Genomic DNA, 72,089 nt, shown 5'->3' on the forward strand with positions numbered 1-72,089 from the left:
CCGCTGAGTGGGTCGTTGCCCACCCAGTCTGCTCAGCGTTACCTTAGGTGGTATCTGTTTGTTCCTTTTTTGAAGTAATTCACATAGGTGGTTCCTGTTACCCACCCGGAGTTGTGTTCATGTATATTTGGCATTTGATGTTTTAGGTAAAGTCTGCCTAAGAAAGGCGTTTTTGGAAAGTATATGCATACTGATTTACTGGTGCTTGGTATATGTGGTCTTCTGCGACCTGAACAACATGATCTCGTCAATTCGGTTTGTGTAACAGAATTTGGTGGTATGTTTTGTATTTTTTTCTCACTGTGTTATTATTAACTTGGTGGAATAGTTGTGTTTGGTATCGTTAAAGCACTTCTAAGACTGTGGTTTTACTATTCATATGCGCTTGGCTTTTATTGTTTTGTTTTAAGAAGCGAGAATTGCTTATTAATATTTGTGTGTGTTGGCTTCCAGCACTTGTTAAGAGCGCCCGAGTTAACGGCGCCATGGTTATCATGTGCTGTCGGGATGTTATATTGTTATTTGATTTTTAAAATTTTATCTTGTGTTGATGTTATCTGTCGTGTGTTACAGAACATAACCAAGGTGCATAAGTAGTGGACAGTTGTGGGAGGCATGTCGGGGAGCTCTCAGTGATTTATTTCGGGGACCGTTTCTAGTGGGAAGGCTTTGAAGTGTTGAGAGCTCGCACGTTTGTGTTTGCATTGGGGGTTGGCCTTGCCCTTTGGTTATATCAAATTATTATTTTGTTGTTATATTTATTGGTTGTGTGTCGCGCTTCTTCGATTTTATAGTGCCAAGTGCCATTATCTTTCTCAAGATTTTTCTTATATAAATGATTTTAAATTGTAATGCCAAGTTAACATATTAGTGGATTTTGTCTCTTGGGTAAACTCCAAAGGCACTATTGTAAAAGGTCATTTGATTTTATGGTGGCAAGACGCCGTTATTGTTTTTGAAGCTGTTTGTTTTAACTATTTGTTAAGCTCTGTAAGTTACACGAATATATTGTTACTTAAAAGAGTTTAGCATTGGCAATTTAATAAATTGTGTACAAAGTCTGCTGTTTGGATATTATTGGGCGGAAATCCGTGGATAGTTGTCATATAAGAACACACATTCCACCCTTCTTCTACCTACAGTTCTCACTCTGGTTGTAACGGTAATGGATTCGTTGTATGTACTACGTAAATATGGGTACAAAGCAAGACTGCAGGATTAACTTTTCTGAATTGTTTATTTTAAAAGTAGCAGAGGTTACACAGAAAGCTTTATTTATTTTACTCCGTAGTCGTCTGCATTACACTCAGCTTGATCTTAGGATGTCTATGAGCGACTGGTGGTTGTTCCGCTCGGCTAGGTCCAGCGGCGTGTCCCCACCATAATTCCTGTCTTCTCTGTCGGCCCCTGCCTCTAACAGTGCAGCCGCCGCCTCTGCACGGCCACGCCGTGCTGCATCGTGCAGTGGCGTGCTCCCACTTTGATCCCTGGCGTTGTGGTCGGCAGAGGAAGCTGCCAGCAGCCGCACCACAGCTGCATGGCCTTTCCATGCAGCCAGATGTAGAGGCGTGTTCTGCCAGCGGTCCCTGGCGTTAACGCCTGCTCCTACCTCCAGCAGATGGGCCGCCACCTCCCCGTGCCCCATGGCTGCTGCCCAGTGCAGTGCTGTCCGCTTGTTCTCGTCCTTCGCCTCCACGTCCGCCCCCACTGCCAGCAACGTTCGCACTTTGCTCACTGACCCATCCTTAGCTGCAGCAATCAGCATCTCGCCCTTCATGTCTCCAGATAGATTTCTGCAACAAAAGGACAATACTAACAAATTTCTTCAAATTTTGCAAAAACAGACATAATGTCTTATGGGATGACAGCAATCAGTGATTTTATAATGTTACTTTAAATCCGTCTTGATTGCAAGTTTTTTTTATTATTCATATGACCGGTTTCGGTTCATTCAGAACCATCTTCAGATCTGATATTTAAGTTACAGGAGTAACCCGTCCAATTCAGCAACTTTCACATGCTATGTCACATATGTGACGTAGCATGTGAAAGTTGCTGAATTGGACGGGTTACTCCTGTAAGGCAGTACTGTGATGCCCTTTTAGCCAAATAGCGGTGCCCCCTTTCTCGTATCACACGTGTTGGATCCTGCCCTCGTCTTCGAGAGACAGTTTCTGTCTCTACCAACTGTCGCCACATCTGAGAAACAACAGTAAGATCCACATTGAGCCACCAGGCCACTTCAGTTTGTGATTGTGCTGCTTCCATTCTTCCTATGGCCCTCCACTGCAGAGAGCCTGGCATGCGTCTTCTCTGTACCATACTCCACCGTCTGTGACTGTGCCTACAGAGATTGTGGATGTGGGACTACCCGGAAAACACTATCCCATTTCATAGGTGCACTGACTTCATTGTGAGCTTGGTTGTCTGTTGATCGCAGAAGCAGAAGCAGAACTGTGATGAGTTCCAAGAACACATCTCCCCAATAAGGTTACCACAATACACTGGTGTCCAAAATTAAAGCAACAAACTGCGATTTCCCTGTCCTGTGTCTAATTCACGATATGATCATGCATACTGTCGACAGATGTCAGCACCATCGTGTTCTACACGGAAGACAGCATTCCAGTCAACAGACAACCAAGCTCACAATGAAGTCAGTGCACCTATGAAATGGGATAGTGTTTTCCGGGTAGTCCCACATCCACAATCTCTGTAGGCACAGTCACAGACGGTGGAGTATGGTACAGAGAAGACGCATGCCAGGCTCTCTGCAGTGGAGGGCCATAGGAAGAATGGAAGCAGCACAATCACAAACTGAAGTGGCCTGGTGGCTCAATGTGGATCTTACTGTTGTTTCTCAGATGTGGCGACAGTTGGTAGAGACAGAAACTGTCTCTCGAAGACGAGGGCAGGATCCAACACGTGTGATACGAGAAAGGGGGCACCGCTATTTGGCTAAAAGGGCATCACAGTACTGCCTTACTACTGCATGGCAACTGGCATCACACCTCGCAGTATGCACTGGATGTGTTGTATCGAGGCAAACGTTATACAGAAGGCCACAGCAGAGTAGCCTATATAGTCAGAGACCTGTTGTATATGAACCCCTGACACATCTCTACAGAGAGTAATATGTAAAGTCATCAACACGCCAACTGGATGGCTGAACCATGGGCCAATGTTATTTTCACAGGTGAATCCCAGTGTGGACTGGAGAGTGATTATCGACAGATTTGCATATGGAGGGAACGTGGAACAGGATTTTGGAGCCCAAACATTGAGGAACAAGCCTGTTATCCAGAAGGATCTTTAATGGTGTGAGCAGCGATTACGTTGACACCTCTTCATGACACTGTATGGGTGAATTGGCAAGGGTTAACTCCTGTCAGGTATCGTAACGAGATCTGGGAAACTCATATGCCATTGTTGCGAGGTGCTGTGGCCTCATAGGGATATGCCTCATACAGATCAGGTGATTGACGTTTTCTTGGAAATAGAAGATATTGCACACATGGGAGATCCCAATTTGAATCCCATTGAGCATATTGCGGATACACTAGGGAGATGGGTTGCATCACATAAGCATCCACAAATAATTCCATAAATCTTGTGAGTTGCTCTGCAGGAAGAATGATGTTATTGCCTCCACTTGAGAGTGATGACTTCATTCGCAGCTTGCCCTGTTTTTGTCAGGCGGTCACAAACTATGCTGAGCACATTAAACCAGTAGTCGAATTGAGTGTGCAGTTCTGTTAAGTTGGAAAAAAAAACGAAGAACATTTTTGTCTACCATAGTGGTCAGTGCTAATAGACAAGCAACACTGTGTGAAATAAATGCAGAAATCGATGTAGAATGTACGACCAACGTATCTGTGAGGACAGTGCGGCTAAATTTGGGATTAATGGGCTGTGGTAACAGATGTCCAATGCTAGTACCTTTACTAACAGTATGGTATCACCTGCAGCTCCTTTCCTGGTCTCGTGACTAAAATGGTAGGATCCAAGGTGGCTGGAAAAGCTTGGTCAGATAAGTCTCGAATTCCGTTGGTGAAAACTGATGGTGGTGTTCGAGTGTGACGTAGACCCCACAAAACTGTGGACCCTAGTTGACAACAAGACACTGCGGCTCCATAATGGTGTGCGCTGTGTTTATGTGGAATGGACTGAGTCCTCTGGTCCAGCTGAACCAATCGTTGACTGGAAATGGTTATGTTTGGCTAGTGCGAGACCATTTTCAGCCATTTTTTGACTCCATTTTCTCAAACAACGATATAATGAGCCACAACTGTCCGCAACTGATTTGAGGAACATTGTGGACAACTCGTGTAAATGATTTGGCCATCTGGATCGCGCAACATGAATCCCATAGAAGATTTATGGGACATAATCGACAGGTCAGTTCCTGTACAAAATCCTCCACCAGCAACACATTCGCAGTAGTGGGTGGCTCCAGGGACAGCACAGCAAAATATTTTTACAAGTGACTTCAACGACTTCTCGGGTCCCCGCCACGTCGAGTTGTCGTACTAGGCTGGGCAGAAGAAGGTCTGACACGATATTAGGAGGTATCCCACGACTCTTGCCACATCAGTGAATGTAGCTGTATTCCTGTCTTTCTCTGAACATTTCTATATTTTCTTCTCTCGTCGATCAGTTGCAGTATTTCTTCTGTTACTAAGGGTTTCTCCGAAGTTAGCTTCCCTTTATCTGTGTCGTCTGTCCACCGTCGGTTATTTTACATTCTAGAGATGTACACTCGTATTCAACTGAACAGCCTACTGTGTTGTTCCTTACCACCATATCCACATCGTTGGTAAACTTCAAATACATCTCATCATTTCTCAGTACTGCATGATGATACATCCTTCTACACTGATTCTTCTGGACGATTCTCTTGAACTTCACTCTACTCTTCATAATTATTAGATCTGTATTTACATCTGAGTACACCTTACAGTCCAATATCTGATTTCGAATCTCTGACCATGATGTAATCCAACAGCACTCTTTCAGTGTCTCTGGGTCTCTTCCAAGTATACTTTTTCGTCTCACGATTCCTGAACAGAGTATTCGTAAATACCATCTCACATTGGTTGTACAACTCAATTAGACTTTCATCTCTGTCATCCCAATGCCAATCCCATATATCCGATGACCCTTTCTGCTTCTCCTTCCCCTGCAACCGCATTTTAATTTCATACTTTCTTTTCTCCTTTTTACTTGTGACATTGGCATGTGTACCTGAACTGTCGCTGTCTGAATTCGTTTGATGTCGAATCTGGTGAGAGAAACTCTGTCGCTGAGAAGTTCACAGTAGTCCGCTCTCTCCCCTATTTTCCTATTCATAACGAACCCTCCTCCCAACATAGCATTTTCTGCTGCTGATGATATACCTCAATGTGTCTTAAGATAAATGCTTAGCCTTTTCCTAGTTCACATCAGTGACCCCCAATGTATCTAGACTGGGCTTTTGCACTTCCGTTTTTAGACTCTCTAGCTTTCCAATTACAATCAAACTTCTGAATTCAAAGCTCCAAGTCATAGAATCTTATCCCACAATAACTTATTCCGTCTCTATTTCATAGTCACTTCCACCATGACAGACAATTTGCAGAGATCCAAAAGGATAACTTGTCTGGAATCTTTCCACAATGCAGATGGCATCACAACCGTTTTCCTGTTACTGTCATATTTCCTGTGGATGCAAGTTACGTGGTTTTAATTTATTAGATTCCATTGCCTTCTGCATCCTCATGTCATTGATCCCTTTTGATTCTCCAGCTTTCTAGGGGCAGTTTCCTACCTGAAGGGCAATAGAGTTCCTTGAAGCTCTATCCTTTCCTCCTCCCTCTTTGACCCTTCTATTATTGGTTGCCAGGAAGCTGATAACCTTGGCGATGAGCGCCTGTAGCTCCAAACACACACACACACACACACACACACACACACACACACACACACACACACACACACATTCTTTGGCCTTTGTCAGAAAGATGGCGACCTCTTAAACTGGATGACTTCTGCTGCCGCTGCTCTTAATTTTTTTCAGAGGTTAAGCAGCGTCTGTGTTCGGATGTTTTCATTACTACTCAATGGTGCACTCCTAAACCATTGGTATATAACAGAAACACTGTCCCAGCATTTATCTATCTTGTAAAAATGTGAAGTAAGTCGTTTAAGAGCTTTTTGAGATTCTTGGTAATAATGTTAAAAAACGTCTTTTTCTTTTGCAGTGGTATATACATTGACGGAAAAATATTGCAGCACGAAGAAGTTGTGTGACAGAAACGAAAGTTGGTACGTGTGTTTCTACATCTGAATGATGATGACTTTCTGTGGCAGTCGCGTCGCTTAAGAGTGGCGCTAGTAGTACCATTATGAGGAAGCAAATCAAGCTTGTTGTAATTACACGCTGTAACGAGCGTGAGCGTTAGTTACCTTTGAGATTGGATGCAGTAAGCTGATGTTAGTCAAAATTTCCTTCGACACGACAGAGACGCCGTTATGAACATCCCACAGAGATTAAACGAAATCTGTAATAGGGCTATGAGAAGCTGGATGTTCCAACCGTGATGCATAAATATTTGACAGGCATGTAGCCACTATGCAGGCCTGCTGGCTGCGGTGATTCCAAGAATATTCCGTCGGAAGAAGACTGGGTTTCAGACAGCCACGTGACACTACTGAGATGGAAGACCATCGTGTTCACCGTATGGCTCTGGCGCACTGTAATACATCTCCAGCAGCAGTTTGAGCAGCAGTTGGCAAGTAACACAATGAAGTATTAAAAATCGGTTACTTCACAGACAGCTCCGAGCCAGATGCTCTGTAGCGTGTGTTCCACTGATCCCACACCACCACCGTTTGGCACTTCAGTGGTGACAAACTGAAGGGAAAGGTCGAACTCTGTTGTATTTTCTGATGAAAGTTGGTTCAGCCTCGCTGCCGGTAATGACCATGTTTTGATTTAGAAGGAGGCCAGTTGGGGGCCTACAACCAACCTATCTGTGTGTTAACACATTGGACCTAAACCTGGAGTCATGGTCTGGGGTGCGATTTTATATGACAGCAGGAACACTCTCGTTGTTATCCCACACACCTTGAGTGTAAATATCTGTTTCAATCTGCTGATTCGACCCATTCTGGTGCCATTACTGAACAGCATTCCAGGGGGAGTTTTCCAACCGGATAACGCTAGCTGACTTACCGCTGTTGTAGCCCAACATGCTCTATAGAGTGTTGACATGTCTCTTGGCATGCTCAATCATCAGGTCCGTTCCCAGGCGAGCAGATATGGGACATCATCATACAGTAACTCCAGCATCATTCACAAACAGCATTACGGTCCCTGCACTGACCAACCAAGTGCATCTGACATCGAACTCCATTCCACAAACTCTCGTCCGATACTTGTGCAACACAATTCATGCATGTCTGCATGTTTTAATTCGACCTTCTCACAGTGTATGACCATTTCACGTTTCCAGTGGCTTATCTCACACCTACATTGACCTGCGATCTTGCAGTGTTAATCAGTTAAATATGTTACCCTTGTAAATGTATCCTTGATGTTTCACTACTCTGTATTGACAAGTTTTCGGTTTTGTGATTCTTTTCTATCAGTGTATTTATGATTGTAAACTATTCTTGTTTAAAGTAGTTGTCGTTTTTAGTCTCCGAAAGACTGTATTTTTTTATGTAGGACCTTTTATTAGTCATCACAACTGTCTGATGCCCAAGAAAAAAGGAAGCCTTCACTGTCTTCGCCCTGTATATTGTTATTCACATCAGTACCATGTTACGCTCGATCTGTTCCCCAGCCTGGTTTTCTTAACTCTCTGTCAACAAAATTTTCACTCCATTATCAAGTATTTTGTTAATATGTTTCATTTCCAGCTCTTTATCTTTTATTTCCGCATCCTGTTGTTTCCCTCTCGATTTTTAGCCAGCTTTCTTAACTTTTTATGTCAGTCTTTTTATGCTGAAACATTCTTCCCTTTCCATGTCTTGTTTCTAATTCAACCACAATAATTTATTTTCTACTTTGTTTTCTGCCGCTTTTCTACTGAGATTGTACTAATTTCGTGTCCAGTATGTGCAACGTAATTTAAAGACTATCCCTGAAATTGTATTCAGAGTTATTCATTACGCTGCATAATGAGTTTCTGGATTATCCACAAAGTATTCTTCCCTGTGCTCTCTATCTTTAGTCTTTCCTGCTACACTTCCTTATCGTCGGTTGTCTTCTTATGTTGAATGGTTGATGCTATTTGTGTACGAGAAATTAGGTAAATACCCGTCAGGCTATCTTATTTATATAATTACACCATACCTTCTCTGTATCTTGCTCAATTTGGCACAGACATTAAATCTAATGACATTGTACATCTGTGGCTGACCTTAAAAGGTAATTAAAGCTCGATATCCTTGAATAACTGGGAGAGATATGTTTTCTTAAGTAACCTGAAACATTACTTATCCCATGTCAATGTTAAAATACTGGGTAACCTTCCTTATTTCCCCTTGAATAGGTACAGACTCCTCTATTGTCCAATAACTTGTTGGATTCTACTCTGATTAATTATAAAAGCATGTTGAATACTCTGAATTGCCACTCTTGGGCCTGTAGAATTCAGCTAGCCACTGAAATGCATTTTGCAACAATATCAGTTCACTATCAGATTATCATTATTTCACGAAGCGACAGTCAAATTTCTGTGGCTACCACTATAGATCAAATATTTCAAAGAAGAAAAATGACGTGATGACGAATTTACGCTGAAGCTGGTCTGCAGTGAATAAAAAGAAAAACTTTTGCAATGTCAGCTGTAAAACTCCCTGAGACACAGAGGGTATTACAGGTGGTGAGATATGGCTGCTGTGTCCATCTCCACTCAACGATCCCCACGCATTACAATTGACCTGGTTTTTATTGATCCAACATGCCTGCGTTAATCAGCAAGATACCGACAGTTTAGTAGAGGCTGATGTTGTCACGAATGATTTCCAAAAACTGCCACTAGAGGTTCTCACATACATCTCTCGTAGTAGGGTAAGACATGGATCTCAAATGATTCTCCTCCCCCAGTGGTGGGGTTCCCACAGACCCTTGAGAGAATATCTCATTATAGTGTTGGGAGAGTGATCGCGAAAATGCAAGTGACGCTGGGAGTTTCAGAGATTCCTGCTTATTTGGTGAGGCAGCCCAATAATGAATAATACTGAACGTGGTTGCAAGTCAGAAGAAACAAACAAGATCCGGTCTCTGCAGAATTAATTCATAATATAGCAAATCATCGCTGAAAACAGAAATTGCCTCTAACTCACCACTCGCTATCTTTGGGGAAGTATCTTACACAAGTAACTGCATTAAGTGGCTCAGCTGTGTTAGGAATTGAAAATACGTCACGATGCAGACCTGTAGATCCTTGCCTCGTCAAACATCATAATTTATAAAAGAAATAAATTAATACCAGAACTATAACATCTGCTTCGTCAAAAACATAAAATAGCAACATTCGATTTCTTCACTTTAGCACTGGGCTAACTGCCCAACGCGTAACGCTGGTATTGTGACAGAACTCACCGCAGGTGAGAGACGGCAGCGTCATCAGGCTGTGGAGTGGCCTGGGGAGTGGTGGGAGGCACAGCTGTGGCTGGGCTCCAGCCGTCGTCGCTGTGGCCACTGTGCAGCTGCGAGGAGGGGCCGGTCCCGCTCTCTGCAGCGCTTGGCGTGCTGCGCAGAAGGAACACTGCTTCGAGAAGGGTTTTCACATCGAAGCCAGTGGTCAGATTACCACAGACAGTACTGCTGAGGTACTGTCCCCACACAGATAATGGAACACACACTACCAAAGACAGTAGTGGGACAACTAAGGCGTTTAGCTAATCGCTTCACACATTGCATCTCCTAATTTTCTCATACTTGTAGGCTAGCATACTACACAGTATTTGGTGCAAAACAAAGCACAAATGTAAGGTTGATACTAAGCTCAACAATTATGCTTATGACAACTATTAGTCAACATAGTTTCAATACATAACAATATAAATCACAAAGAAATTTGAATGACAGTATCCCTCCAATGCAATTAATGTAGTGCTGTCGTTATGGGATGGTGTTCCTAGCTCGTGTGTTATGGGGGTAGGATGTCAAAGCGGCCGACTTGGAGCAGGAGAGACATCAGAGGACATTTTAGTTTCCACAGTCTGTACTTTTACAAATAAAATCATAAAACTTCGTCAGAATGTCCAGGAAGGATTCAGTATTCACACTCATAGCAGTGGAACTGCAAAAACATAAAGAAATAATTTTTTTTACATGTGAAATTTCTTAACTTTTCCTCTTCCTATCGGCTGCAGCTGTCGCTATAGGTACACCTTTCTTCATAAGTAAGAGAGATCCTTCGATGAATCATGCACGGCATGCAAACCATGCTTACAGGTACATGAAACTCTAGAATTTATTTAATTTATGAAAAAATGAATGTGCTGTAGCCTTTTTAACTTCATCTTTAGAGAAAACTCGAGTTTTATAGTTATATTACCTACATTTTTAGCACAGTTTTTAATCGACTTGCAAAATTCTAGAGATTTGAATTAAGGAGTTTGTGTTTAATGAGCATACCAAGTTTGAAAGTAATAGGATTCTTATTATGAATGTTACATGCACCTAAGTTAAGAAATGTCTGTTTTGCGGAAAATGGCCATTAAAGTTTCTGCTTGTATGTGTCATTCCTTTAGAACTGTCCAGCACCATAAGCAAGTTCTTTTCCATTTTCTTAGTCGGTTTTCATTCTTTTCACATTCCTGACTTTATCACCTCCAAAAATAATTTATTTGCTTTCACTACACACTCTCTATCGCATACAAAGCTTTGATGCAGTTCACTCCGATCTTTATTCCCATTTTCTCTAAAACATATTTCTTGCTTTGCACACAATCATTAAAACATGAAACCGCATCATAAACACAAATAGCAACTGCATTTTGTCCAAGAAAAATGGTTTTTGGCAATATTTCCCATACACATTGGTTAAAACTTTCATTTGGTATTTGGGTACCACCATGAACACATTTCTTCAATAAGTTTTCATTTGCAAGGTCCCTGATATAGGTTTGGTGGCTTCCATTAAAGTCCATTGGTGTCACATTTGTTGCAGCACCCTTTGTTCTGTATTTGTTGCCCTGGTGACTTTGTGTAGGATTGAAGCTGTGCAAAGGGGTTTGGCTTATAATCACTAAAATGTATATTTTTTATACATCATACTATTCAGGAAGATATGCGGTACAAAATATTCATATCTTTGAAAAATCAATTTTCTAAAATTTTTGACATCCTCCCCTTAGCAGTCACGAATCCGACTGTTGGAGAAAGAATCTGGAGAGATGTGTGCTAAAAATCTTTTTCGGTTGTTTCGTCCCTGTTGTGTGTAAGAATGATACGAAAATAAACCTAGAACCCGAAGAAATGGGATACAAATTACAAAGGGGAAATTATACCAGTGATACGATGTTGTGTAATGTCGTTAGTTCGAGGGATGTGGGTTCCTAGGATTATTGGTGCATTCATATTACAAATTAATTTGTACTTCTACTTGTACTATAAACATCACCATACACTTATTTTTTCTCCAAAATGTAAGTAATATATACACATTGAGTTATCCCACCATCTTTTACACATTACAAACATAGAAATTCTTCTACAGAATAGGAGTTGTCAAGGAGAGACTTTTTCAGGTTATTTTCACATTTCACCTTGCCATCTGTTAGACGTTTTATATCACTGGGTAAGCTGCCAAAAATTTTTTTGCAGCTTTGTACGCCCTCTTCTGTGCTAAAGACAACCTTAATGTTGATTAATAAATGTCATTTTTCTGCTAGTATTGTAATTACGTACCTCATCGTCGCTTTTGAACTGTAGTGGATTATTTACAACAAACTTCATGAGGGAGTAAATATACTGTTAAGCAGTGGTCAGAATACCCTACTCTTCGAACAGATGTCTACAAGGTGATCATGGGTACGCACCACATATTGTTCTTACAGCATGTTTCTGGGCAATGACGACCTTCTTTCTTAATGATGAGTTACCTCAGATCATTATTCGGTATGACATTACTGAATGTAAATAAGCAAAATATGTAAACTTACTGATTTCTATCTCTTCAAAATTTGCTATGACTAAGTTAAAACGAGGCTAAACTAAATTGTCTTAGGAGTTCCGAAATTTGTGTTTTTTCCAATTTATATTCTCATCATTATGGACACCAAAGATTTTTTTAATTTCCCACTATGTGAATTATTTCATCACAACATGTTACACTTATCACTGGTGCAGTACCCCTGGAGGTACAGAACTGAATAATATGTGTCTTTGTGAAATTCAGGGTGGGACCATTCGCAGAAAACCAGTCAATGATACTTTTGAGAACTTTGTTCACCATGTTTTCAATTTCTGCATGTATACTGGGAGTGATTACCATACTGGTGTCACCTGAAAAAAGATCTAGTTCTGCTTGTTGTACATTAGACTGTAGATCATTTATATATGTGAGAAACGCTAGTGGACGTAAGATTGAACCTAGGGGAAACCCATACGTGATTTCTCCCCTATCAGAATTATGTCCCTGGATTCTGTTTGTTGAATTACTAATAAGTACAAATTTTTCCATTCTTTTGATCAGATATGCATGATCCATTGGTTGGCTATACCATCAATCCCAAAAAACTTCAATTTATCAAGGAGTATACTATGATTTGCAGAATCAAATGCTTTGGATAGGTCACAGAAAATACCTACCGGTACTATTTTGTTATGTAATGCTTGTAATATCTGGTGTGTGAACATGTAAACAGCATTCTCAGTGAAGCAACCGTTCTGAAACCCAAATTGTGATTTGCTGAGGACATTATTGTTGCCAAGATGTAATAATCTTTTAGAATACATCTCATTCTCAAAAATTTTGGAAAATGATATCAGTAGTGATATAGGTCGGTAGTTACTGATGTCTCTCTTATCTGTGAAATAAAAGGTGTCGGCATTCCAATTCAAAACTGAACGCTATTCATTCTGTGAATCCCAAGACGAGCGAAGACACGGATTGAAACAAGTGTGCTGTTACGAGTCACTGTTCCATAATTAATAATTCGCTGTCTGACAGATAAATTGAAGCATACAGGGATCACAGTCAGAGGTCGTTGTGGCTTTACAGTGCTGCGCCGGGAATTCTGCATCAAGAGGATCGAAGATAACAACAAGAATTCGCTTTAGCAGAGGAGGTTCGATCCGAACCAGTTTTGTCATACAAATATTCATGCACAATAGCGGTAACAAGAAAAGGATGTATGTAAATTTACGAATGTTGAATGCTGAATACATGTACTGAATATTGGAGGTCCGTTTCTATTAGAGTCAGTTAAAGTTCACACAGGATATGTGTGCCTTTTATTTTTTTTTAATCATTCTTTCAAAATTTTCTTTTTAATTATTTAAACAGCAAATATTTATTAAGATTTCAATTTATATATCACATTTCTAGTCCCCCCGCCACTATTCAATGGCAACCGTGAGACGACGGCGCCGAGAGGAATGTGAACAGACCTTTCAATTCTTGAAGAAAAACATTTTTTTAGGTAAATGATCCATTTCAGCTGAAAAAACAAAATTCATGACAAATATAAAAAATGCACCAAAATACATAGAAACACAAATAGGTAAAATAGAGAGAGTAAATAAATTTAAATATCTTGGAGAAACTATACAACAGATTGGACTAGAAAAATCTGGAATAGATGTAAGAATTAACAAAATGGAAAGGGCATATGGTTTGACCAAAAATATTTACAACAAGAAATGAATAGGTAGAAAAACAAAACTAAAACACTGCACCACAATGGTACAACCCGAATGTTTATATGGATCTGAATGCCTAACGATGAACTACAAGATGGACAAACTAGAGGTACTGGAAAGAAGGATTATTAGAAAAATAATGGGTGCAATGGAAACCGCAGATGGTTGGAAAATAAGAAGTAATGAGGAGATCTCCAAAAAATATAGAGAAAATATCTGCAGTAATGGCCAAACGAAGATTAAACTTTTTTGGACATCTCCACCGAATGGATGGAAATAGACCAACAAAACGAATACTGCTACATTTCTGGAAGAAGAAATCGACAATAGCATGGATTACAGAAGTAAGAAAAGATCTTGAAAGAAACAACATAAAAGAATCAGAAATAGCAGAAAGAAACCATTTTAAAAACAAAATACAAAATTTGGAAGGCTTTCAAAGCAGAAGAAATAAAAAATCGTGAACAACATGGACAGAAGAAAAGAAGAGACTTCATGGGGATAAAATGAGGGAATCCTGAAAAAATAGGATACAACAACAAAGGAATGAGAGGAACTGAAGTTGTTAACGTGATCCTAGTAAGTGTAAGCCAATACGATTGGGAAAAAAAAGAACTAATGAGGCCTTTGTTGGAGTTTTACATGTCCGTGAGGTTGAAACTATTAACAACTTGAAGGAGCAAATTGAAATGAATTTCTGCCTACGAACGAGATATACTGGGAATGCGAATTTCAGCGGTTAAAGTAGTAAGTTGCTACGCTGTATGCTTATATGGCCCTGCTTGGCGCCGTCTCTCTCGCAGTAGATAATCCTTGTTCCTTCCAATTAATATCCTTTACGGAAAGTGGATTTCTATAGAAAAGACGAAGATATGTGTAAAGTCAAGATTTAATTGAAGGATAGCGATTCAAACAAAATTTCATGTTTAAAATTCTTTTCCTTCTATAATTTTATTCAGAATGGAGTCAAAGGAAATGGCCATTGTAGAAAATTCATTACAAAATACAATATGCCAAGATGGCGGAAATCCGAGCTTGGCAACAGTTGAAGGTCACGCACCAACTCGTGAACTGGCCAATAACTACCAAAACGACGAGGTTGGCGTCCCATTATTAAAAAATTGTCATACTGGTAATATAACTAATGATGCCGCTCTTATGACGCTTTATGAGCCAATTTCTCAGGTCTCACCGGGAAACATTTTCTCAGATAGTGAATCTGAAGTGCACAACAGCGAAAATTCCTTTGATTATCTGCTCACAACGTTGCGGACACAAGTACAGGAAACAGTTCACAAAAGCAATGCAAATACCAGTGAGACACACACTCTGACACAGCTAATGCAACTAACACTACAGTTTGCACAGCAAAACCAGACGTTTAACGAATTCAAGAATAGTGTTAGTCAACAGTTCAGAGAAGTGGGCAAAAGTGTAGGCACTGAATTATCTGACGAATTATCCGGTAAGTTCACAGAGCACGGTAAACAACTAAAACAAGAAATAATTACCGACATGTCCCACAATATAAATATGTTAACGGAAAAGGTAAGATCCGCAATTTGTAATCGGGAACAACTTGCAGGTGAGTTGAAAAACCTCAGTAAAGCATTTTGTCAAGTTCAGGACACGCAATCCCATGTGGATGCGTCGGTAAAAAATGTCACGAACGTAGTCAGCGAGCTGCAAGACGTAAGCAAAAACCTAACTACAGAAATACAAAACTTGAGTCTAAGAGTAGATCATTTTAGAGTCAGAATTTGCTAAAAACAGAGAGGTATACTATGTGTAGATGTAAAGGAAATAACTGAAAAAGCTGAAGCTGGGATGCTGGAGAAGGGCAGCACCTTTGCTGGAAAGGTAGTGTCAGAGTGCAAAATCTATGTAGGTACTGTAAACTTGTGGTAAGATCTTATGGGACCCAACTGCTTAGGTCATCGCTCCGTAAGCTTACACACTTAACTTACTTACGCTACGGACAGCACACTCACCGATGCCCGAGGGAAGATTCGAACCACTGACGGGGGGAGCCGCGCGGACCGTGACAAGACGCTTTAGACCGCATGGCTACCCCGCGTGGCCCTTATGTAAATACTGTAGAGCTCTTTAGAGCTCTAAAAGACAAGGAAAGCGGACTTCTTGCTAAAACAGACTGGTGTTACATGAAGCAGAGGAAAGGTTGCGAGGCAGTGTTGTTAAAACTACGGACATTCCAAAACAGCATATGGCAGAAAACAAAGCTATGCTCTTAGATGCCTTCACTGGTTACCAACAATTCTGGATTAGCCCTTAGAAGGGAAATAGCGAAGGTTGCACAATTCAACAGCACTTGCCGGCAGTTGCACCTGTCGAGCAAGCGCAGTTACCATGGATACGCCACAAGCGAACATAAACATGACTGTCACTGACAGAGCGGCGTGTTTGTCAACAATACTTGCAGATGAGGGATTACTTTCGCATCGACTATTCCCGATGTTTGCTTATGAAGGGAGAAGAACACACCCTGTGATCTTTATCAGACCATTTCGAAATGTTTTACCTCGTACCTTGAACGAAGCCCAGAAAATTAGAATTGTTGTTGAACACACAGAGTGACGTTCTGCTGTGAGCTACGGACATATCGGAACGCTGTCACTATTATGAGCAGAATGAGACGGCATCTCTGGATAAGTATTGGTCTGCGGCCGTACAAGAGAGGCTCAGACGTGAAGTATTCAACCCAGCTCCGTTCAATAGCAAGTATGGAAGCTTACGAGGATATTTTGAAAAATATTTGAATAAAACCAGGCCTGGACGAATCCGCTGTCTGAAGCTGAAAATTTTAAAGAGCCGTCTTCCTGCCCACGTTAGGGGAAAACTCATTAACATCCCGGAAATTGAATTCTTTCTATCTGCACTGGACTCAATAGATTTGATAAACGAAGAGAGACAAGTACAACCCAAGCCTTTTAATAAGCCGATAGCGTCACAGAGATTTATGGATAATGGTAACGATAATCACAAGGGCGATGGAGAAAGTCGTAAATGTAAAGGCGAATATAAGAGAAATGGGCAAAACTTTAGCAAAAACAACTACAAAGGGCGAGAAGCGCACGGCCAGCCTGTACAGTATGTGCAGACACAAGCCTCCGGCAACAGTCAGCCGATCGTTGGCAAACGCAAAACAATACCGGACAACCAAATAACCAATAGACAGCGGAATGCGGCCAGAAAAGTAACGCAAATATGCTGAATAACGCGCAGAGGCAAAGAGAATTTCAGTCGAAAGCCTCACAGGATACTAAGCGGTGTAATCAAACACCAACACCCCACACAGTGGAAGCTATGCCTAACTCAGAGGCCGATGCCATCGCGACGCGAGACAACTTGAACCGGTCATGGTAGGCCCCCGTTCCGTGACCTTGGAGGAGAGTGGGGCACATGTTTGATCGACACTTGCTTTATAAGGTTACTTTGAATGAAGAGGTTTAGGGTAGCATGTACAGCACAAAGAACAGAGCGTGCTTGCCCTAGCTGCCAACAGCACATGTCACTGTGTCTGTCTGTGATTTGAGCAGCCCATCATTGTGTCTGTCACTAGAATGACACCTGCAGCGGTCAGAGCTAATGTTCGTCTTTCTTCAACCTCTTGATGAGCTAACGTTAATAACAGCTTGTTGTACATATGCAATTTAATGCAAATGACGACTACAAATAAGACCAAAATCATTCACAAAGCTATGAACGTCTTGCTATTGCAGGATTTTTGGAGGCTAACTTACCTGCTGGCATACTTAGTTTAGTACGGTGATTTGATGAAACTCTCATGAGAATTTAACGAAAGCCTCGTGAGCCATCAGAAAATGCTATTACTAATGTCAGTGTCTGTGTTTAAGAGCCTACTCGAATGGTTCAAATGGCTCTGAGCACTATGGGACTTAACATCTCTGGTCATCAGTCCCCTAGAACTTAGAACTACTTAAACCTAACCAACCGAAGGACATTACACAACACCCAGTCATCACGAGGAAGAGAAATAAGAGCCTACTATGCAATGTCCTTCAGACATGCATGCATGTCTGAAAAAACAGATGCTGCTGTGATCTACAGCTGTGTAAAATACAGGAAACTTATTCACAACGGCGAATACGTCACTCCAACTGTACAGTTTACTGTTGACGTATGAAACTTGATATCAGACCTGGACTGGAATCAGAATATCCCACTGTACACGAGTGGTCGCCGCAACCACTTCGTCCATGGGAGCGTGCTTCAATGACCGACCCAAAGCTCGACACATCACCGTGAGTTTCCATGTCTTGCTGTAGAACAGTCACTGTAACACTCACACAGGAAGAAACTCACTTACTGTTGTCGCGGCCTTTGCCTGGGCATGTAAATACTACCTACAGAGCCTGTGTTTAAAAACCTTCTATAGAATGTCCTTCAGACAAGGATTCATGTCTGAAGGAACAGACGAAATGTGCTCTATAATTTGCCGGCCCTTGTGGCCGAGCGGTTCTAGGCGCTTCAGTCTGGAACCGCGCGACCACTACTGTCGCAGGTTCGAATCCTGCCTCGGGCATGGATGTATGTGATGTCCTTAGGTTAGTTATGTTTGAGTTATTCTAAGTTCTAGGGGACTCATGACCTCAGATGTTAAGTCCCATAGTGCTCAGAGCCATTTGAACCATTTTTTTGCTCTATAATTTATTGGTGACGTATGAAAATTTGTGCCAGACTGGGACCCCAACGTGGATATCCCACTTTATGCGAGCAGTCGCCTTAACAACTTCTGCTATTCCGGATTCGTGTCTCGTCTGGAAGAAGTTTTACTATGACGCAAATATACAGGTGAATCTCCTAAAACTTCGACAGAAAAAAATGGCGGATTTTGGAAGTGCTATTCATGTGCTGCTCTTATACAGTGGATTGGAACTGCGAGCTCGTATTTTTAGCCAAACAAAAGATTGTATTAGTAACTAGGAAGTATATTATTAGTGAAAAATTACACTTTTCTAAAGAGAACAACTCCTATTGACATTAACAAATTAAAAGTGGGACAAATCAAATGTCAGTGGTGTTTGTTGCAGGATTATAGTGCGAGTCGTTTTCGAGATACAATATTCTGAAAAATTTCGACACTGCCATTTACTTGTGGTATTGAACCTGCTTCGTTGCTAGGTACAATGTTGTAATGTTTGCTTACAGAGTGCTTGTGTGTACCTTGAGTGCATTTCGACTTTCTATTCAGGTAGTGTCTGAGAATCCAAGCAGTAGGTCGTAAAAGCTGGCATCTGTATTATGTATGTAGAGTCTGGGAAGAATGCATTTCTCTCTCGTACAGTGTATGTGTAGAGAGATCCCAACTGACATCAGCCATCTCACCAATTAGGGCCAAGGCAGTGGTAACACCGGGTCTGGTCAGATCACCGAAGTTAAATGCTATCGGGCTGGGACGGGTGACCATCCGGTCTGCCGAATGCTGTTGGCAAGTGGAATGCACTCAGCCCTTGTGAGGCAAACTGAGGAGCTACTTGATTGAGAAGTAGTGCCTCCTGTCTCGGAAACTGAAGTACGGCTGGGAGAGCGGTGTGCTGACCACATACCTCACCATAACCGCATCCAGTAACGCCTGTGGGATGAAGATGACACGGCGGCCGGTCGGTACCGTTGGGCCTTCATGGCCTGTTCTACAGGAATTTAGTTTGCGTCTTACCAATTATTTATCAACCTCTAAGGCCATTCACGTGAAAGAGATAATGTAATACCCAGACAGTGTAACAGAAAAAAACAAGTGACGACAGAAGAGGGGCAAATTAAAGTGCTTCTTGCTGTTGTAGTTGATCCGCACGTTAGCTGCCCTGTAATCGCATGGGGACGTGGCACGAGTCAGGCAATTGTCGTACGTATTGACGTATTGTCCCCTGACATATATTCCACCATTATCACATCTCTCTCTCCATCAAGAACTGCATGGAAACGATTATGACAAACGTGTTAACTTCTATACATGGGCATTAAGACAGAATACTCCATGTGTATCATGTATCTTGTTCAGTGATGAAGCCACAGTTAATAAACGTGCCAAGTAAATCATCGACACATACCCTGTTGGTCTGTTGACAATCGCTGTCGGCTTCGTCAGATGGAGCGTCATCGACCAATGGGCGTCAAAATACAGTGGGATAGTGAACTGCCGGTTCACAGGTCCGTTTTTAATATACGCAAATCTGAACGCGAACAAGTATCACAGCTGCCATAATCCATGGATGCTCTGCTCTTCCTCTGCAGACTAGGAGGATCCTATGGTACCAACATGATGGCTGTTCAACCAATAGCGCACTAAGTACTGCAGTATATCTTCACGAAATCTTTCCAAATTGCTGGATTGGATGCTGAGGATGTGTACCTTGGCTGTCCCATTCCCAAGATTCTACGCCTGTAGACATTTTTCTGTGTGGGAAGCAGAAAGTCTCTGTCTACAAGGACACACAGACTACAGTCGATGATATGCAGCGACGTATTACTGCAGCGTTCTTGGACATCTCCGCTGCAGCGGCCGTTGAAACCAGACTGGAACTGTGTTTTGCCGTTTCTGGTGCTGCTTTTGAACACAACCTGTGGTGGTCAACTACCACGTTGCTGGCCGGAATCCACATAACTAATGTATGCACTTCTGCTTTTCTTTATTGTGTGCTACCACAGACACTCTGATCTGCAGATTGAGGAGGAAGAATGAGTAAATGAAATTAAAAAGGAGATTTTATCCTAGGTTCAGAGGCAAATAAGGCATTGGGAGAACTTGAAAAAACACAGCATGCGGTGTAGATGACGTTCCGGCGGAAATCTTGAAGATTTTAAAAGAAACAGGCAAAAATGAGTTGACCTCTCTTTGCAACTACATCTACGACAAATGTGAATAGGCAGAAGACTTTCTCGTAAGTATAATAGTCCCAATCCCAAAGACTAATTATCGTAAAAAGTGTGCAGACCACGGGACAATCAGCCTCTTACCGCAAGTAGGAAAAGTAGTTCTTCGGATTCTGAATAGGAGGCTATATGGAACACTGCAAGAAACACTTGGTGAAGAACACTATGGTTTCGTAAGGAGAAAGGTGAATACGAGATGCCATTGGGCTTCTAAGAACCATCGGCGAAAGATACATAGAAAAGAGCATAGAAGTGTGTGCTGTCTTCATAAACCTTGAAAAGACTTTTGATAGAGTGCAGTTCGATAAGCTGGTAGGTCTTTAGAAAAAGAAGGGAGTAAAGTGGAATGTGAGAAGACTGATGGCAAATCTGTACCTGAATCAGAAAGCTCGGGTACGAATAGGTAATGAGATGTCTGGAGACAACAGGATTGGGAGAGTTGTTAGACAGGGCTATTGTCTCTCGCCGATCTTATTTAACATCTGTCAGGAGGAAGTACTGGAAAGCTGACAGGAGGCGTCAGGATAGGTCGACAAAATATTGAATGTATAAGATTTGCAGATGACATGGCGATCCTCGTAAAAAATCAAGAGAAGCTGACTCAAGTGCTAAATGACCTGAATGAAGTCTTTGTAGTATATGGAATGACAATTAATAAAAAGAAAACCAAAAGCATTGCCATAAGCCTAAAGAAAAGAAAAGTAAAAATTAATTTGGAGTCAGAAATCATAGAACAGGTAAGAGCATTCAAGTATTTGAGAACTTGGATTAAAGAAGATACGGACTGACAACAAGATATCAAGGTGAGAATGGCTCAGGCGGAAGAGGCATTTCAAAAGCAGAGAAGACTCTTAACTAGTTGTTTAAACAAGGAATTAAGGAAGCGACTGGTTAAGTGCTTGATATGGAGCATGGCCTTGTATGGAGCAGAAACGTGGACTTTGATAAAGCAGAATGAAAAGAGAAAGCTTGTGAAATGTGGATATGGCGTGGAACGATGATCAGCTGGACTGATATAGTTAGGAATTACTCAGATATACTGAGGAGAGTTGGAGAAGAACGGAGGATGCTGCTAGCGATGGAGGACAGGAAACTAAACTGGATAGGCCACAATCTAAGAAGAGATTGCCTTCTAGTAGAGACAACTGAACGTTTCCTTCTTGGAAAGACAAGGAAGGGCAGAAGAAGGTTTCAGATGCTGGACGATGTCTGCAGGCCACAAGGTGGGTACCAAAGAATGAAGAGAAACGCAGCAGACGGAGAAGCATGGAGGGCTAGGCAGTTAAAACCTGCTGCAAGGCAGACAACCCAATGATGATGATGATGATGATGATGATGATGACCATAGGTACAAGTTTTGGCGTGGGGACTTTTCAAACTACGATATGTCGTAATTGAGTCACATAGAATCCTGCACCAAACAGCATGGACATTCTAATTTACCTTACTTTTTGTTGTTTAGTATCACTGGCATTGTTCCTTTCAAAGAATTGAATGTTTTCACCAAGAAAACCTATTCTATGTATTATTACAATCTATTGATAAGTGAATAACACGAGTCCCTCACTATTAATCAATTTTGTGAAACCGCACATCAATTGTGCTTTCTATTTTTACATCATTTGCAAGTTTCCAGTGATTCACCCTATATTGTATACTTGGTGTGTCATTGTATTAGCAGTTGCGAATGCATTTCTTGTATTTCATACAGCTGTCGGTCATAGCAGTGTGTGTTCCCTCAGATATGCATGCATGTATGGAGGATATTCCATAACAAATAAAGACAATGGAAAATTTTTACATGTCTAGGAAAGACCATGACAATAATAAGTATGTCTCTTTCTGAGTGAGAATCAAAGCATTTGTGCAAATGCAGGATGTGGACACATGGTGAAGTTTGGAGGTCTGGAAGAGTGCTTGGATAGCCAAAGTGGTTGAGGCAAACTGTCCCATAAAGTGGCAAGCCTAAGCTCGAGCTCCACTGCAACACAAATTCTAATATATCGTCAGAGAACTGTACAGCTGGAGTCTCATCCTACTTGCAGCTGTAAATACATTACTTACACGATGTGATCAAAAGAATCCAGACACCCTCCAAAACCATGAGTTTTTCATATCAGGTGCACTGTGCTGCCAAATACTCTATATAAGCGACCTCTGTAGTCATTAGACATCGTGAGATAGTAGAATGGGGTGCTATGCGGAACTCACGGACTTCGAATATGGTCAGGTGATTGGGTGTCACTTGTGTCATACGTCTGTACCAGAGATTTCCACACTCCTAAACATAACTCGGTCCACTATTTCCGATGCGATAGTGAAGGGGAAACGTGAAGGGACATATACAGCACAAAACGTTCAGGCCAATCTCGTCTCTTGACGGACAGAGACTGCCGACAGTTGAAGAGGATGGTAACGTGTAATAGGCAGACATCTATCCAGACCATCACACAGTTATTCCAAACTGCATCAGGAGCCATTGCAAGTACTATGACAGTTATGTGGGAGGTTTGAAAACTTGTATTTCATGGTCGAGCAGCTACTCATAAGCCACACATCACGCTGGTTAATGCCGAACCACGCCTCGCTTAGTGTAAGGAGCATAAACGTTGGACCATTGAACGGTGGAAAAAACGTTGTGTGGTGTGACGAATCACGGCACACAATGTGGCGACCCGATGGTAGGGTGTGGCTGTGGTCAATGCCCAGTGAACGTCATCTGCCAGTGCGTGTCGCGCCAACAGTAGAATTCGGAGGCGGTGGTGCTATGGTGTCGTCGTGTTTTTCGTGGAGGGTTCTTGCACCCCTTGTTCTTTTGGGTGGCAATATCACACCACACTCCCATATTCATGTTTTAAGAACCTTTGCCACTGTTGAAGGGCAATTCAGGGATGGCGATTGTATCTTTCAACACGATCGAGCACCTGCTCACAATACACGAGCTGTGTCAGACTGGTTAGACGAGAATAATGTTTGTAATCGACTGGCTTGCACAGAGTCCTGACCTGAATGCTATAGAACACCTTTGGGATGTTTTGGAACGCCGTGAACTCCGTGAAAAATGGGCCCAAAGAAACCTTCCAGCAGCTGTTATGAAGGCTGAGGATGGGCCAACACCATATTGAATTCCTGCATTACCGATAGAGGGCGCCACGAACTTGTTTGTCATTTTCAGCCAGGTGTATAGATACTTTTCATCATATAGCGTATACAAGAAACTGGATATTGTAAGTAGGCTGTTTAGGTTTTTATATTGGTAACGCCACGTAGCGCTCTGTATGAAAATCACTAGCTGTGCTGTGTGCAGTCTGTGGCTAGTTTGCATTGTTGTCTGCCATTGTACTGTTGGGCAGCTGGATGTTAACAGCGCGTAGCGTTGCGCAGTTGGAGGTGAGCCGCCAGCAGTCGTGGATGTGGGGAGAGAGATGGCGGAGTTTTGAAATTTGTAATACTGGATGTCATGAACTGCTATATACATTATGACTTTTGAACACTATTGAGGTAAATACATTGTTTGTTCCCTATCAAAATCTTTCATTTGCTAACTATGCCTATCAGTAGTTAGTGCCTTCAGAAGTTTGAATCTTTTATTCAGCTGGCAGTAGTGGCGCTCGCTGTATTGCAGTAGTTCGAGTAACGAACATTTTTGTGAGGTGAGTGATTTGTGAAAGGTATAGGTTAATGTTAGTCAGGGCCATTCTTTTGTAGGGATTTTTGAAAGTCAGATTGCGTAGCGCTAAAAAAATATTGTGTGTCAGTTTAAGCACAGTCATGTATAATTTCTCTAAGGGGACGTTTCAATATGAATAGTAGTGTATTTTATGACGCAGGCACCTCTAATTACACTTAGTGGTGGACATTATAGGCTTGTCAGTACGTACACTTAGAGCTGTGTAACATAGATGAGCAGCTTGTCTCATGCTTACCTGGCGTCTGTCGGTGTCTCTGCAATCAGGTGAACCAACTCCATAAAAGTTTGTGGGTCGTTGACTACAGCCTCATCCCAGCCCTGCGTCGCCATCACACTGAGCAAGTGGGCCTTTATGAAGGAGACAGCAGCCTGCTTCAGCATGTTAGCGGAGTGCCGAATCGCGAGAACACCTGTGGCTGATGCAGTCTCGACAGACAGCTGTGCAGCCACCTGTTGCTCGCACTGCACCTTCAGTACTGACAAGCCGTATTGGTCAGCGGCGACCAACAGCTGTGGCGCCATGCTGGGCAGCTGTGGGGGCTGGAGGGTGTAGAGGTGTGCCAGCACCTGGCGCAGCACAGGGCCCTCTATGTCGGAGAGTGCGAGCTGGCTGCTGCTGGCCTCTATGGTGAGATGACGGAGCATGCCCGCAAACACGGCGCTCCTGGCGGCCAAGATAGCCCTGTGAGCCACCAGCTGCGTATTGTCCCCGGCCAGCAGAGTCACCACAGCGCCGTCCCCGGCGTCCAGCAGGGCGCCCAGATCCACGGCTGTGGCCTCCTCAGCCTCATGAACTCGTCCCACTGTTAGGGCTTCTGGAACATGGTGTCACTGAGCAATCCTTTGCCCTCATACAGTACCCTCTATACTTGTATGAGCCACACAATCAAATCTGTATAAACCTTCAGTTAGGATATTTTTCCAATCACACGCCATTTGCAACAATATGATATACTTTCTGTGTCAGACTGATGCCACAAGCGAATAGATGTAAATCATTAAGAAAAACTGTTTCAGTAGGTATGTAATGGAAAATGTTTATTTAAAAAATCATTACACCCACATTTATTAATGTACAATTCTAAAATTTTCCTTGCATAAAACAAAAGAGCAGTGTTTTAACAGAAAAATATATTGAAATAAGCAGGATTAATATTTTGCCATTAATTTTAATTTTTAATTTTTATTGTTTTCTTATAAAAAGCCATAACTTATATTTTAACCATGCAATTAATCTGAAATGTATAATGTAGTGTTCTAAGAAGGTTATAAGTCCATTGAACCGCAGCTTTGAATCTTATGGTACAAATTGTGTCATTAAGAATGTTTTTAATCTTGCACATCCAAAATTAACTTTTTCTGCATATAATCAACTAAAAATCCGAACGTATTTGTAGGATCTCGAATTTTTTAGTTCCGGGGAGACAGCAGCACGTTGTGAACAGTTCACGAAAATTTCAAAGCCTTAGAGCATATACTTTTTGAGAAAAGACTTCTAATAACGTAAAAATTGTGAAACAGAGAAAATGATGTTCAAAGATTTTCTTCTCATATTTATACATGTAATAAGCTTACCTCAATTTTAAAATCCTCCATACTGATATTCCTCATCCTTCAGGTTTCTCTTCTCTCCTCTTCGAATCTGCCTGGCCTGCATTTGCAGGTAAGACACTGACCTGTTAGCTTTCTCGACAGTGTAAAATGCTTTTCTTGTAAACACATCAAGATCTATACCAACAGTCAACTTCAATTCTGCAATTATTTCCATTATTGTGACATATAACTGCATAATAGACACCTATGTCGAGTACTTCAAGTCCACAGAATGTCCTTTTTGAGCATATAATCCAAATTAAATTATTGAGGCTTTCATTTGCATTTTGTCTCTTTCCATGAAGACACTTCCCCAATAAAGAAGGTTTTGCAACAAACCTCAATGTGGGTTTAAATGCATTCATAACATGTTCTGGTAACGAGTGTTTATATGAATACGACTCAATTCTGTTGTTTAACGCCGGCTGGAGTGGCCAAGCGGTTCTAGGCGCTACAGTCTGGAGCCGAGCGACCGCTATGGTCGCAGGTTTGAATCCTGCCTCGGGCATAGATGTGTGTGATGTACTTACGTTAGTTAGGTTTAAGTAGTTCTAAGTTCTAGGGGACTGATGACCTCAGAAGTTAAGTCCCATAGTGCTCAGAGCCAATGGAACCATATTTTTGTTGTTTAATAATCGTCTTTTGACACAGATTGTGCATTGGTGCTTCATCAGTGGATAAACTGAGAGCTTGTGTTCTTCATTTCTAGCTAATTCCTCTTTTTTGTTGGTGAACCGATTTCCTTGAAACCTCCGTTTCCTATACACAATTTTTCCACCACCCATTATGCATAAATTTAGACTTCCACATAAAGATTTGCGAATTCAACTTTCCACCCACTAATATGTGTTAGTATTGTCAAAACGTAAATAAACCACATACAAGCAAGTTTTCAGGCAAAGATATGGATGCCAGCCAAAGATATCGAAAGAAAATATCTTTAACACTGACAAAAATTCCGCTGAAGCAACCAGTTTCCCAATTGTTGGGAGAGGTGGGAGTGGCCAGCAGTGCAGATTTAATCAGTTTAACAGTATAAAGGCATTTCTAAAGCTGCTATCATGATAAAATTCGTACACAATATAGATTAAACTGTGTAGATCAAGAAAATGACATTTTAAAAAAAAATCGAAATTTTGGACCAAAATCTATTACATCTCCCCTTAAAAGTCTCCCATTTGTTTGTACAAAAAGCCCCAGAAGGAATAGAGACCTCTCGTCGTTAGTGTCTTTCTACAATTACTTGCTCAGAATATCAAAATGGAGATCTATCACAATACTAAGAGCGTCAGAAGGTACTGTATTCATAATTTACTCAACACACAGTCCTGATTTCTAAAGTTATTTAAGACAACAATGATATTTTACGCCTGAAATCTGTATCCCTCTGTCCTTAACTGCTAATCCAACACGTTTCTCTGCTGGAACTGATACCCACAGGGGATCAACTAACTGCTATCACAGTCTGTAATGACTTTCTAGAAACATTACATCAAGGTGGCAGGCATAGCTAGATGGCAACTTCTGACATAGTACAATATCACAAGACCCAACATTGTGTAGAGTAGTAGCATAGTTACAACCCCCACCCACAATGAATAAAATTAAATTTCGTGAGGGATAAAAACAAATGTGCCTAACTGTGTTTCGCTCACAATACTAAATTATTTAAAAAACGTCGCACTTATTATTACTGCTAACTTTTACTTTCAAATAATAGCATCAACGAATGACACAATGTGGTGAAGATAGAGCTCGTCAAATGGATGTATGAGCTTCATCTTCCACACATAATCCTCGTGCTATACAGAATAGTTTGTACTTTTTGCCATGCACCTACGATAAAGAAATCGAGACATATAAATCACTTATGGTTAAATATCTCATAAAATTGATTGCAGTAGACCAGAAATTTCTTCATTACTCACTTCATAACAATAAACGAAATAAATTAAACTTCAACTCAGTACTTTCTATGTAGTGGCTACTATTCTGTTGTAGGGTGTGTACAGCATTTTATTATTATTATTTGTAGCGTGTAGTCAGACAAAATGGGTGGCAAGTTGAAATCTTACGGTTTCTAACAGTTCAGAAGTAAGGATTCCAGCAATCATATGATTTACAAACAATAAGTATAGTGCACGGTTTATAGCTTGATTCATTTCAAGTAAGGCTGCAGCGAGAGGGTGAAGCAACTGTCATGAGAGAGAGAAGTGGTGTAGAGGAAACATGTTTTCTAACAAGTGCATACTGTCAGTGTAGACCGTTAGTTAACTTTCGTTTTTGAAGAGTAGTACATGCAATGAAAAAGGCTGCATCATTCCATGGAAAATGGATGTTACAAATAACAAGTACAAATTGTGTCATTAACTCATTAGTCTGAGTTTTAATAAAGCGTCTACAAAAGCTGAGTATAATTTATGTTTCATCATTTGGAAAACAAAAATTACCAAACAAAATATTCTTCTTTTTAAAGTTTAGTTAATCGCTAAAGATGATGATTTGGTGTGTGTGTATGTGTTTGCGAGTCCTAGCTAGTATCTGGTTGCACTCTGGGAATATGGTCTCAGAAAGGTTGGAAGCTATTACTGTAGGGCGATATGTCAGGGCCAGTTATGGAGAATATGCCACCTTTTCAACTAACATATTTGCCATCATTTCATAAGTGATGTCACGCTACCACATTGTTCCAGATGGCATTGATAACTAATCTTTCTTGATATAAGTTCTTTATTACAAGGTATAATTAGTGCTGAAGATAGTCACAGTTCCAGTTACTACATCAGACGATCAGGTTGATCCTTTAAACGACGTGTTAAATGATTATTATTTATTGCAGTTATTTTGTATCAACTGACTCTGAGAATCCTGAGGAACAAGAAAGCACAAGGGAAAGACAACATTCCTGCTGACTTTCTCGAACCTGGAGGAATCGAAATCAGAAGTGTGTTATATACTCCTAAGTGTAACATATATGAAGAGGGAAAACTGTCCTTAGATTCTAGAGAAACATCATTATATTAATCCTAGAAGGAGCGATGTCTTAAAATACTAATATTACCGAAGTCTTAGCTTAGTTGTAGATGCCTCATAAAATAAAAGCTTCCATTGTCTTCGAACAGTTGACATAAGATTATCAGAGTCAGCTTCGATTCATGAAAACCCGAAGTATCGAAGGAGGAATAATATCTTTAAACTTAATTTTAAAATGTAAATACACAGCTTTTGTAGGTATACAGAAAATGTTTCACAATGTAAAATGGCTAAATAAACTTTGAGTTATAGAAGAAAGTAGGAATATGCACAGACACTGATATGTTCTGTGGAAGCTGTATACAAAAATAAAGGACTTTTATTGGTGTGCGCTCTACACAGGTTATACACATGTTCAGAAATGAGTCCAGCAAGGAAGTGTGCTACAAACAATTATTCTTAATCTATTCAACGAATATGTAGAAAGTGAGAGAAGTTTTACATATACAGGTAAGCATGGCATATCTGTTTTATCTGAAAGTGAATCCAATCGAGGCACACGCCAGTGGAATCTGAGCGCCCCAGAGCCAGAATGCAGTCTCCAAAGTGCTTCTCAAGGACATCAAACGCTCCACTGCTTCGATATGGGTCAAGCTCATACTTGCACAGATCACATCTTGTCGAAATCACTGCCACTTTCGATAATGGGGATGAAATCATTTTTCAACACCTTCACGTACCATTCTGTAGTCACCAAAGGAATATCCACCGATTATTCGGTGATTGGACATTGCACACAATCTCCTGTTGAGAGTGAAGAGACTTCTAGACCGCCAAATGCAGACTCTCAGTCCCCCAGATGCGCCATTTACGCTTATCGACGAACGCACGCAACATGAAGTTGGCTTAGCCACTAAACCAAACTATATTCACATCAAAGCACTGTTCATCAGTTCTGTAGACAATAGTGTTGGCGAAACACAACCGCTGTTCCATGGCTCTGGGGCTTAATGGCTCTGTCTACAAATGCTAGAAACGTAGGTTTTGCCTTTCCTTACTAAACCATATAATCACAAAAATACGCCAGACTCTTGCACTTACATCTTTCACTTTAGGCAAGTACACGTTCTTCAACTTTGGAAGGCAAGACACAATTATGAATGAAAAACGAACGCAGTGATGTGAGTGCAGGACAGGAGAGCATGAGTCTGCTGGAAAACCAGGTTATCACAACTACCCAGTGGTCGCAGGAGCAGCCTTGACGCAACCATTGTCTGTCTTACTTCCATGGATAGCGTTCTTTTACTAATGACAGAGCTATTGCATAGAGACGGCATTGAAACAGGCGCACAGAATTGACAGACAGGGAGTAGTTCGTAAGAAACACGAGGAGTGAGGGAGGCAGATCGTGTCACTGCCTGTGGGTCCTTTTGGAGGGTGCCAGCTGGCTAGCAACGGCGATGCCTGGACACCTGGAACACTTGGGCGATGGAAGGATGCATGGGGCTGGTCGTTAATTCTTGCTGCTACAATATCTACATAAAAATTTGCGTGATTACTCTGCTACTCACAACAAACTGCCTCGCAGAAGGTTCAATGAACCACCTTCATGCTGTCTCTCTACTGTTCCACTCTCGAAAGGCGCGCAGGAAAAACGAGCACTTACATTTTTTTGTGCGAGCCCCTATTTCTCGTATTTTATCGTGATGATCATTTCTCCCTATGTAGGTGGGCGCCAACAGAATGTTTTCGCAATCAGGAGAGAAAAATGGTGATTGAAATTTCATGAGAAGATCCCGTAGCAACAAAAATGCCTTTGTTATAATGATTGCCACTCCAATTCACGTATCACGTCTGTAGCACTATCTCCCCTACTTCGCGATAGTAAAAAACAAGCTGTCCTTCTTTGAACTTTTACGATGTTATCCGTCAGTCCCACCAGACGTGGAACCCACACCACACAGCAATACTCCAGAATAGGGCGAAACTGTTGCAATTTCTAAGTGCTCCGCCAATGAATCGCAGTCTTCGGTTTGCTCTACCCACAACATTATCTGTGTGATCGTTCCAATTTAGGTTATTTGTAATATTAATCCCTAGGTATTTAGTTGAATTTCCTTACTTCAGTTTTGTGTAACTTATCGCGTAATCGAAATTCAGTGGATTTCTTTTAGTACTAAAGTGAATAACTTCACTCTTCTTCGTTCAGGGTCAATTGTCACTTTTCGAACCATACAGCTATCTTACCTAAATTATTTAGCAATTCGTTTTGGTCACCTGATAATTTTTCAAGACGGTAAGTGGAGGCATCATCTGCAAATAATCTAAAGACGGCTACTCAGACTGTCTCCTATAACGTTAACATAGATCAGAAACAATAGAGGGCCTATAACACTTCCTTGGGGAACGCCAAATATTACTTCTGTTTTACTCGATTACTTTCTATCTATTACTACGAACTGTGACCTTTCTGACAGGAAATCACGAATCCAGTAGCACAACTGAGGCGATATGCCATAGGCACGCAGTTTGGCTAGAAGACGCTTATGAGGAATGGTACCGAAAGTCTTCTGGAAATCTAAAAGTATAAAATCAATATGACATCCCCTGTCACTTTCCATGCAATCCTCACTACTTCATGAGTATAAACAGCTAGTTTTGTTTCATAAGAACAATATTTTCTGAATCCTAGCTGACTATGTGTCAATAAATCATTTTCTTTGAGGTAATTAATAATGTTCGAACACAGTATATGTTACAAAACCCTACTGGAAATCGACGTTAGTGATATGGGCCTGTAATTCAGCGGATTACTCCTACTTCTCTTTTTGGGTATGGGTGTGACTTGAGAAATTTTCCAGTCTTTAGGTACAGAACTCTCTGTGAGAGAGTGGTTGTATATAATTCCTAAATATGGAGCAATCGCATGAGCAAAATCTGATGGGAACCTGACTGCTATACAATCTGGACCGGAAACCTTGCCTTTATTAATTAATTTAAGCTGCTTTGCTACAACCTGGATGTCTACTTCTATGTTTATCATCTTGGCAGTTGTTATTTATTGGAATTCAGGAATATTTACTTCGTCTCCTTTGGTGAAGGAGTTTCGGAAAACCGTGTTTAATAACTCTGCTTTAGTGGCACTGTCATTAGTGACTTCACTGTTGTTATCGCGCGGTGAAGGTATTGATTGCGTCTCGCCACTGGCGTGCTGTCGCTGTCCTTGATCACTGTCAACTGTCGTCAGCTCGTGATTGGCCGCAGACATGCACTGCTGCTGGAGGAACACCTGTTTCTGGAGCTGAGCCGTGTGCGAAGTCTACGACCACGGAAAGGGGTTGCTTGGACGAAATATGCACTCGCGGCTACCTGACAGGTAAACGGTTAATAAAGGTGGGGTTTGGACTTTTAAGCTGATGATTCAGAACAACTTACACCATGGACTTCCCTTATACACGTAGGCAATATTGAAACAGGTGTACAGAATCACTGCATACACACATACACATCTTTCGTGTATTGCATCTTGGCTTCTCCTTTCACACACGGAAAACGTTTATATTTTGTGTTCTGTCAAACATTTCGGTGGTTATGTCCCCCTCTACACACATCTTACAGTGCTTAGTCATTAAATGTTATTCTATTATGTCTCCCTACGGCCGCCACATCTACAGGAGAGCTGATACACTACTCCCTACTGAGAACGGCAAGCTATACTGCACCACGGTCGTCGTATTCCATGTCAAAACAATTTGGTCGACACGGAAGACGGGTTGTAAAGATATTCTTCTCCCTATGCAAGTCTGTCTGGAGACTACAGATCGTGTTCCTCGATACTCAAAATGTACTCACAATTCTTCTCTTACGTTCCTCCTTTAGGGTTTCTGCCCCTGGGTGGTCAGCAGAGAACAGGCGATTGCTTCAGTCTACGTCTTTGATTCGTCAGTGAACACTATACTGTTGTGTGTATTTTATTAATTCTCTAGGATTTACCTATAATATCTGGTCTCATTCCTGAATAACGACAGACGTCTCTGCTGTATACATATTACCTCTATGTTTTTACCAGATTTTTCTGACACACAGTTAAAGATTTCTGACACAGAATTTAAAGATTAATAGGATTAACTTTAGTTGTACAGGCATTTAAGTATTTAGGAACCATGTTTAGTTTTTTTATATATTTTACGTACTGCACCGTCGTAATTATACCTCGAAGTGGACTACCCCTGTCACTATAAACTTTCGTTTCGCCTCTACGCATCCACACTTTAGGACCTGAACTTCTGACCACAGGAAGGTACATTTTTAATGACTTGCTTGTGTCATCCGCACTTGCAAATTCTAACAGATCTAAAAATATACGCTCTGTAACAGCTATAATTATTAATCTGCAAATGGTGTAAGTACTGATATGGTATTGTTTAGTAGACTGCTCTCAGTCACCGATAGAAATATGTGTACTTATACCCATTGGACCATGTATGTCTGTCTACGTAGGAAGGTATATGATTTGGACGTATAAATAACTAAACACGCTAAGCATTTGCATGTTATATACACTGAAGAACCAAAGGAATTTCGTATAGCGCCCCCCCTCCCCCGCCCCCCGATCACGCAGGAGTGCTGCAAGGCGACGTGTGGTATGGACTCTACTTAACACTGAAGTAGTGCTGGAGGGAACTGACACCATGAATCCTGCAGGGTAAGAGTACGAAGAGGTGGAGATCTCTTCCGAAAAGCACATTGGAAGGCATCCCAGATATGCTCAGTAATGTTCATGTCGGGGAGTCTGGTGGCCAGCGGAAGTGTTGAAACTCAGAAGAGTGCTCCTGGAGCCACTCTGTAGCAATTCTGGACGTGTGACGTTTCGCATTGTCCTGCTGGAATTGCCCAAGTCCGTCGGAATGCACAGTGGACACAAATGGATGCAGGTGATCAAGCAGGATGCTTAAGTTTGCGTCACCTGCCGGAGTCGTATCTGGACGTATCAGGGGACCCATATCACTCCGACAGCATACACCCCACACCATTACAGAGCCTTCACCAGGTTGACCAGTCTCCTGCCGACATGCAGCATCCACAGATTGATGAGGTTGTTTCCATACTCGTACTCCTCCACCCACTCGATACAATTTGAAACGAGACTCACCCTTCCAGGAAATATGCTTCCAGTCATCAGCAGTCCAGCCTCAGTGTTGACGGGCCCAGGCGAGGCGCGATGATTTGTGTCATGCAGCCATCAAGGGTACACGAGTGGGCTTTCGGCTCCGAAAGCCGATATCGATGATGTTTCCTTGAATGGTTTGCATCCTGATTCTTGCTGATGGCCCAGCATTAAAATATATAGCAATTTGCGGAAGCGTTGCACTTCTGTCACTTTCAACGAAATGGTTGTACGGGAAAATCCCCACTTCATCGCTACTTTGGAGATGCTGTGTCCTGTCGCTCCTGCGCCGACAGTAACACCACGGTCAAACTGATTTACATCTTGATAACCTGCCATTGTAGCAGCAGTAACCGAACTAACAACGCTGCCAGACACTTGTTGCCTTTTCAGGTGTTGCCGACCGCATCGCCGTGTTCTACCTGTTTATATGTCTCTGTAATTGAATACGCAGGACTATACCAGTAATCCAGTACGTTCTTTGCGTATTGCCCGTTGGCTTTTCCTTTCACACACTTGTAACAACGCGGAAAACATTCCGGTGGTTATGTAGCTTCGTATTTATATCCAGACATAACTTAGCAAGCTTAGTCATTAAATGTTCTTCTCATTTGTCTTCCTGTGAACACACACGTACTCCTTTAAAAGTACTAATCACAGACAATCGTCTTCTTTTCATATTTATCGCTTGATATACACAGACCAACGCAGTACTTTTATTTCAGCCACGTTAATTACTTAAGACTCGATTTTCGAGTTATACCGAGTACTGGGCATGTGATTCATGCCGCTCAAAACAAAGGAAGTATTTCTGTTTAAATTCTGTGTAGTCAAATATTTTGGTTACTGAATTTTTTCTCCTTTTCTGACTGGTGCACACACGAATAAATCATGACACATGCAGCATTCGTGAAGCGTGGATTCGCAAAAACTTAGTACTCAGACTTGTAGCGAACATCCCTGTGCTTTGTTGGTTCAAATCGCTCTGAGCACTATGGGACTTAACATCTTAGGTCATCAGTCCCCTTGAACTTAGAACTACTTAAACGTAACTAACCTAAGGACATCACACACATCCATGCCCGAGGCAGGATTGGAACCTGCGACCGTAGCGGTCGCGCAGTTCCAGACTGAAGCGCCTAGAACCGCTCGGCCACTTCGGCCGGCGCTTTGTTGGTGGTCTCTGAAAATGTGAGACGCATCGGGAACAGCAAACCTTTCAACTTGAACGGCATACCTGCTCGGACCGTTGCGATGCGTCGTAGCAGTATATCTTCTCCTGCCATGTTCCCATTTAACATTGTGGCTTCAATGATATTATCATCGTTTTTTGCAGAAAACGTGGTACCGCTGCAAAATCGTAGTTTCTATATGTTTGGAAGAGGAATGACAGCCAAGCAAATTTTCAGATTTAAACCGTGCAGCGAAAGGCCTGGCAAATCAACGAATTCAGGAACTTGATTGAATTTTTAAGAACTTCATTCTGATTCATTGCAGTATCAATGCACAGAAATACAGTCGCTTCGCCTGATACTTTGTTTTAAACGCAGAACTTGACGGCACTGACATCGATGAATAGGTATGTTTAGGGATCCGTAGTTCATGAACGAACTAGTTGAAATGAACTACTCTTAGAAAAGATCTGTTAGAAGTGTCCTTTCTCTTACTAACATGTAGTTCGTTTACTTCTGCCTTCCCCTACATATTGGAAATTAGAATCCGTGAGAACGAATTTCCCCACCCTCGATACCGAGTACAGCCGACTCCCAGGACCTAGGTGTCCTTAGTCCTGACATCCTAATGGTGAACTGTGCGGACGGTATCTGACTGGAAAACTGAAACCATTCCGTCAGTCTGTAATCTCACCCCCCCCCCCTTTCTCCTCCCATTATTATCCACATTAAGCAAAGTTTGTTATCAGGATTTGAGACATGCGTAGTTTACAATAATCTTTCTAGTATGCTTAGCGTGCCATGTTGAGTTGGCTCCAGTTCTTCTTGTCTAGGGGTCTGATTCTTGAAGATGTAAATGTCAGATCAGGTCCTCGCAGTTGGTTTAAACCAAATAAATTTGAATGTTGTTGTTGGAAAAATTTTTGTATGTAGATATGTTTTCTCACATTTTAGTATATCATACAGTATTTTGATTTTTGAGGTTAAGAAAGCCGAAATTAAGTTGTTCGCACAAAAATACATCCCATCACATCATAAGCATGCTTACGACTCTGTTACTCTGAGGAAATAACAATATTCCAAACGTTTTACCACTTTTCTTAACATATGAATCCCTTGTAGTTTTATTTACATTATTAATTTGGATTATTATTTCATAAATGAATCCAGAAACAAATACAGTAAACAGTACAGGGTTACGTAATTAATTATAGAAATTTTAAGTGTGACAATAATTAGCAATTTGCAGTGTTTGCAAAAAAATTATTTTAGCTATATATCCACAATTAATACGTGTCGGTTATAACATCAGAACTAAAATATCTTATGAAAATAGTTCCTTTTCGTAATTTTAGCTCGAAATATAACATACCGTATATAAAATTATCTGAAAGTTTTCCGAAAATCAACTGAGATAATACTGACCTGTCCTAAATTCGGAAAATAATACTGGTATCGACAAATACTGTTGAGTAAAAGGAATGCTAGAGGAGGACACGGTTGGAAGTTCTGTTACTTAAGTTCAGGCTCCATTTCCTAACTGTGCCAACTGCGTAGGATAGAAGAGAGGGACTGTTCCCTAAGTTCACTTACTTCACCTCAGTCTACAGTACCTGTATCTAAACATTTCTTTCCTGTGTTAAGACTTAATTTTAGCGAAATATTTAATAAGAGCTAGTTTTTTTTCTATTTCTAGACCTTGTCAGATAAGAAAATTAGAAAGCAGATACTCACTCTCGGTGGCAAGGAGAATACTTTCATCTTTAATGCCTCCCACTTCCCGTGTTCCCAAGTAAAGGCCTAGGTTAAAATTAAAAACGCTCAGCCCTTTGTGTCAAAGAGACAAAGTCCTAGAATATAAAACAACTGTGCAGCAAAAGGTTCAACAAATGCATCATGTTGCAGTCACTCATTCATATTCATCTCCAAAGTCAGTTTAGTACATCTTGCCATAATACCGATAGTTGAGAGGTACTTTCACTTCATCAGTGGCTGCTGAATACTCAGTTTTCGTACGCTGTGTACCATCAGAAACGTATTTTGTGCTATAACATCAATTACGATCAACATTTATCCTCGATAAAAGTTATCGGAGTAGCAACTTCATTCAAAGAAACATTTATCCCATTTTTAATTGTGTATCAATGTTAATAAACGTAAATTTTATCTAACTTTCATAAGTTACCAGTGATGTGTGGTACGTATGTCGTAGAAAATCAGTGTTTGTGTAGCGCTTGTTGTAAGCAACATGTCGTATCCCATTGTCTGCATTTACCGTAAACTAACGGTAACTGTCATTTGGTTTTCGACTACAACCTCTAATAATTTCAAGAGATTAGTAGCGTTTATAGCAGGTGCTACCTGAGTAGCAGCCTCTGATGTGTACCACACGCCTGACCCATTTGGTGTGTCCCTAGAGTACTTAACCCTAGCATGCAAGTCCAAGATATTTCAGCCTGCTTTGTCACAGACCCTTCGAACTCTGAGTCAGTCGTTCCATTCGATTCAGAACGGGAAGTGCATGATCACTTTTACACTGCTGCAAATTGAGAGTCTCACTGAAATTAGATGAGCTTTCTGAAGGTTCTCTGCCAGTTGAATGATTCAATCGTGGCCGCAGAGCACAGGCGGCAGCCAGTAGCACCCCACTCCCTCAGAAGATGACTGAATGGCCTTTTCAGCAGGCTGAATAAGGCTGCCAGCCATACACACTGAGTACACTTAGTGTTCCCTCCAATCTCTCTCTTTTCGCCATTTCCCTAAGGAATACCTTTACTCGCCGTCCATTTGAACTTCCTACTGTTAATAGATCCTACCCTTTTGCGTTTGCCTGTTCTTGACACAGAACATACCATCAGCTGAAGTGAGTCTGAGTGACTCAGTTTCGGTTTCAGTGGAAGACAGCACCTCAGATTCGTTGGTTAGGGTGATGAGTACCACGTGCTGAGTCATCCCTGGTCCCCGCCACCCCTGTACAGGAAGCCTAGTCCTGCCACTGACATGTCGCTCCCACCAAAGTGGATGAATGGTGACAGATCATGTACTTCCTGTACATGCTGCTGACAGCCAAGTGGATCAGCGGGGACAGGTCATGTACTCCCTGTAGAAGCGACAGCAGGACATGATAGTAAATCAGGTATTTGTGGCATATCTGATACATGACTGCTGGTAACTCTCCAGGAACACCCATATACAGTAGCTTCCAGGCGACTGATCTTATAAACGTCAGCTAACTCTTCCCACGTTCGAGGACCGTGTTCACAGTAGGGCTGCAGTGTGTTGTGGATGGCGTAATGTTCTACAGAACAGTAAACAGGTACCATTGAAGTAAGCCTGCAGATTCTTTTTTATGCTCTGAAGCAGTTAAGCTCCAAGTATAGCTAGTCACTGTTAAGATATGAAGCAGTCCGTAGGCAAATCGATGTTTCCAATATACCTGCTGTAGCACCTTCTATAAACGCTACTAATCTCTTGAAATTATTAGAGGTTGTAGTCGAAAACCAAATGAAAGTTATCGTTAGTTTACGGTAAATGCAGACAATGGGATACGACATGTTGCTTACAACAAGCGCTACACAAACACTGATTTTCTACGACATACGTACCACACATCACTGGTAACTTATGAAAATTAGATAAAATTTACGTTTATTAACATTGATACACAATTAAACATGGGATAAATGTTTCTTTGAATGAAGTTGCTACTCCGATAATTTTTATCGAGGATAAATGTTGATCGCAATTGATGTTATAGCACAAAATGCGTTTCTGATGGTACACAGCGTACGAAAACTGAGTATATTGTAGGATTTTAATACAGTTAACACTAAAAATGTGTAAAATTTATGTGAAGTCTTAGGACGTGACTCTTAGAGGAGAATTTATCTGTCATATCTGATTTTACTTTGACGTGAAGCAAATAGAGGAAGTCTGTTTGTAAACGAAATTATGAGTAAATAGGAATGGGAACTGTTGGATTCTCCATTTAGTTGGTTTCGTGTCACATTTTGCAGTTGCCTGTCAAAGATGAACTCTGCAACATCAGAATGTCTCTCTCAAAAAAAAAAAAAAAAAAAAAAGTTACAGTGTGGGACATAGCACAGCTAAAGGTGCGTTGCTAAACCTTTGTGAAAATTCTGCCAATACGTTCCACAGACAGATTACTTTTATCACTGTAAGGGTCTATGGAATACACAAGGTGATTTTTTTCTACCATGTACAATCTCTAGTGGTTGATCAATTTGAGGATAAGGAACAAAAAAAGTCGAATGACGTCCGGAAATGCATGGGGTCCCTATGCCAGAGACCATTTATTCAGTCATTCTTTGTTACAGAAGCTGCAGTGTAATACCATGCAGCTACAGTTAAAGTATGCATGATATCCTCCTATAGGGTGATACTGTTTCTCGCACATCATGACGTAGGATGCAGGAAGTCATGAAGGACGTACCCGAAATGATCAGACACTAGAGTTGGAAGAAAATGTAATCAGCACTGTGGAAGGCGGCCGCCATCTCAGTACCAGGCTGTTGACCCACCACTACAGGGTAAGCCAGACGACCGTGTGAAACGTTCTCCATGACAACTGGTACTACCCTTATCAGTTACAGTGCGTGCAGGACTTACTGACGACAGACTTTCCACACTGGGACAAGTTTTGTCAATGGTTTCTTCACCAGGTAACCACGATTCCGGGATCTGTGTCATTCATCCTATTCACAGATGGCGCAACATTTACGTGGAATGGTGTCTTCAACTCTCATAACAGCCATCTGTGGGATGGTATGCAGAACGGCCATAACAGCGAATCATCTGCATCGGTGCAGCCGGAATGTGTGGGTCGGGATAACTGGCGGCCATATTTTGGGACCAGTCTTCCTTCCACGTCGCCTAATAGGCCGGAACTATCGGCATTTCTTGCGGGCGTCTTGCTGGAAGAAGTGCTACTCATGATTCTAATGGTTATGTGGCTGCTACATGATGGGGCTCCAGCCCACTTTGCCGATAACGTTCGGACGCATCTCAATCGTGTCTTCCCTGGTTGATGGATTGGAGAAGGTTGTCCATTTGCATGGCCTGTTTGTTCACAGCATCTCAACTGGTGCGGTTTCTGGTTATGAGGCCACCTCAGAAGTATCGTGTGAGCAGAGCGCATTCCAGATGAGGAGACACTGGAGCAGCGTATTCATCCTGCCTATGACGCTGTTTGTATGCAGCCTGGCCGGTGCGAGCGTGTGACACAGAGCACGCTACGGCGCGTATACACGCATGTATTGACGCACATGGAAAGCATTTTCAGTACATACCGTAACTGTAGCTGCGTGGTACAGCGACTATTAGACTGCAGTCTTCGTAACAGTGTATGATTGAATAAGTGGTCTCTAGCGTGGAAATCATTCATTTATGGACGTAAGTTCGTTAGACCTTTGTTGTTCCGCATGCTGTCATCGATCAATCCCTAGAGTTTGTACACAGTGGTAAAAACACCCTGCCGGCCGGAGTGGCCGTGCGGTTCTAGGCGCTACAGTATGGAACCGAGCGACCGCTACGGTCGCAGGTTCGAATCCTGCGTCGGGCATGGATGTGCGTGATGTCCTTAGGTTAGTTAGGTTTAATTAGTTCTAAGTTCTAGGTGACTGATAACCTCAGAAGTTAAGTCGCATAGTGCTCAGAGCCATTTGAACCATTTGAAAAACACCCTGTATACGCAACATGATGACCAAATGGCATTCCAACTGGAGCTTTCTACAATACCAAAGCAGTGATACACTGATACCCAACGATGTTACGTAGTTCCCTCGCAGTATTCTTATGACTGCCCTGTGGGCCAAAGCAGTTACCCCAACAAGTTCACGCCTGTGTGTACCACGGGTGCGTCTCGCCCGACTCTGCCAGTTATGCTACATGCATAACAATAACGTCTGACGTACGTATAGCCTATCATGCAGGAGCAACGAACAGTACTGAATACAAGTTTGTGTGACCCTTGGACGAGAGAGATTTCTGAACAAATGAGGTATAATTATTTTATATCATCTCTCGCTGTTCTAAAAATAGAACCTCGATATATTCAAGTAGGCTACTGGTCTAGTGTGTTTGAATAAGAAAAGCAGGCAACAGGTGGCTCAGGCAGCTGAAGGGAAGCTTTCACACGCTCGCATTCACACGGCGCTGGCGGGGACGTCTCAAACCAGAAATAAGACTACCGTGATTAAATAAACTAGTGAAAGGTCTCTGCTGGATTCCTTTTATGTTAATTTCTTAAATCTGTTGTCATTTACGGCATAAATTCCTCTTCTAAATTTACTGTGGCGTTTCTGACTATCTGGGAGGAGACTGAGTAGTGGAACGTGTTACTTTTACACATAAACAAGAACGATCTGTCACACAACTACACTTTAAAACATAGTTTATATGTAATTCATGTCACACAGTTTCATACAGAACCTACATCCGCTTTCTTTTATATACTGTATATGATAAGATACTGTCGTAACCCTTCCCTTCTGTGTGAGAGGATGAATAAGCAAATGTATGTCTAGTTGCATGCTTGAGGGTAGCAGACAAGCCTGTCTGCTACAGAACAGTAGGACCAACGTCGCAACAGGTAGCTACGCTTTCTAAAAGCAAAGAGGTTTCTATCCTTAGTATGGTTCTGTCTGTCCCTTGTCATGTTGGTATAGGAAGCTGCCCCTCTGGCCACTTCCGTTCGTATTTGTGAGCCACCCTCAGAAAGGGACCAGGTCAGTCTGTCCGTGGCGAACGTCTGAAGTGGTAAGATCTCCGGCTAAGCACGTGTCTGCTAAGTCCGTAGGACAATGGATTTCTTAAGTTCAGCCTAACTGAAAATTTAATCACCTTTATTTCAGGTTTAGCTCTAAAATATCTAATGTTATCTTAAATTGCAGCGCAGTGTAATTCGAGTGTGGAGTTCAGAATATATTCCGGTAGTTGCTTTGTCACTACTTTGTGAGCAAAGTGGAACCACGTGTTGATCAGTAACTCTAACTAGCATCATCAATCTTCAATGCGAATGTGCGTGAGATTATAACATCTCGTCTTGACAATATTTTTCAATATAGCAACTTTTCTTTATGTTCAACCCACAAAATAAAGCAACAACATTACAGATGACCAGCTGAGATGGGCTTGTTTCCTCCGTGGATTAAATCCTGTTAATGTGAAAGAAGAAGATCTGATAGAATGGATAAATAACTGGATTGTAGTCTCAAAGCACATGGATGAAAACAGTTTGTCACTTTTGCTACATTGCCCTATTCTGCTGGCATACAATCAGTCCGGTAACTGGGCACTTATATATTAAGTCTCATTTGAAATTTGGCTTGTACCCTCTCATAAGTTTACTACGTAAATTACAGGCATTTCTTCAAATTTCCACCTTCTAATAACTGAATGCTGAGACAGAGCATAGGCAAGGTAACTGACGCCATCTGGGATTTATTGCAATGATCACTCTAACACTAATCATTTTATGGAAAAGCTTGAACCATCTGTGTTTATTTTTTCATCATACTGTATTATCGGACTTAGTAAAGAAGTTTGATATTTAAAAAAAAAGTAGAAAAAAAAAACATGTCTAATGTTGTTGCTTTATTTTGTGGTGTAAGCGGAACTGATATCCAATAAATACGGGTTAAAAGCTGTGAACTGTTTGGGGAAGTTAGCCTTTCATTACTGAGCAACTGTTTCACAAGGTAACCAGTCCAGCTTACCAAATTCCCAACCAGACTAACATTAATTACAATCTTTTAATAGTCATACGACAACCGGTGATATGTATGTAAAAAAGAGAATTTAAATAAAAAGAAATAAATCAGTTTATATTTGGAAATTTATTTTAACATTGATCATTGAAATTTCAGCATATTAAACTCGATTCATAACTAAGCAGGTGCCTTATTTAGGATTGTGAAAATGTGAGATTGTAATCTTATGGAACACATCAAATATGGAGCCAAGATTGGGAGACTGCATACAACACTGCATTCATAAAAAACACACGAAGAACGTTGAAACATATGCAAGAGGAAATTAACCACAACCAACTGATTCAATTTTCGCCCAAAGAAGTTACATTCGTAGCACAATCCTGTCTGTCATGTAATTACCACACACTGGTATACTAAATTCATACTAACTCTCTGTGAAATCTTCCCGAAAAGAATAGCTGAGGGCTACTTTGATGATTACACCACATGCTTCACGTGGTCAACTTGGTTTACACAAAGAGTGTAACTCCACAATAATTTTGATAATTAAAATAAATTACATCGAAACACAATTTATAAAAGAAAAACCTCGAAGTGGTTACTATCGTCTTACTAATAACCTGATGGGTCAAACAATTGTATAAGCACGTGTTACTGGTCTCACAAAGTACACCCCACGTGGGTTGAACATAAAGAAAAGTTGCTATATTGAAAAATATTGTCAAGACGAGATGTTATAATCTCACGCACATTCGCATTGAAGATTGATGATGCTAGTTAGAGTTACTGATCACAAAGTAGTGACAAAGCAACTACCAGAACATATTCTGAACTTCACACTCGAATTACACTGCGCTGCAATTTAAGATAACATTAGATATTTTAGAGCTAAACCTGAAATAAAGGTGATTAAATTTTCAGTTAGGCTGAACTTAAGAAATCCATTGTCCTACGGACTTAGCAGACACGTGATTAGCCGGAGATCTTACCACTTCAGACGTTCGCCATGGACAGACTGACCTGGTCCCTTTCTGAGGGTGGCTCACAAATACAAACGGAAGTGGCCAGAGGGGCAGCTTCTTATACCAACATGACAAGGGACGGACAGAACCATACTAAGGATAGAAACGTCTTTGCTTTTAGAAAGCGTAGCTACCTGTTGCGACGTTGGTCCTACTGTTCTGTAGCAGACAGGCTTGTCTGCTACCCTCAAGCATGCAACTAGAAATACATTTGCTCATTCATCCTCTCACACAGAAGGGAAGGGGGATGACAGTATCTTATCATATACAGTATATAAAAGAAAGCGGATGTAGGTTCTGTATGAAACTGTGTGACATGAATTACATATAAACTGTGTTTTAAAGTGTACTAGTGTGACAGATCGTTCTTGTTTATGTGTAAAAGTAACACGTTCCACTACTCAGTCTCCTCCCAGGTAGTCAGAAACGCCACAGTAAATTTAGAAGAGGAATTTATGCCGTAAATGACAACAGATTTAAGAAATTAACATGAAAGGAATCCAGCAGAGACCTTTCGCTAGTACCAAAAGAACCACTTGGACCATGAGGTGTTTTTAGTAGTAATGGATGAAACACTTACGTGAGTTGTCGGCTGTTAATCTATGTACGGTGACTTCTGTATACGATTCCGGAAAATAAATTCGTAAAAATCTCAGTGCAAAACTTAAACATTTACTTCATTACTTCACAAAAAATTGCTGTACATTATCATACCCAGCCTCATAGGAATCGAAAAAAAATAATTTTTACCTGTAACGGAAACTGGGCGAGTGTAGCCACTACACATGACCACCGCCACAAAAATGCGGATGAAGCAACTAGCGTTTCTGCGGAACATCATGGAAGGTCGCAGGTGTCGAGCCAAGTAAAAATCTTTTCCCTCAAAGTAACTTTACCGAACTTGCCGTCTGATGAAGAACCTGAAATTTTACAAACAAGTGGAATCACAAAACGCAATTCTTTGCAACTACCTGTATAGTAAATAAAGAAGCGTAAATTAATATGAATTACACCATTTTACAAGATGAATATCATTCCGTTGACCCGAATATACAGTGTGATTCACGAAGGTATGCAAATATTTCAATATGTTATTCTACAAGTAAAACTAAAGAAAAAAGTTCGTGTAAAGACAGGTCCGCAAATGTTCAACTACGGAGTTACGGCTAATAAAATATTTTGCCTGAAATGATCCAACTTCGGTAATATGTAGCCATCGCAAAACTGTACGAGGTTACAGTAAAGCACGATTTCCATTTAATCTGTTGTTATTCATCTGGTGAAACTAATAAGAGTTGCTCCAGGCGTGTATCTGCAGTAGTTTTTCAGAACATCCAGTGAAGCAAAGAAGTAACTTCGTAAAATTTTTAATTTATTACTTGGCCCAATTTGTTTTTTAAATTCGAGGCGACTGCACAAAGATTTCAGCAGAAGTTGTAGAGAATTTAATTTTGAAATAATGATGCTAATAACTTTAACTGAAACTGTATGAATTTGTCAGATAATCTGCTTTTATTAATACCATATTACACGTGAATTCATGTTACAGCGGATAAAACAAAGCTCAGTGTTAAGGAAGTTGTACAGTGGGCATACAGTTTCACAATACATTCACAATAAATGTTCAAAAACGTGTCCACTGACTTCAATGAATTTAGCTACACATGTATGAACTGATTTTGTTGCTCGTTTCAGTTCCACAGAGTTGTTCTTAATTTTGCCTATTGCATTCACAACGCTAGCAAGTAATGCCTCACGCGTATTGACTTTGTCCTCATAAACTATGTCTTTCACCCATCTGCATACAAAAAAATGCATTGGTGTTAAATCGGGCGATCTGAGTGGCGACAGACGTGTAGCACCTCGACCAATCCATTTATGACGAAAATGTTCATTTAAATGTGTAGTGATGGGTTGGCGAAATGTGGAGGCGCGCCGTCACGTTGGAAACACATTTGAAATCGCGTAGCAAGTGGAACATCTTCGAGCAAGCGGGGTTTTCTTCTTGAAGGAATAGTAAGTACGTCTCGTCAGTTAGACGTGCTGGGAAAATATTTTATTAGCTTCATCATATCAATGACGACGAAGTAAATGGAAAACATGCTTTACTTTAACCTCGTACAGTTTTGCGATGGCTTCGTATTAGTGAAGTTGCTAAATTTCAGGCAAAATCCTTTATTAGCCAGAACTTCGTAACTAAACATTTGCGGACCGATGTTTATATGAACTTTTTCTTTAGTTTTACTTGTAGGATAACATACTAAAATATTTGAGTATGTTCAGGAACCACCATGTATACTGGCTGATCAGCTCCACTGTTTAAGACAAATACTGTCGAAACAATTTAAGAGATGTTTCAATTTAAGAGATCGTTATAATGTTTGGACCCTATTAATTGCGAGAAACTGCTGTATGAGCGACGTATAGTCCGTTGTGATACTCATATTAATTACAGGAGACAGGGATCAACTTGGCTTTTTCAAGTGAAACCATAGTGTATGTCTATACGTGGTGATCTGGTACGCAGAGGGAGAGAAGGACGGGGCTGTGTCTCGCCTACAGCAGTGGCGTTAGCCAGCTAGACGAACCTCAGGCGGCTAGAGACACGCCAGCGTGTGCTACCAAGTGTGGTGCTGGCGGGAACTGTGCTCCAAGAAACATAGGGTGAATAAAAATGCGTCATCCGATTTCAAAACTATCGTGACTGTTACGTTATTTGACGTATGTGTATGAACAACTTACTTGTGGAAAGAGCAGGCCCGAGTTTTACACCATTTCAGCCAGTCAGCAGCAGTGTGCGCCCGTTTCAGTTCCAGTAAAAATGGTGTCGGGACAACTGAAAGCGCTTTGTGTTCAAAGTTTTGCGCACTGCGGGTCAATAATAACCGTTCAGCGCGATATTCGTGTGGAACATCCTATAGCACAGATCGTTAGACAATGGGATGAACAATTCCAAGAAACAGGTTGTGTGCGTAAAGGCAAATCGCCGGGCCGTCTCCGAGTGTCTGACGAAGATGTCGAGCGCATCCGCCATAGTTTAACAAGGAGTCCGCAGCAATCCGTTGGCCGCACAGCACGACACCTCAACATGTCCCCGATGTCCGTCCTGGCGTTTGTTGCGTAGACGTTTACACACGAAACCGTACAAAATTCTGCTACGGCAAGCTTTTCGTGAAGGTAACAAACGACAACGTGTGGAGTTCTGTAATTTCGTTCCCGGAAAGACGGAGGGTGACAGTTCTCTTCCACACTTAGAGCTTAGTGACGAGGCAAAATTCCATTTAAATTGACAATTTGGATATGATCTATGAGGACGTGCGTGCGAGTGCGCGGAATAATTACAATAATGGCCCACACGCTTCGCAACAGCACGTAGCAAACTGTGTCAACGGAATGTCGTACCAGCATAACAGCGGACAACCAAACGCTCAGCGTTACAGCAGTCATCATAATTTCAACCGCCGCAATGGAAAACTACATAGCAAATATCCAAACCAGAATAGATACAACCTGATTTATCAAAACACACAGCGACAATACGGTAACTCACCAAAAAATCACAACTGTAATTACAAGCATCCGAACTACTGGAAATGTAATGGAAAGCGTCACAAGGGAAAGAAATGGAACAATAATATCGGGCCACAACAGTATAGTCAGCCAAGTCACTTCACTCTCTCACATCAAAAGAATTCTTTGCAGCCTCAAAACGCGACACTTCCTCGCCAACTCAACCGACAGTTCAGGAACAATAATCAGGACAATCCGTCGCATGCTTTTCTTAACACCGCCAGTCACAATAGCCAAGGAAACCCGACAATTTTTTTACATGGAGGCGAACCAAGCATCAAACGCAATGTCATATGACACGCAATTAAGTGATGCACATTTCGTATGGTATACGAACGCCAGTTTTGAGCCTACTACTCAAAAAAATTAACTGTCATTTCAACTCCACCTATGTCGGAAAACTAGTAGCAGCTTCTTTATGCCTCCACAGGGAAGCTGCGGAACAAAATTACAACACCCTGAAGTAAAATTAGACGACAAGTTAAGACAAGCTCTCATATCTTTAATCACTCATGCCAACCTAAGAAAAAAGGCGCATGACAAACACATTACCAAAGTCTTATCGTATCATGTAAATGAACGAGTGCTTTTAAAGACCGACTTCAAACCATTTTTTGACTTATCATAAGAATTGCAAGTGGCAGTACTTGTATGAAGGACCATTTATTATACTAAGAAAGCCGCACATTTGTTGCTATCTATTAGCTGACCCTGTGTCTGGATGCATAAAAGGATTGTTTGATTATGCAGACTTAATATATATATATATATATATATATATATATATATATATATATATATATATATATATATATATATATATATATATATAAGTGTACATAAGAATATTGCACAGGACTAACACCCTGTCCACCTGCCTCCACAAGAGAAGTTATTTATGTGTGTGCCTGAAATGAAATAGATTTATTGTAGGAGAGCAAGATTTGCCTTAGATGTAAGTTTTAAGTTAATTGAGCCATGAGCAGCCACAGCCAAAGAGCTGAAAAACAAATAATATAGGAGGGACGTGCTAAGTGCCACCTGATACCACTAGTTTTAAGTATAACAAAGCTCTCTCCTCTTGAGTGAAATAAATTAAAATGATCATTCGGACCAGAATGATATCTCGTAAATAAAAGTTGATTAAGGTCGCATACTCTTAGGAGGGAAATGTTTTGTTATGTATAAGGAGTGTTTGATAACAATTTTTATGAGACCACCTGTGAAAAGCAGTTGATACAGACCGCAGCTTAGCATATATGTGTCAAATAAATCAATAATGATCCAGGTAGCAGGAAAGAAGTGTGCAACTCAATTACTCTTGTTACAATACCGAGAAAACCGTATGTGCTCATAGGAATTTTATGGCAGAGTGCAGCTGAAGTACTTACAAAAATCAATTATAAGTAAAATAATTTAGTACCAGAAGTATTTTATATATTAAAAAAAATTTTTTTTGGGAACCCAATTTTACGATACCCAGAACAGAAGATAGCTAACAGACACTGTTCACCGCTAATGCATGGTATAAGTAATTTTAGATATGTATAGAGAAATGCTTGGAGAGCTGGATCGGACGATACTGAAACTACTGCATCGATTTAATTGCGCTAACTACTTATCATGGAAAACTAGCGTGATAAGGCACAATTTATGTTACGCTCATCATTTCATACGTCATTAAAGTCTATTGTGTTTTCCTCTAATCAGTATCCTTATCTTCCTACTTTATCTAGTAGAGAAGTAAATTTTACGGACTGACAGCAAGCTTGATTCGTACAGACTGTACGTATGGATGGTCGTTGACAGAATATGCATATTCTCCGCGAACCGCGAATTCAATTAAGGTTTGTTATGTGCAACTGCACGACCGAGAACACTAAGCTTCCCAATTTCCCTAATGGAAACTTGAACATGAACTGTTCATCCCATGAGCGAAGCCATAATGACTATGTCTTCAAACAAACTACGTAATTAACAGAGAAAAAATATGAGCTGAACTTGAGAAAAGAGTAATTATTGTAAAAAGAGAAGAGTAACAAGTTTTCGAACAAGGTGTATGCCCTAAACCTAAAGTACTTTGGAAGCACGAACTATGAATAAGAGACACTTTTTTTCGTCAGGCCTTGTAGTCATAGAGATTATTTTTCCTTTGTAAATAATATTTAGACATAATGTGTATACCGAATGTTAATTCGGTAGTAGGTGACTATGGATTGGGGGTAAGAAATGAAAGAGTTAGCCGCCTGGTAGAATTTTGCACAGAGCACAACTTAATCATAGCTAACACTTGGTTCAAGAATCATAAAAGAAGGTTGTATACATGGAACAAGCCTGGATATACTGATCGGTTTCAGATAGATTATATAATGGGCAGACAGAGATTTAGGAACCAGGTTTTAAGTTGTAAGACGTTTCCAGGGGTAGATGTGGACCCTGACCACAATCTATTAGTCATGAACTGTAGATTAAAACTGAAGAAACTGCAAAAAGGTGGGACTTTAAGGAGATGGGACCTGGATAGAATGAAAGAACCAGAGGTTGTACAGAGTTTCAGAGAGAGCATAAGGGAACAATTGACAGGAATGGGGGAAAGAAATACAGCAGAAGAAGAATGGGTAGCTTTGAGGGACGAAGTAGTGAAGGTAGCAGAGGATCAAGTAGGTAAAAAGACGAGGGCTAGTAAAAATCCTTGGCTAACAGAAGAAATATTGAATTTAACTGATGAAAGGAGGAAATAAAAAAATGCAATAAATGAAGCAGGCAAAAAGGAATACAAACGTCTCAAAAATGAGATTGACACGAAGTGCAAAATGGCTAAGCAGACATGGCTGCAGGACAAATGTAAGGATGTAGAGGCTGATCTCTCGGGGGGGGGGGGGGGGGGGTAAGATAGATACTGCCTACAGGAAAATTAAAGAGACCTTTGGAGGAAACAGAACCACTTGTATGAATATCAAGAGCTCAGATGGAAACCCAGTTCTAAGGATAGAAGGGAAAGCAGAAAGGTGGAAGGAGAATATAGAGGGTCTATACAAGGGCAATGTAATTGAGGGCAATATTATGGAACTGGAACAGGATGTAGATGAAGATGAAATGGGAGATAAGATACTGCGTGAAGAGTTTGCCAGAGCACTGAAAGACCAGAGTCGAAACAAGTCCCCGGGAGTAGACAACATTCCCTTAGAACTACTGACAGCCTTGGGAGAGCCAGTCTTGTCAAAACTCTACCATCTGGTGAGCAAGATATATGAGACATGAAACACCCTCAGACTTCAAGAAGAATGTAATAATTCCAATCCCCGAGAAAGCAGGTGTTGACAGATGTGAAAATTACCGAACTATCAGATTTATCAGATTAATAAGTCACTGCTGCAAAATACTAACGCGAGTTCTTTACAGACGAATGGAAAAACTAGTAGAAGCCGACCTCGGGGAAGATCAGTTTGGAATCCGTAAAAACACTGCTGCTAGCGTTGTGAAGCCGTCAAGTTACTGTCACGTGACTATGACAAACGGACGTAACAGAGAGTACGCTGCGCTCAACAATCCAGTTTCCTTTGCACAACGATCGCGGACTCCAAATGTGTCTGAAATACTTACAATATAAAATCTGATAAAACCATGAGTTAAGCACTTATATACCTTATAAAATCACCAAGACACTAATCTGAAATGTCTCAAACTCGACTTTGACAATTGCTACCGGACTTGTAGATCAGGCCAAGTAATGACGAAAACTTGTCGACCCAAATAAAACCAGAAAAATAAATAAATACGATAACAGAATGAGACCTTACGTACATAAACATTATTGTTATCCTTACCTAATCCACTTTTCTTTTAGACTAAGTTATTAGTAAATAAGGACATTCTAATACAGATTATCTCTGTAGTTTTCATGTACGAGAACATGATTGGAAACTCGAACATGCATCAAGTGAAACAGAGACCGCCACCAAACGGCTCAACACGTTGCAGAACCAGTCTTCCAGTTCCTGATCCACGACAAATTTCCAACGCACCATCATATCCAGACAAACACTTCAACCTCCACAGTGAAACTGATGCCCTACGTTTCCTCCACTGTGAAAGTGCAATCAATTTCCCTCACTAAAGTGTAGTGCTGCCATTTATACCTGAAGTTCTACCACTCCCAGTGCAAGTCATACCCACCCAAAGCGCAGTGAAACATTTTTTTTTTTTTTTTTTTTTTTTTTTTTGCATGTCATGAAAGCCATAAATCAGTAAAGTGCTAGGAGTTTAGCGCAAGAAATCTACGTCCAGACCACGACAAAAATATTCCTATAAATGGTTCAAATGGCTCTGAGCACTATGGGACTTAACTTCTGAGGTCATCAGTCCCCTAGAACTGAGAATTACTTAAACCTAACTAACCTAAAGACATCACACACATCCATGTCCGAGGCAGGATTCGAACCTGCGACTGTAGCGGTCGCGCGGTTCCAGACTGTAGCGCCTAGAACCGCTCCACCACCCCGGCTGGCCCTGTAAATGTCACTGTATAACAAGAATGTCAGTTCTTTGTAATATATTTTTCCAAGAGTGCACACTGCTCCCAGACTTCCTGCGAAGTCAAATTATTTATTTCTTTGTTATTTTTTAATATTTATTATGCCATGTATAATGTATCTATGTATATGTATCTTTAGCCTAATTTCATTGTCTCTTACCGAGAAATGAACATCTGTTATCCTTGTATAATACATTAGAACCAGTCCGGTTCAATAGTCATGTAATTACTCCATGAACAATTTACCATCAATTTCAGTCGTACGAATATATTTACCTGTTATTCTTTATGTCAACCACTTTGCCTAATGTCATATATGAAATCTATTGTAAAGAATTCTAGCAAGTAATACTAATTTGATTGATGAAAGCAATAATATTACAACTACGCGTGAGTCGCGATGATCCTGACGGAGTGATCGCGCCGGCCCAGGGTGGCCGAGCGGTTCTAGGCGCTACAGTGTGGAACCGCGCGACCGCTACGGTCGCAGGTTCGAATCCTGCCTCGTGCATGGATGTGTGTGATGTCCTTAGGTTAGTTAGGTTTAAGTAGTTCTGAGTTCTAGGGGACTGGTGACCTCAGAAGTTAAGTCCCATAGTGCTCAGAGCCATTTGAGACACTTTTTTTTTTGTTTTGTTTTTTTGGAGTCATCGCTCCTCACTCGGAAAGCAATGTAATATTAATGGATTTCAGATACTTTGCAAATGATGTATTTGTCATAAAGATGCTGAGCATCACAGCGCGAGAGTAAAGAGACGAAATATTTTTGTAACGTGCGCCTATACCAAGACGCGCGTCCAGCGTTTAAATACTCTAAATAAACACTATGACCCGCTGGGCGCAGATATTTAAAATTATTGCCGCAGCGCTTGATACAAGAATCAGCGAAACAGAAGAAAGAACAATCTATCTTTTGTTAAGAAGTATTCCAGAGACTTCATTACTCTGGTACTTTGGTCGCTGACATGTTAAGACGTACTACATAGCATTGCTACCAGTTGTATTTTTATCTTATGTAAAAATTATGTGAAACAACGAAGAAACGTCTCGGTTGCTCGGGTGAAGAAGGAACGGACTGACAAAGCAGCAATTATTGGACTGCGCCATGTACAAAATAAATATCAGCTGTAACCGATGTACTTATTCTGTACTTGTCAGTGTCTAGAAGTTTAAAGCCAATTTGTTCAAGATATATTAATATTTTACGATGGAGTAATTTTCTTCTTATCTTTTTCTTTCACTAACCAAAAATGATGTTCAAATTATATATTTGCTTTGTACAGGTTCGCTCTTTATCGCAGTGTCTCGATTGTATTTGGGAGACCACTAATGTGTTCAACTTCCGATCTGTTAATCTTTCTCTTACGAAATTCGACTAATTTGCTTTCATTTCTATTTTTATATTCACATAGGTCCCTTAGGTATTTTCATCGAAGATTCTGATAGCGTGAAGGCAATCCAGGTCAAAAGGTCAATTAACAAAACCCCTTGGAGGAATCAATCAGTACGTCTCCTGAACACAATCGAGAACCGACGCATCGGTGATCAATTGATCAATTAATAATCCTTCTCTCTTTTTAAGTCGTACTGAAAAACGGCCACACAGGATAGCTGTAAGTACGCAATCTAGTGTTAGGTTTTATTTTGCCAGTAAATATTACCAATTAATAGTGACAGCATCATTATTATTATATACTACTATTTCTTATACAGAATAAGCAAGTTCCCAACGCCAGAACAGGAAGTGAAAAATGGCTAAGCAGTGATGGCTACAGGACAAATGAGAGGATTTAGAGGTATACATTACTAGGGGTAAGATAGATACCGCCTACAGGAAAATTAAAGAGACCTTTGGAGAAAAGGTGAATCTAAATGGATATCAAAAGCTCAAATCGAAATCTATTCTAAGCAAAGAAGGCAAGGTCGAGAGGTGGCGAGACTATGTAGAGGGTCTCCACAAGGGCGATGTACTTGAGGGCATTATTACGGAAATGGAAGAGGACGTAAGTGAATATCAAATGGGAGATATGATACTGCATGAAGAACTTGACAGAGCACTGAAAAACCTACTTCGAATCAAGGCCCCTGGAGTAGACATCATGCCATTAGAACTACTGACAGCCTTGGGTGAGCCAGCCCTGACAAGACTCTACCATCTGGTGAGCAAGATGTATGAGACACGTGAAGAACCCTCAGACTTCAAAAGGAATGTAATAATTCCATTCCAATCCCAAAGAAAGCAGGTGTTGACACGTGTCAAAATAGCGGAACTATCAGTTTAATATTTCACGGCTGCAAAGTACTGACACGAACTCTTTACAGACGAATAGAAAAACTGGTTAAGCCGACCTCGGGGAAAATCAGTTAGGATTCCGTAGAAATGTTGGAACACGTGAGGCAATTCTGACCCAACGATTTATCTTACACTAGGGAAAGGTAAACCTACGTTCCTAGCATTTGTAGACTTAGAGAAAGCTTTTGACAATGTTGACTGGAAGTCTCTTTCATATTCTGATGGTAGCAGTTGTCAAATACTGGGAGCGAAAGGCTATTTACAATTTTTGCAGAAACCAGTTAGCAGTTATAAGAGTTGAGGGGCATGAAAGGCAAGGAGTGGTTGGGAAAGTAGTGACAGGGTTGTAGCCGATCCCAAATGTTCCATTGAGCAAGCAGTAAAGAAAACAAAAGATAAATTTGGAGTAGGAATTAAAAACTATGGACAAGATATAAAAACTTTGACGTTTGCTGATAACATTGTAATTCTGTCTGAGTCAGCAGAGAACCTGCAAGAGCAGTTGGACTGAATGGACAGTGTCCACAAAGGATGATATAGGATGAACATCAAGTAAAGCAAAACGAGGATAATGGAATGTAGTTGAATTAAATGACGTGATGCTGAGGGAATTATAGTAGGAAATGAGACACTTAAAGTAGTAAAGGAGTTTTGCTATTTCGGGAGCAAAATAACTGATGATGGTCGAAGTAGAGAGGATATAAAATGTAGACTGGCAAAGGCAAAGAAAGCCTTTGTGAAGAAGAGAAATCTGTTAACATCAAGTATAAATTTAAGGGTCAGGAAGACTGTTCTGAAAGTATTTGTATGAAGTGTAGCCATGTATGGAAGCGAAACATGGACGATAAATAGTTTACACAAACAGAGAATAGAAGCTTTCGAAATGTGGTCCTACAGAAGAATGCTGAAGATTAGATGGGTACATCATGTAACTAATGAGGAAGTACTGAATACAATTGGGGAGAAGAGAAGTTTGTGGCACAACTTGACCAGAAGACGGGATCGGTTGGTAGGACATGTTCTGAGGCATCAAGGTATCACCAATTTAGTATTGGAGGGCAGCGTGGAGGGTAAAAATCGTAGAGGGAGACCAAGAGATGAATACACTAAGCAGATTCGGAGGATGTTAGATGCAGTAGATGCTTGGAGATGAAGAACCTTGCACGGGATAGAGTAGCACGGAGAGCAGCAACAGACCAATCTTAGTACTGATGACAACAACAACAAGACGTTTCAGTTACGACGAAGTTGTTTTAAAAGGACCAAGGTAGACCATTACCTTGGGGCGGATGTTTGGTCACCTAAGTTCCTGAATCCGAGAGAGCGTAAAAATTTGTTCCACACAGTGCTGGCGCTTGTGACAACAGGTATAATTGTTGGTCCACTATCTTAATCTCTACATTAGCACACTGTTTACTTGTGTTCTGGGTGCAAGATTAATTTCTGTAGAGACTAGGCGCCTTTTAGCGTGCCCGTTTGATGTGTCAAATGATAGATTGAGCCAATAGGTCGCCGGTTTGAACTGAGTGGCTTATCATGATTTTCGGTACTGATTTGTAACTTCGAACTGTCTCTCGGAGCGAGGACTGTAAATTTTAAATCATGTCAGATTTCTTGAACAATTGTGTTGGAAAACTTAATGAGTAGAAGCAGCTCTTATTTCAGATTTTGCTTGTATAGAGCGTCTCCATATTGTTCATGAAGATATTTTGGTTTTGTTGTCTATGTAACTAGTAAACCTTTTGCCATTGGTTGGTGTGCTAAGAATTTATTTGACTACAAGCCTGATATACATTTAATTTCACTTATTCATTCTTTCATTTTTGACCTATTATTTCATTCTGTTTGAATTTAACTGAATGCGTCACTCGGTGTTAAGTTCGAAGCAACCGCTGTTGTTGATCTGTGAAGTGTGAGTAGTGTTGCTAGATGGCCTTAGAGTAAAAATACAGTTAAATTTTGTTAACGTTTCATAGGCTGTGGCTCATATAACATGCGAAATTCATTAATCACGGATCTCTGTAATTTTTCAAGTTATCGAGTTTGATTGATGAATTCGTATTGTATAACAGACTGTTTAATTTGGGCACCAGCAGCACCTTACCCCTCCATCCTAGCTCCCTGCCACTTGAACTATTGCACGCAAGAGATAAACCGAATGAGGTAGCACTGTCTTAAACCGACTGGCCTTGTATTCGGGAGGGTGGATGCTCTACTCTTCATCTACTCATCTAATTTAGATTTTTGTGGTATCTCTAAATCATATCCGGTAAATGCTAGGTTAATTCCTACTATAAGGTCACAGCTAACTATTTGTCGCACTCTTGCCATTCTAGACCTATAAGCCTGCAAATGTCTCTGTATATGACTTACATTAGTTTATCGTTCCTAAATTGTAATATCAAGACGTGTCCAGTATGCTTGTAAAAAGTGATCTACTTATTAAAGACTATTACTATTACTACTACTACTACTACTAACGTCATTACAACAACAACAACACACAAATGCTTAGTAATCTTACATACGTGTTCAACACGTGCATGGCAGGGTGATCAGGAATTTTCTGGACATAGTGCAACACACTCATGTGGGCATATTACCGCATTCGTTCCTCAGTTTATCAACATTCAGAGGTACAGTTTTCAGTCCTACCTTGCCTTCTACCGATAATGGTCGATCTATCGTAATCGCTAAGTAGCATACCATGCAGCTATAACTGCTGTTACCAAGATCGTACCCAGTACCTGAGCTAAGGGCCAATTTCTACTAATTTTGTGGATGGGGAATGTGCGGAGAAAACAAAAGCCTGGTTAACATGTGTGATCGACGTACTATCATGCCAGTCTCTGCCATAGCAAGGCTGGTTACTTATGCAAAGTGGTAACAAACCCAAGAAAGCAGCAACAGGTTTATTTCTGGAACGTCCTTGCAGATTAAAACCGTGTGCTGGACCGAGACTCGAACTCGGACCTTTGACTTTCAAGTGCTCTACCGACTGAGCTACCTAAACACGACTCACGACCCCTCCTTACAGCTTCACTTCCGCCAGTACCTCGTCTCCTACCTTCCTACTTGCCCGCGAAAGGCAAAGGTACCGAGTTCGAGTCTCGGTTAAGCAGACAGTTTTGATCTCCCAGGAAGTTTCATATCAGCGCACACTCCGCTGTAGAGTGAGAGTTTCATTCCGGAACTCTCGCCTGCTTCAGTTGTCATTTGGATCCGACAAGTTTACATAAAAGCAACTTTCGTTCATGAACCACTGCTAGTAGCACCAATACATAAATTGTGCTGTAAGAAGCAATAGTAAGTAACTTTCAGAGCTAATGTTAGCCAATACGGGAGTTCTTAATAAGAACTGTCGCGCTACAGGTCGCGGAAAGTAATGTAGAAAAGAGAGAAACATAGCCGGCACTTTTCAGTGTGGACAACACTGAGAACAGGAGACAGCCAAATCGAACGAAGTTACACTCACAGTATATACCTACCGTACGTTGATGGCAGGAGTATGTAGAGACTCACCAGACACGTCGGGCGCCGCGGTAGCCAGTGCAGTGGTGGCCGGCAGCGAGACTCGCCTCCTGTACTGGACTGGTCTGCCGCCTCCCACCCACTCTGTCCGCAGTTTTCCTCGAGACTCCCTCCCTGCCCCCACTCCTTCCCCCTCCACCCTCCGCACCGACAACGATAACCCTTGCATAGGTCTGACGTTCGAAGTATTTCTGCCATCTGATCTTAAACGAAGCACTAAGAAATCTTGCTCTTACGCAAACCCAGTGAGTGAATTCAAGTCACGTATCGTGTCACCCAGTGGCCACACTGGCACCGTAATGGAAGATGATGCACTCGGTCTTTCTAAAATGTTTCACCGGAAATACGGTCGCTCCTTCCAATCACTGCATGAACACTGAAATTGCAAAGACTGAGATAAGCGATCGCGCAACACAGTGGCTGGAACCTCTCACTAGTAAAAAGCCCTGTGCGCCACATCAGATGCTGCTCATTCCCAGGCTCAGTCCACTCCATTCTCACTGCGACGTACTTTGCCAGCAGGAGGTGTTCATTTCCGTTGCCTTTCTCTCTCCTTCTCCGGGATACGCAAGTCGGACAGAAAATTGTTCCCTCTCAGGAGGCGCCTCGCACTTGCCGTCAACACTAAGTCCATAAATTATATGAAACAATTCGTGAGATGATATCATATTTTAAGGGTATTTTTCTTTGCATAATTAGAGAAAAAATAGTGAAAATCGAAGTAAATTGTTCCAACGCCTGCAGACATTTTAATTTTCATTATTTTCACTTGCATTGAGGTTCATATTCTTAGAAAATAAGTTATTAATGTAAATCAAAACTTTTTTGATTTCATATGAAACTCGGAATGGCTATGCTACACACAATTCACTACTCACAACCTTCAGCGGACATCACAGCATAACTCTGTTATTTTTGGCTGAAATCACTCAAAAAATTCACAGAAACTATTTGAAACATGAATGAAAATTGTCAAAATTTGATTAAATTGTAATTAATTCCTTCCACCCAAAACAAAATCACAAAACATCTGTGTCAAACAACATCTTAATGTGGTTTCCCCCAATAACCTGAAGAAATGGTATCAAGGAATGGAATGAAATATAAACTCAAAACATCACAGCCATTAGTGCTGAATGCTCTAACGGCGCAATTAGGCGGCCGTTCTGTCTGCTATCTGTGGAGAATGCATTTCACGCTAGAGATTGTTGTGTGGTGCTTTGGGAGTCTACATCCTACTCCACACATCAAAAACAATTTTGCATCAGCCCAGTTCCCAGAACTCCTGAAAACAGACGTTGACTGTGGATATTGTATCACAGACACAGTCCCTTTGACTGTTCACAGATGTCACTAAACCCACACAAAGATGTAAACAACCATGAATGACCAGCGCCTAATAGATGGAGGCTTCCGACAGCCCATCAGTTCCAGTCATTCCTTCAGGAAGGAGGTATACAGCTCGTTTTGTCTGTAGTTAAACCATGCCTAGACGTTCAATACCAGGGTTCGATCGCGTGTGCATTGTTACTTTGTACCAGCAAGGGCTCTCAACAAGAGAAGTATCCAGACATCTTGGAGTGAACCAAAGGGATGTTGTTCGGACATGGAGGAGATACAGAGAGAGATAGGAACTGTCGATGACATGCCTCACTCAGGCCACCGAAGGCCTGCTACTGCAGTGGATTACCGCTATTTTCGGAGTTTGGCTCGGAGGTACCCTGACAGTAGCGCCAGCATGTTGAATATGCTTTTCGTGCAGCCACAGGACGTCGCGTTAGGCTGCATGATGGGCAACTTGACTCCTGATGTCCTTGGCGAGGGCCATCTTTGTAACCACGACGCCACGCAGCGCGTTTCAGATGGGCCCAACAACTAGCTGAATGGACCGCTCTGGACGGGCATCACGTTCTCTTCCCCAATGAGTGTCGTATATGCCATTAACCAGACAACTGTAAGAGACGTGTTTGGAGGCAACCCCGTCAGAATGAACGCGATAGATACACTGTCCAGTGAGTGCAGCAAGGTGGAGGGTCACTACTGCTTTGGGGTGGCATTATGTGGGGCTGACGTACACCGCTGGTGGTCATGGAAGGAGCCGTAATGGCTGTACAATACGTCAATGCCATCCTCCGACCGATAGCACAACCATATCGGCTACATACGGGTGAGGCATTCGTCTTCATGGATGATAATTCGCGCACCCATCCTGCACATCTTCTGAATGACTTCCTTTAGGATAACGGCTTCTCTCGATTGGAGTGGTCAGCATGTTCTCCAGACCTGAACCCTATCGAACATGCCTGGGATGGATTGAAAAGGGCTGTTTATAGACGACGTCACCTACTAACTACTCTGAGGGATCTACGCCGAATCTCCGTTGAGGACTGAAGCAGTCTGGACCAACAGTGCCTTGATCTTGTGGATATTATGCTAAGACGAATACAGGCATGCATCAACGCAAGAGGACGTGCTATTGGGTATTAGTAGTACTGGTGTGTGCAGCAAACGTGACCACCACCTGCTGAAGGTCTCATGCAATATGTGGTTTTAACAAGCAATAAAAAGGGCAGAAATGATGTGTATGTTGATCTATATTCCAATTTTCGGTACACGTTCAGGAACTCTCGGAACTGAGGTGACACAATTTTTTTTTTTATGTGTGTATATCGTGGGCCCAGTAATGCTTTTTAATGTGAACAAAAACCACGGTGTTTATTCCAACGCAGTGTTGCCCTCTCTTCTGCATCCTCCACACATTGCGCCGTCGGTGGACATTACGCATCGTGGCTGCGGGTAATGTACCACTCCCCTGGGATATCTATGTACAAATGAACCAGCTTCAGACAACGTACGGACAGAGGCAAGTACAAACACGATAGGATCTTTTTGCCAATTTATCACGTCCCGACATCGACCTATCGTCTTGTGCTCATTGCATGCGAAACGGCAGGCACTTTCAAATCGATTCGCTGCCTCTTCTGAAGTTACGTTTTCCAGCATTTCTCAGGACTCCAGACTGATATTTCCTGAGGTGGCCTTCTCTTCAGAAGATAATTCATGTCGTACCTTGCAGCCATGCTGATGGTTCCATAGTGTTCACACCATCACCTGCTTTCTTTAGTATTGCATTTATTGCATTATTTTCGATGTCTGAGGATATTTAACCTGTCTCATTTGTCCTGCTCACCACGTGGAATAATTTGGTCATATCTGGCTCCCACGGGCCTCAATAATACAGAAGTAATGTAGGTCTACGCTAGGTTCATTGTTTCGAGTTTAGGACTTGCACAGATCTGTGAAATTGTTATCCCAGTATAGTATCTCTTATCACACCTCCTCCTATTTCTCCTAGTCTTTCTGTAATGGTGTCCTCAAGATTTTTTTCCCGTTATATTCATTTGCTTATCCGCCATCTGTTTCCCAAGCTACGTGTTCAATCCACCTCCATTACAAACTCAGTGCAGTCGTAATTCCACCTTCCACGTACGCCTGTAGTCAGGTACATTTATAAACTTAGGTTTCAACAACATTTTTGTGGGTTTGCGACCGCATTGTCAATATATATAAAACTACCGACGTTTCCTTTCCTCTTGTAAGCCACACCTTCTTCAGGGAACTTTTGTTTACTGCTGAATCAGAAAACATTGTTTCTTATATATCTGCAGACATGGCTGTTATCTACTTCTGATACGCTCTCCGGTTTCCACCAATGAAAAGAAATAATAAAAACTCCCACAGTGACTTCTAACATCCCTCCCCTTCATCCTCAACAGTCTCAAACTCTGGGAAAAGGAAGTTCTGAAGCATATCGAGATATGTGCTTGACTGAACAGTGTTCTCGGCAAAGAAAAATGGACTGAACACCTTTTCCTGTGAAACTACACAAAACACATCAGATTTTGGAAAATTCCTGTCATGTTGTACAACTTCATGTGGTTGTTCCGTGCCCCACATTCAGACGACTTCATTTACCAACAGGATGGGGCACTGCCACGCTGGCGTCTTGAAGTGCGGGGATTTTTAAATCAAAGAATCATCGAACGATGGATTGGTCGCGATGGACCGTATGATTCAGCCCTACATTATGGCCCTACATGGTCACCGAGCTTGATTGTATGTGATATTTCTTGTGGGGGTTTATAAAAGACTCTATGTGCCTCGGTTATCAACATCAATGAATGACCTGAGACATCGCATAACACCAGTCGTGGAAGCTGAAACTCATGACTTGCTCACTGTAGTGTGGAACAATTTGAATACCAGATTGACATATGCCATTCACCTAAAGGGTGTAAAATGAACACCTATGAAAAGGTATGAAAAAAAGACTTTCTGAGTTTCCCGTTAATTAAAATAGAATATTCATTGTAACATTGTTGTTCAGTAAGTGATGCCCCACATTTTTTTAAAAAGCTATTCATATACATAAACGTCCTTGTTGCTGCACCACATTTTATTTTTGTTCTGTGTGCCGATGAAGTTGAGAAGATGTCACAGCCTTAGTACAGCGTCTAAATGGCGTCTACATACGATTCACGTTACAAGAGGCATGCTTTTATTGTATAATTGTGTGCAGAAAAAGAAACCGTTGTGAACATCCATAAACGCTTGTGTGCAGTGTATGGCGATGCTGCAGTTGATAGGAGTACAGCTGGGCGATGGGTAAAGAAAGTTACAGCCTCAGGAAATGCAGAAACAGAGCTCCAAGGTCAGCCACGCTCGGGACGTCCTGTCACAGCCACTGCTCCGGACATGCTGAATAGTGCGGATGCCATTATTCGTGCCGACCCGCGCATCACAACTCGACAATTGGCTCTACAGTTGTCGGTCAGCAATGGAAGTGCGTCTGCAGTGATCGAGACTCTGGGATATTGAAAGAGGCGCTCACGATGGGTTCCACGAGTGCTCACAGCGGACCACAAGATTCAAAGCAAGGTCTTTTCATCTGAATTGTTGGAGAGTTTTGAGACCGACAGAGAGGCCTTTCTGTCACGGATCGTTACTGCGGACGAAGGCTGTGTGCGCCACTTCGCGCCAGAAACAAAAAGGCAGTCCATGGAGTGGCATCATCCTCGTTCACCTCAAAAGAAGAAATTCAGGACAATGCCCTCTGCCAGAAAAGTCATGGTGACAGTCTTCTGGGACTGTAATGACGTCATTCTCATGGATGTGATGCCTAGACGGTCAACCATTAATTCAGAGGCATACGTAAAGACTCTGAACAAACTCAAGCTCCGTTTCCGACGTGTTCGATCAGACAAGAATCCGGCAGAAATATTGCTCCAACACAATAATGCACACCCGCACAAAAAGCAGAGAACACGTGAGCATATGGGCAACTTAGGTGGGACATCACTTCATCATCCGTACTACAGTCCAGGCGTGGTAACCTCGGCCTTCCATCTCTTTGGGCCACTTGAAGATTCTCTATGGGGTACACACTTCGAAGACGACGAGAGTGTCAGTGATGCAGTGAAAACAGGACTACGCCTACAGGGAATAAATGCTCTTCCACAACATTGGCGTAAAGCCATTGATCGTGATGGAGTCTACGTAGAAACATAGGACATGGACAAGACATGTTGATGTATATTGTCACCTAATTCTGACTCTAAACAGTAAATATGATCTGAGACAAGTAACGTGGGGCTTTACTTATTGAACGACCCTCGTATATGTATATTAGTTACAAAAATGTTGTTCTTGTTGTGGTCTTCAGAGACTGGTTGGATGCAGCCCTCCATTCTGCTCTATACTGCACAAGCTTCTTCAAGTAACAACTGAAAAATACATCCTGATTAATCTGTTTAGTGTATTCATGTCTTGGTTATCCTCTATGGTTTTTGCCCTCCACGCTGCCCTCCAACACTAAACTGGTGATCCCTTGATGCCTCAGAACACGTCCTACCGACCGATCTCTTCTTCTAGTCAAGTTGTGCCACAAATTCCCAATTGTCTTCAGTACCTCCTCATTAGTTTAATTGATCTACCCATCTAATCTTCAGCATTCTTCTGTAGCACCACATTTCCAAAGCTTCTATTCTCTCCTTCTCTAAACTAATTATCGCCCGTGTTTCACTACCATATATGGCTACACTCCACATAAACACTTTCATAAAAGACTTCCTGACGCTTAAATCTATACTCGATGTTAACAAATTTCTCTTCTTCAGAAACGCTTTCCTTGCCACAGGCAGTCTACATTTTACATACTCTCGACTTCTACCATCATGAGTTATTTTACTTCCCAAATAGCAATACACATTTAGTACTTTGTGTCTCATTCCTAGTCTAAGTCCCTCAACATCATCTGATTCAATTCGACAACATTCAATTATCCTCGTTTTGCTTTTCCTCCTTTCAAGACACTGTCCATTCCGTTAAACTACTCTTCCATGTCCTTTACTGTCTCTGACTGAATTGCAATGTCAAATCTCTGCTCCATGAATTTTAATTCCAACTCCAAATTTTTCTTTTCTCTCCTTTACTACTTGCTCAATATACAGATTGAATAACATCAGGGACAGGCTACAACCCTGTCTCACTCCCTTCCCGAATTTTAATTCCAACTCCAAATTTTTCTTTTCTCTCCTTTACTACTTGCTCAATATACAGCTTGAATAACATCAGGGACAGGCTACAACCCTGTCTCACTCCCTTCCCAAACTATTGCTTTCCTTTTATGCCCCTTAACTCTTATAACTGCCATCTGCTTTCTTTAAAAATTGAAAATGGCCTTTCGCTCCCTGTATTTGGCCTCTGCCACCTTCAAAATTTGAAGGAGAGAATTCCAGCAACACTGTCTAAAGCTTTCTCTAAGTCTACAAATGTTAGAAACGTAGATTTATCTGTCCTCGACCTACCTTCTAAGGTAAGTCATAGGGTCAGTATTCAAAAATGTAGACTTGCCAAATCGGATTATTCTTTCAGATACAGCATGTATAAGTAAAACGGTGAAATAATTTTGCGTGAACCTGTGCATTGAACATTTCATAAATTATGCAAACAGAAGTCCTCTGTACATCCTTTTCCTCCTCCGCAGACCCGTTCTTGGAAGAACGGTTAACAAATCATTGGGCCACAGTTACGCTGTTTGTCTGTTGCTCAACTGCACTGGTGGGTAATTACTTCTCACGAAAAAATAAACAAATAAACGTTGATAGCGACTGTTAGCGGTCTGGGGCAGTGGTTCGCTAGCGATATGGGGCGCCTCGCCTTCCTTAAATCGACTTCTTCCTACGTCACTCCGATAAGGCGGACGCGTGCGCAGTGCACCGGAGAGGCAGTTCCAGTTCGCATCCTAGCAACATGACGAGAGCTGCAAGGACGTAGCGGCTCATTCGTCTTGTACTGCACTCGTTTCTTCTTTTTGTTTGCCAGACCCAGGTCGACGATATTTCCCAACTGGAGCAAAAACTTGATAGTGGCATCTACCCTCCCCCCAACCCATCGTCTGTTTGCGATAGGACACAAAAAATTTAAAAAAATCGATTTTTGAAACATTGTAAGACGTGTATATTTCTATTGTCTATTGTCAAATCACAGTTTGTGAAATATGTTTATATTTTATTAATAGGATTAAGTAGGTATAATTAATATTTGTCATGTTGGAAATAATTGTGGTAGCAGGGAATATCTGCATCAAAGTATTGTTGATATAATTTTAAAAAGGGCGGGAGAAACGGCGTATGGATACATTTTAAGAAAAGAGCGGGAAAGACAGCGCATTGATACATTTTGTAGAGGTAGCAGGGATTGTCTGCACCAGAAAGCATTGTTGGCAGGAGAGACCGCACTTTAGCGTTCGTAGGAAGTCAGTAGTAAGCGAGAAGTGAAGCGAGTCTGTAGCAGGTCTGAAGCGAGAGGTTGAGAGGAGCGGTGTGCCTGCCAGTCACCAGCTATCATTTACAAGAGATTATAAACAGATGTACAGAGACATCAGCTTACTACTATAATAAGAGGAACTAATATTATTGAATTAATTCTTTGCGAAACTCAAGACTACTGAAGGTATGATTGCGCAATGCTAGTTGTACGATTATTGTAAAAAGTAAGTCCCATTTGAACGTTTGTGAAATCATTTCATTACCAACAGTAAATATTTGAAGCGTTTTCAGAATATAATTAATTTTTGCCAGCAATGTTGCATTACTGATTACAATCCATCCCAAAAACTATCAACATAAAACTTTGCAAAAATTTTATTGTTGTCAAGAAAAAGTGTAACTATGAATTACGTAACTTCAGTCAAATTAATTATAGAATAACGTGAGCTTTGCTATTAAAGAATAACGTCAGCTTTGGTAATAAATACACCCACTTATTATGACAGCCCACCAACAGGTAATACAGTATAGTAAAACGGAGTAAGTATATTCATGTCGCAGTTCGATGTAGGAATGAGATGGCGATCCAGTAACAGTAAAAAAGGTAAGGAACAGTTTTGGGTTATTGCTGGTAATGACTGAGGGCCACGACGACGACACATTCTATGTTTCGTCGAAATAATCAGAAAATCACTTTTAATAAGCAGCAATTAAATTTGTATGCAAAGATTGAGAAAGAGAATAAATTTCAAAGGGAAAATTTCATTTGTTATTATTAAGCAAGAGCTAGAAATCCTAAGGGAAGGTTACATAGGTTATTGTAAAAGGGAAGGTTATCATTAACAAAAGAGGCATAGAGGAGACGGGAAGGTTTCAACATGTGTTTATTTTTCAGCGTGCATCTTTCTGATGATTTCGAAATATGAAACATATACGTTCGAGGATATGTAAGGCTTGTTATTCGGTCTTAAGTCTGCCAAAGTGCAGTGCCACGCCTCTTCACACAGCAGTCTTCTCTCGCACGACGCTGTCTTCGCTCTATGCAATTCAAATGTGTATATTTTGTATTGGAAGCCATCAAGAGTATATTCAGGACAGTGGAAGTTGAAAAGTCCTCTGGTGCCTCTCCTGCTCATAGTCGACCGATTTGACATCCTAACCCTCTTAAAAAAAATCTCCCAATTCATACTTGGTTGCGTTATTTGTGACCTGGAGAATAAGAACTCTTCAGAAAATTTGCACTCTTTGTTGCCTACATCTACATCTTCGTGGTTACTCTGCTAATCGCACTACATTGCCTGGCAGAGGGTGCAATGGGCCACCTTCAAGCTGTCTCTCTACCGTTCCACTCTCGAATGGCGCGCAGGGAAAAGGAGAACTTAAAGTTTTCTGTGCGAGTCCTGATGTATCTTATTTTATCGTGATGATCAGTTCTACCTATGTAGGTGGGTGCCAAAAGAATGCTTTCGCAATCGGAGGAGAAAACTGGTGATAGAAATTTCATGAGAAGGTCTCCTTTGTTTTAATGTTTAATACTCCAATTCACGTATCATGTCTGTGGCACTATCTCCCCTATTTCACGGTAATACAAAACGAGCTGCCCTTCTTCGTACTTTTTCGATGTCATCTGTCAGTCCCACCTGATGCGGATCCCACACTGCACAACAATACTCCAGAATAGGGCGGACAAGCGTGGTGTAAGCAGTCTCTTTAGTAGACCTGTTGCACCTTCTAAGTGTTCTGCCGATGAATCGCAGTCTTTGGTTTGCTCTACCGACAATATTATCTGCGTCATCGTTCCAATTTAGGTTATTTGTTATTGTAATCCCTCGGTATTTAGTTGAATTTACAGCCTTCAGATTTGAGTGATTTATGACCCCCGAAATTTAACTGATTTCTCTTAGTACTCATGTGAGTTACTTCACACTTTTCTTTAGTCAGGGTCAACTGCCACTTTTCGCACCATACAGATATCTTATCTGAATCATTTTACAATTCGTTTTGGTCCTCTGATGACTTTACAAGACGGAAAATGAGAGCATTCATCTGCAGACAATCTACTTGTTAATAACTTTCTCATTAATGTGACACAGAGTTAAATATAGGAAACATAAAACCAGTAAAAACAAGAGACAATCAAGAGAGTACACATTTCTTCAATCCGAATGTCCCGGCACTTTTTTTGTCACTAATCTCGCTACAGCTTTACACTCCGTGATTGCATATTTGTGGAACAATCCATTACCACATCAAAGTCCGTCAAATGTTTTTGCTACATGAAAAATGAAAGTATTGCTGTCTGATACTGAAAAAGCTGTGTTAATACAAATATTACCCAAGACCGGTGTGGTTTCTCGATTTGATTACATCTATTTCCCCACTGTCTGCTAAATAAAAGGAAATGGGCCTTTCTTATATTGCAGCATTTGTAACACACCTGATAAGTGACACTGTTTTTGCATAAATGGTCATTTCTGTGTACTTCATTTAAATAAATAACACAGCAGAAGATAACTCATGAAGTACTAATATCAAATGGCTATTATGGCCTACTACAAGCAAGAAGTCTTATGAAACTTCCTGGCAGATTAAAACTGTGTGCCCGACCGAGACCGAGACTCGAACTGGCAGAAGTAAAACTGTGAGTACCGGGCGTGAGTCGTGCTTCGGTAGCTCAGTTGGTAGAGCACTTGCATCTGAGTTCGAGTCTCGGTCGGGCACACAGTTTTAATCTGCCAGGAAGTTTCATATCAGCGCACACTCCGCTGCAGAGTGAAAATCTCATTCTGGAAGAAATCTTATATTAAGAAATAGTTTCACATTTCGTTCATACGCTCCACTTCCTCAAGCATGAGATCGACAAGTAGTAGTACCGAATTTTTCATACAATTTTGGAATCGTCAAATTCTTCCTTATAATTTGTGAGGTGTCCCCGTTTCTACTCCTTCCTCGTTCTAACACATAATCTTTTCACCACAACTGTTGCTGCCACTGTCTAAACTTAATCTCTGGTTAATTTCAGTAACCCTGCCAGCAGCACAGGTTCAGTTATCCCGCTTTTATTCGCCGGTTAGGTGTCATTGCGTGTTCATACGACGCGTTTCCCGCACTTTGTCGAGAACAGAACTTAATGCGGCTACTAACCGGCAGTATCAACTGGTAATGTAGCGATTTGGCAAACACTTTCTGTCAAAATTTCTCTTTCTTGGATACACACAGAACATAATATGTGATCTTTCCAACCTGATAGTCTGACTTTATGAATTTCTCTGGTAATAATAACAACGCTGATCATTCGCACACCCAATCAACCACATAAACAAACCGTGATCGGCATTCATCCGTTCGGGTTGATTCGGCTCAGCTCGTGTAGCACCATCCCCTTATTTTTATTTCTACACGCGAAGGGATTTCCCTGGCAGACACACCACGTAAACTATGCATGCATTAGAAAAAACTTATTATTCGTTCTGAAATCAACTCAGAATTTGTTCAAAAATGTTCAAGAAACAACTCGTATGCGTTTCAAAATCATATGAATGATCGATAAACAACATGCGGTCGATGATTTTTTTTCTTCAAGAATATGGCTGGGCGCCCAGTGAAATTGCTGTCTCCCCTAGATCCAGGCCTGAAGCTTTCTCGTCCAGCCGTTTTAAACTGCGTGCAACATTATGTTGATAATTTTCACCTTATATCGATCATATTCAAGTGAATAAAAGAGTTTTATCAGGTCACACGCCATTATCCTGCTTTAAACGGCGTTGTCAATGCTAGGGTTTGGGGAAGATGTTCCAAATGTTTTCATGTTCTGGATTTAGATATGTTCTTCTCCTTCCTTACATTCGAATTTTTTCGCTAGATCAGAACTGACTATCTGAAGGTTCCCTTGCCTCATGTTATCTTTTGAAGATAACACGGCAATGGCAGGAAGATGAAGAACAGCGCTGAGACCTGAACAAGGACGAGCTGTTTATCGTAGGTCGCATGGAGCAACCAAGAGTAGCTAGCGACTGAAAAGAAGCGCAGGCATTTTCATTTCGAAGAAGGATCATGAGACCGAGGTAAATATGATACGCCTGTATCGTTGACATCAACCAAGAATTATGGAATATGTATTACGCTCACAGAAACCTGCTCTATAAAAATCAACATGGATTCCATATATAGAGATCCTGCAATACTCAGCTCTCTGTGTTCGTCCGTGAGGCCCAGGACGGTGTATACACCGGTGGCCAGGTTGGTGACGTTTTCTTTGACTTCAGGGAGGCGTCCGACACAGCCCCACACTGCCGTCAGTGGAAAAGCAAAATCGAGGCTGTTGTGGAGGGAGACCAAAGACTTCCTATTTGAAACTCTGCACGAGCGTCTTCATAGCAGCTGTAGTGTGCTAATGGGCATTCTCATGAAAAGGAACATTGCCTAAAGACAGCGTTCCTCTTCGCTTGTTCTGAACTGTCCCTTACGGTCAATTTTCTCGAATCGCCTTATCCAATCAGTGAACAAGAACATCAGCTGACATTCGCTTCTTTCCCTGACTACCTGCATCATGAACATCCTGCTTCAAATACCTCGCATGACTGCCACTCCTTGATATCACAAGTCACGGCTGTTTCTCATGGGCCGCATGAAATCAGGCTGAATCCTTCAGCATAATGAAATCAAATTACAGCACACACTCCTCACTTGGAGCATGTGTCTGTTGTTTTAGCCATCAGTACGTGTTCGTTTTGTGCTCAGAACTGGAAAGTGCGACGAGGCGCGATATATCGGGATACGAGAGACACTGCACAACACGTCTGAGCAAAGTTGTCTGAAGTCCATTGTAATATTGCTATATGAATTTGCTATGCTGAAATCGGGTGCTAATAGTAGAATAAAAGCGGGTTAAAAGCTGTGAGCTGTCTGGGGAGAAGTTAACCGTGCATTACTGCGCAATTGTTTCACCAGGTAACTAGTCTAGGTTTACCACATTACCAATCAGACTAACATTGATTATAATCTTTTACAGTCATACAGCAACCGGTAATATATCTATATATAAAAAGGAGAATTTAAATAAAAAGAAACAAATCAGTTTATATTTGGAAATTTATTTTAAGATTGTTCATTGAAATTTCAGCATATTATACGTGAGTTATAACTGAGCTGGTGCCTTGTTTAAGGATTGTAAAAATGTGAGATTTTAATCTTACGGAACACATCAAACATGGAGCCAAGATTGGGAGACTGCATACAACCCTGCATTCACAAAACAACACCCAAAGAACGTTGAAACATAAGCAAGAAGAAATTAACCACAACCAACAGATTCAGTTTTCACCCAAAGAAATTACGTTCGTAACACAATCCTGTCCGTCATGTAATTACCACACACTGGTACACTAAATTCATATTAACTCTTTGTGAAATCTTCCCAAAAAGAATAGCGGAAGGCTACTTTGATGATTACACGACATGCTCCACGTGGTCAACTTGGTTTACAGAAAGCGTATAGCTCCACAGTAATTTTGATAATTAAAATAAATTCGATCGGAAAGCAATTGACAAAAGAAAAACCTTGAACTGGTTACTAACGTCTTACTATTAACCTGATGGGTCAAACAGTTATATAAGCACGTGGTACTGGTCTCGCAAAGTACACTCCACGTGGGTTGAACATAAAGAAAAGTTGCTATATTGTAAAATATTGTCAAGACGAGACGTTATAATCATACAAGCATTCACATTTAAGATTGATGAACTTAGTTAGAGTTACTGATCAACACGTGGTTCCACTTTACTCACAAAGTAATGACAAAGCAACTACCGCAAAATAATCTGAACTTCACACGAGAATTACACTCCGCTGCAATTTAAGATAGCATTAGATATTTTAGAGCTAAATCTGAAATCAAGGTATTAAGTTTTCAGTTAGGCTGAACTTAAGAAATCCATTGTCCTATGGACTTAACAGACACGCACTTAGCCGGAGATCTTACCACTTCAGACGCTCGCCACGGTCCCACAGCAACTGCCCACTGCCGAGCGTGCTTCCTGAGGGTGGCTCACAAAGACAAACGGAAGTGGCCAGAGGGGCAGCTTCCTATACCAACATGACAACGGATGGACAGAACCATACTAAGGATAGAAACCTCTTTGCTTTTAGGAAGCGTAGCTACCTGTTCCGACGTTGGTCCTACTGTTCTCTAGCAGACAGGCTTGT

General features: G+C 41.2%; 1 protein-coding gene across 3 annotated transcripts; it reads right to left on the reverse strand.

Moving 5' to 3' along the window:
* Positions 1–1,218: 1,218 nt before the first annotated feature.
* Positions 1,219–58,142, reverse strand: LOC126427322 (ankyrin-3-like). Of its 3 annotated transcripts, none has more exons than XM_050089632.1 (5): positions 58,047–58,142; positions 44,878–45,047; positions 24,703–25,279; positions 9,593–9,742; positions 1,219–1,793 (listed from the first exon to the last, which is right to left on the reverse strand). In XM_050089632.1, exons 2-5 carry the CDS (start codon positions 44,966–44,968, stop codon positions 1,307–1,309), a joined length of 1,305 nt encoding a protein of 434 aa, XP_049945589.1. In that variant the 5' UTR covers positions 44,969–45,047; positions 58,047–58,142; the 3' UTR covers positions 1,219–1,306. The 3 variants fall into 3 exon arrangements, with proteins under 3 accessions (XP_049945589.1, XP_049945587.1, XP_049945588.1); XM_050089630.1 differs by having other exon boundaries at positions 24,703–25,282; XM_050089631.1 differs by having other exon boundaries at positions 24,703–25,282; positions 58,013–58,126.
* Positions 58,143–72,089: the final 13,947 nt, after the last annotated feature.

The sequence above is a fragment of the Schistocerca serialis genome, chromosome 11 (assembly GCF_023864345.2).
Source record: "Schistocerca serialis cubense isolate TAMUIC-IGC-003099 chromosome 11, iqSchSeri2.2, whole genome shotgun sequence".
In the NCBI taxonomy this organism is placed as follows: Eukaryota; Metazoa; Arthropoda; class Insecta; order Orthoptera; family Acrididae; genus Schistocerca; species Schistocerca serialis.

Excerpts from the sequence above, each read along its gene's own strand:
- LOC126427322 (XM_050089630.1), bottom strand. The coding sequence starts at position 44,968 with ATGATGTTCCGCAGAAACGCTAGTTGCTTCATCCGCATTTTTGTGGCG. Across the intron at positions 25,283-44,877 it reads TCGCCCAGTTTCCGTTACAG|AAGCCCTAACAGTGGGACGA; the intron begins GTAAAAATTATT and ends ACCATGTTCCAG. Across the intron at positions 9,743-24,702 it reads GAGACACCGACAGACGCCAG|CACGCCAAGCGCTGCAGAGA; the intron begins GTAAGCATGAGA and ends CCTTCTGCGCAG.